Below are 72089 nucleotides of genomic sequence, written 5' to 3'. Positions count from 1 at the left end.
GTCGCTGCTGTGCTGAAGTCCGCCGAGGCCCGCCGGAGTGCACCATCCTTTACTTGGTTTTTTTAAATGCATTTTTTTTTTAAATGCTGCGGTTTTTCCGAATCCATCGGGTTTTCGTTCGGCCACACCCCCTATTTCCATCGCGTGCATGCCGGCGCCGATGCGCCACAATCCAATCGCGTGCGCCAAAAACCCGGGGCAATACAGGGAAAATCGTCGCAAATCGGAAATATTCGGGTAACACGTCGGGAAAGCGTGAATCTGGCCCTTAGTAAATGACCCCCATTATACTGTGTGGGGATAGGACTTTTGTCCCTCTTTCGGTGTCTATAAAGTTGGGGGATGTGCCGGCAGGTATGTTGGGAAAATGTAAAAAGAAAAACAAACAAAAACTACATTTTTTACCTATTAGGATTATACTTGTATTACAAATTTTTACATCACTACAGCTGTATGAGGCTTGTTTTTTTATAGGATAACTTGAATTTTCCCCCCCGGATCTATTCGTATTTAGTTAAAAGTTACAAAGTTATCGGTTAACTTTTATTAACTCTTTACAGGACATTGGGAAATTGTAAATTTTGCGCCTTTAACGTTGGGTATTAACTAATGTGTTGACTTTCTTTCATAGGCCAACAGTGATATCAAATTTAGGGTTGTCTGTTTTTTTTTTTTAACTTCTTTTTGCTTTACTATTATTTCTATTTCGAGTTACAGGACAAATTGTTACAAAATTTGAAAGGGATTGTAAACAGAAACAGAATTTTTGGCCATTAATGTTTTATAAATTAATAAACTCCATTACCTGGCCAAACAGGTACAACAAGGATCGACAGAGGGATCCCTTTCTCCTTAGTGTTGGAACAGACGCGCACGGCAAAGTTTGGGTTCTAACAAAGTTCAGGGCTCAACTTCTGCCTTCATTAAGGCTACATTCACACCGCTCTCCCCCGCCCCTCTCCATAGGAATATATGGCGTACGGCACCGTATTCCGTAGAAAGATGGGATATGTCCTATCTTTCTACGGGGTATGGAACGATACGGTGCCGCATGTGTGCTGCACCGTACCGCTCCCATTGTGCGCTGTGAGTCCATAGCAATGTATAGGGGACATATATCGCCCGTATATGCGTCGGCGGTATATACGTCCCCCATACGTTCGTGTGCATTAAGGGGTAGCCTAAGGGTGTTAAATCAGTCATCACTGCTTGCAGAGTCACCAGCAACAGTGAAATTGCTGAAGGAGCCGCCATTTTTGGAAGATCGTCGTTCCCTGATTACGCAGGAGGAGCATGTGTTACTGGTTTCGGTATGAGTTTGGTACCCAAACCAAGACCCGAACAGAATCTTAAAATTTGGGTTCGGGCCAAACTCAACCAGACCTGTATTTCAAAGGGTCCACTCGTCACTACTGAGATGCAATTGTTTGCGTTGAACTGCGTATACAAATAGTTAAAATAGGAGTAAAAATGGAAAGAACGGGAAAATTGTGAGTACAAATTGACAATTGGGCAACTTGTAAAATGTAATTTCTATCCCGAAGATCTCCTATCAGATCTCCTGCCCACTTGGCGTTGTGTTCTGCATGTGATGCTATATTTTATGCACTCACCAGAGTCCCCACGCTGCTCCACGTGTAGGGTTATTGCTGCGCTCATCTTCTTCAGTCTGTAATTCATTGCCGCAATTTCACACTTATAATCCCCGGAATTACTTTGTTTCATGTACGGAATCTCATATTTATTGGATAGGCTGAACTCCTGGATGTTCTCTCCATTGTGGTAAAAGGCAAACTGTAATTCGGTGCTCTGCCGGAGGGGACTGAGCCTCGCCTGACATGTTAGGGTCACACGGTCACCGCCTGCCGCTGAGTGTGAACTCGTTCTTAACGTCGGGAGTGGAATTAGTTCTGGTGGAGAAAGGTTGAGATTATGATCAGTAATGAGATTGCAAAATATGGATTGTTATAGGTACCTTCATCTATATGCATCTACCTCCTCCAACCTATGCATAGGATGCTAAGAATTTCTTGTAGACCCAAACCGATACTGATAACTTCCTGTTTTTGTGGTTTAAAGGTTACTTTTTTGGAAGTAAGCGGTTACATTATGAGATGATGCAAAATAAAAAAGTTGACAGTTTAGGAGTCAGTACAATTTTATTTAAAATGAATTTTTTTGATTTTTTCCAAAATAAATTTAAATGCATTTTGGGTCTTTTGAACCTTCAGATACAATGGGGCACATTTACTTACCCGTCCCATTGACGCCGCCGATCCTGAATGTCTGACGAGGATTTGGGTCTGCCGCGATTCACTAAGATTGTGCGTCCAATTTCCGCCATGTGTCGCTTCCCCCGCTGAGGTCCGCCGGAGTTCACCTTCTTCTTCCCGGTGCATGTAAGTGCATTGTCTTGAGACACAATTTTGAAAGTTAAATTCCGCATTTGGTCCGAATCAGTCGGGTTGTTCGACGGACCGACCCCCGATTTGTGTCGCATGAAAGCCGGTGCCGATGCGTCACAGTTTGATTGTGCGCGACAAAATCCTGGGGCAATTCAGGGCAAAACAGAAAAATTAGCTAAACCCCGAAGGAAATGCGTCCTACAGACCCTTAGTAAATGTGCCCCAATGTACTTAACTTGTTTTTACTCCCATGATCCAACTTCCGTGGGTTTTCCTGGTCTCTGTAGGTATTACCGTAATTGTCCCTGCTCAATCCTACCATAACAGAGACCAAGAGCCCCACTGGAGGTGCAGGGCTGGATCACCGTTTCAGGACTATGAATAGGGTGAAATAAATTATTAATGTGACAAGAGTCTCAGAGTCTTCTCTTAGGGTATGTTGGTAATTAAGAGTGGATAGTCAAAACTTGTTATCCTTAAGGTTATCCTTAAGATCTCTGTGGAGCCATCTGCAAAAATAGTCATGGGCGACGTCTGCAGCAGATAGCTCCATATGTAGGCTAGTGACCTAATATAGCAAAATAATAAAGCAAAATAATATTAAGGTTACATTTTTATTCTAAACCTTGGGCCATAATTTACCTTGAACGGAAATTGAGGTTTCGTCTGAGTGCTGGTAGTAGAGGAGGTGGTGGTTGACCTGCTTTGTGCACTTGTATTTGGAGTTGGACGTCATGTCGACCTTCTCGATAAGTAACTCGTCCTCCGGACCCCAGCTTTTTATGACTGCATCATTTCTGTAAAATATAGTCTGTCCTGCTGGATGTCCAGGGTAGTGGTGGCATCGCAAGGTGAGGTTGTCTCCTTCGTAGACATGTGGAGATGCCTGTAAGATGACGTAGCCTGAAAGGCAACATGAAAGGAGTTATCATAACATCCAATGCAGACTGAGAGCACATCAGAGGAGTCGTATACATCTTCCAATCACCTGACTGATGTAGACTGCACTTTGGCTACTACCACCTGTCTTGTGAATGGAGCTCAAATATCAGAGGTTGGTATATGTGAGAGTTATAGCCGAGTGGGCTTGCCGATTCCTAAGTAAGTTGAGCGGCTTCTCCTAGTGGTCACAAACAAAGCTTCAATCTTGTGAAGGACAGAAGACCCAGAGGCATCTACGGCATATCCCATCTATAAAGCAATACATTTAGAGATTGTTGTGCCCAGTTCAAGTGGTTTTCCTACAGATTTTACAATTTTGACTGTTGGGACCCCAGCGATTGGGTAGAAAGTCTCTCAAATGTTAATTCGATTGCTGGTAGACCAGCCCACTGGTGCGCCATGTAAAGAGGAACTTTCAGTCCCTCTTTTTTTGCAGAAACTGTAACAGTATGGCCCAACCCTTTTACATATGCAACACCCCTGCCAATGCAGAGGCAAGGTGGTTGTTGCGAATAGCGCCCTCTCCTTGTCAGGATCTATCTGAAGAGCCTGCTCAACTCATTCAGAAGCTACTGCTAGGAGGACTTAGTTTTTGCATCTTTAAGCTACTGCCTGGTAAGGCAAGAGATAAGCATGCCAAATTTTATTGTCCAATGATATTCTTTGTAATATTGTAAAGCAAGCTGGAAACTGATTGGAGAGGTGCTACCACCTGACCAAGGGAGTATATAAACCCATGGTGGGCTGGAGCACATAGTCTGCAGACTCAGTCAGAGTCAAACCTTATGCTGTGAGAGCAGAGACTCCATCTTGGAGCACATGTCAGAAAATCAAACAGAGGAAAGTGCAGCTCAAGAACCATAGGTGCCTCAGGGCACTGCCTAGCACCCAGGGCAAGTCAGGAGATTAAGACCAGAGAGCAGATGTCCATGATTCAGACTCGGCTCCATCTTTACCAGCCCAGCCTGAAGCTACTAAAAGGCTGCAAGCAATCTTCTAGTGGACCAGCTATCTCCACCAACCTTCCAGCTTGCTGAATCTGCTGCTACTGTTTGGCCGTTGCCTGCCGTTTGAAGTTGAATAAAGAACTGTAAGATTTGCACAACGTGCCTCCATGTAATCCCTGGATCAGGTTGCATCACCATCATGGACTCCCCATCCTCCATCATCCAGGGACTCCCATATACACCTCAGGCGTTGCCCCAGGGAGAACCGCTATAGCAGCCTCTCCCTCTATATTTCTTGCACACACCACCTGCTGGAGACTTGCCAGGCTGTAGGCCCATCCTTCGGTCCCAATACCGAGCACCGTGACCACAGCGTGCTCAAGGCCGCACAAGCCAGCCACTCCGGTATTCTGGGCCCAGGCTGTCTACAGCCACCAAAGAAAGACTAGGCATCGGTGGGGCATGTTGGAGATAGCATCGTATCTATCTGAAATTACATGTTGATTTACAGATGTTGTAAACTTGTACCCACCTTAATTGGTACCCACCAAATCAATAATTCACAAGTTTCCTCGACATGTATTTTTTTCCTTTCCGTATACCAGCTGTTTCCTATGATCCCCACATCATACATTGGAACTAAAGCCCGTCGTTGACCTCCTGACCTTTAGTGTCCATCCAGGCATTACTTCTAATAAAAGACGCCTACCGGGGCCTACAGCGAGATTGACTCTTGCTTGCTCTGACCATATTTGACTATTTTGTCTATGGTGTCTCTTGACCCTAGGCTGACATCACGTTTTTAAGAGGTGGCGACCTGTGATGTCACATAGATGACACCTTCGGAGTGGTCTACAGGATCCTCATCTATATGGGGAAAATATGATGGTACTACCCACCATGGTGGACATCTAGTCGGGTTGAGTCACTCCGATCTCCAGCACTTGTCTGGCATTGGTAGCCTCCGCTGTTGGACGTCTGAGCAGAAGATATTGTGAAGGTTTTCCCTGAGTGTATCCAGTAGCCATCTTTGAACCATTCATATGTTACATCTTCAGCAGAAGAGTCCGTGTCGCAGGTCAGATTGATGGATTCTCCCGTGAAGATTTTGTTCCAGTCTGGGTTGAATGACACCACGGGGCTGAGGACAGCTCCTGGAGATAGAACAGAGGAGACGGCCATGTTGTGGTCTTCAACTGGCATCTGAATATAATACTATGTTAGAATTGGTACCGGAAGATAAGAATATACTATGGTAATACTACATGGACTAATCTGGAGGAACTTCTTATGGACTCAAAACTCAGCCCAAAAACATAGAGCCATAAGAAAATGTTCTGGCACCAGGGAGTCTCCGTACAATTGACCTACATATGTGACATATTTGCACTTTTAACAAATAATCACATTTTAACAGGACACTGCGGCTTCTGTGTTCAATCCTGGTTTGCTGCTTATCTTTGTGTCTCTCAGGCCTGAATCACGGCCTCTGCCCGACATCACAGACAACAACCGAATTCCAGGATTCTGGGTACAAGGTTATATGTAACATGTCAGGAGAGAGTGCACAGCTCTGCTATTACATTACAGTATATAGGAAAATGTACACTTACCTACAATTTCTGTGGTCAGAACTGAAACAAGAAGAATAAAAATTGTTTATAGCCAATCTTATAAGAATATAACTACTATAATACTGCCCCCTATGTACACGAATATAACTACTATAATACTGCCCCCTATGTACACGAATATAACTACTATAATACTGCCCCCTATGTACAAGAATATAACTACTATAATACTGCCCCTATGTACAAGAATATAACTACTATAATACTGCCTCCTATGTACAAGAATATAACTACTATAATACTACCCCCTATATACAAGAATATAACTACTATAATACTGCCCCCTATGTACAAGAATATAGCTACTATAATACTGCCCCCTATGTACACGAATATAACTACTATAATACTGCCTCCTATGTACAAGAATATAACTACTATAATACTGCCCCCTATGTACAAGAATATAACTACTATAATACTGCCTCCTATGTACAAGAATATAACTACTATAATACTGCCCCCTATGTACAAGAATATAACTACTATAATACTGCCCCCTATGTACAAGAATATAACTACTATAATACTGCCCCCTATGTACAGGAATATAACTACTATAATGCTGCCCCTATGTACAGGAATATAACTACTATAATACTGCCCCCTATGTACAAGAATATAACTACTATAATACTGCCCCCTATGTACAGGAATATAACTACTATAATACTGCCTCCTATGTACAAGAATATAACTACTATAATACTGCCCCCTATGTACAAGAATATAACTACTATAATACTGCCCCCTATGTACAGGAATATAACTACTATAATACTGCCCCCTATGTACAGGAATATAACTACTATAATACTGCCCCCTATGTACAAGAATATAACTACTATAATACTGCCCCCTATGTACAGGAATATAACTACTATAATACTGCCCCCTATGTACAAGAATATAACTACTATAATACTGCCCCCTATGTACAAGAATATAACTACTATAATACTGCCCCCTATGTACAGGAATATAACTACTATAATACTGCCACCTGTGTACAAGAATATAACTACTATAATACTGCCACCTGTGTACAAGAATATAACTACTATAATACTGCCCCCTATTTACAGGAAAATAACTACTATAATACTGCCCCCTATGTACAAGAATATAACTACTATAATACTGCCCCCTATATACAAGAATATAACTACTATAATACTGCCCCTATGTACAAGAATATAACTACTATAATACTGCCCCCTATGTACAACAGTATAACTACCATAATACACTGTATTGGTAAGTAATTATGATTATACTTACTTATAAGGAGGAGCAGTGATGGCACATACATGGTGGCTGCTGCCGGTCTGTGTGTTGCTGCCATTATGGAGGTGGATCCAGTGTGTTGTACAGAGGTGGGGGGGTTGTTTGTGGACATGCAGTGGGGGCTGAGCGCTAGCAGAGCAGGATGACCTTGTGTCTGAGTTGGGAGCATAGTCCGTTTTGTGTATTTGGATGAAGCACAATCCTCCCCGGCATGTGATGAGCAGATCCCATCTGGAACTAGAGCAGCGGCTCACAAGAATTTAGTTTTTCTCAGAAAGTTTCCATGACGCGCTTCCTTTGGTATTTGGGAGTTTCTAAAATGTTTTTGCTCCTAAAAATGAATTTGATGTTTTTATTTTTTGTAATACTGCTTTTTTTTTTTTTTTTTGTATGCATCGGACCTATTATATTAGGAGGCTGCGGATTCCTGATAATTGTAGCTGAGGTTTGCGCCAACGGGCAGTTCTATGCCGAGTCTCGCCTTAGCCTCTGCCAGTACCTGGAACGCCCTTCGGCGGCTGCGCCTCATTCATACCTCTCTACGCCCACTTGGTGTGGAGTTTGTGTAATGGAGGAAATTGGTTCAATTCCTGGCCACATAACAGTGATTGCACCTAAAAAACTGGGGCCCTCATAAATTCCACCCAAAGGGGCACATTTACTTACCCGTCCAGAGGAGTTCACCCAATGTGCATTGTCTGACCGGAATGCACTGTGCCGTGATTCACTAAGATCGTGCACCCGATATCCTGCATGTGTCGCTTCCCCGCTCAGGTCCCAGGAGTTCACCTTCTTCTTCCTGGTGCATGTAAGTGCATTGTCCGTGTATAATGTGCTGTGTGGGGAGTCACTATGATCGTGCATCCGATATCCTGCATGTGTCGCTTCCCCGCTCAGGTCCCTGGAGTTCACCTTCTTCTTCCTGGTGCATGCAAGTGCTTGGGCTTGTGACAAAGTTTGAAAGTTAAATCCCCCGCTCAGTCCGAATTAGTCTAATTGTCCGACAACGTTGAAAGCCAGCGCAGCTGCACCACAATCCGATCACGTCCGACACAATCCCATCCTATGGATTATTCGTTTAGTCTCCAAAGACCCCTTGAAGGGGTTGTCCGCTCACAACAAGTTCTCGATAATGGGAAATCATGAGAATAGTGGTCCATTGTACCCCGTTGAGCCACAAAAGAATGGAGCCGCTCCGTTAGGTTAACTCTGTCGGCGCCATAGACATGACTAGAGAAGGGCATACGGGCAATTGGCTGCTCAGTTCATCTGGGGTACAATGGATGACTGTTCTCATGATCCAGGGGGTCCACAGGATAGGTGGTAACTGGTTAATCGTGGGGGTCTCAGCGGTGAGAACAGGAGTCCGTTATACTCCTGTAGGAGTAAAGGCATCCGCACATACGCACTACATCCGGCTGACAGAGACAGCCGGATGGAGCTGCAGTGTGCATGTATGACCGGCTGCTCCATTCTTTTGGGGTACAACACCCCCTGTCTTTGTGATCTTGGGGGGGGGGGGGTTCAATCATTCTGTAGATAGGGCCTAACTTCATTACGATTTCTCCTGTCCGTGACTTATTACTGCCAAAATCGCCACCAGATGTCATCAGCTCTGTGCAGCAAATCCCCCACACCATGCACCTAAAAATATCCCAGTCACTTACAGTATAATGTCACCTGGATAATAATCCTAAATAATTTATGACTCTAACACACCTGACAACACAAATAAAACATCCTATAAACAGTATATAGTCCCCCGAATAAATTAAAATATGTACAGCACCCACAAATTATTATATATAGCAGAACCCCCTCCCTAATTAACATATAAATAGCTTATACAACCAAAGCCCCCTCCCTAATTAATGTATAGGTACAAAAACCAAAACAATATTCATGCCAAATATACTTTATTAATCTAATAACTATTAAAAACACATCAAAATAAAAGGGGAGGAATCCGGAGTGACTGACACAAGAAATAGATCAATGTCTAAAATTACTCACATGAATAAGTGATGTACAAGGTAAACATTCCTACGGCCCTCATACTATACACATGTGCAATAATATACCATAATAGGCAATACATAAGTATAATTGTAGCGAGGATCCCCAAAAATAACATGTAGTATCAAATATACGAAGTTAGATGCAAGTTTACCTTCTGTCTGCAGAGCTGAGTCCCATGGGAGTGGCCAGTGAGGAGGGGGATCGACGTGTATGACGTCCTGAGGGTGGGAAGCGACGGGAGGTGGGAGGAGATATGGGGGACATGGAAGGTTTTTTTCAATTTTAAATCAATGCATGACAGAGCGGTTTCCCGAGGGTGAGGTGGGGGTGGGGGGACTGCTCCTCACTGGCCACTCCCATGGGACTAGGGACACTGCTCTGTATCCAGCAAAGTAAACTTGCATCAGTTTTACTATAAGAACTTTAGAAATGTGTGCACTATTCTCTATGGGGACATGGGGGAACCTGAAAAAGGGCTCCTGATGACAAGTTCCCTGTAAATCCTGTGTACCGACCGGGCCCCAACGCATGTTGCCTTCTTCTGCATGTAGTGCAAATAAAACAACTACTTTACTTTCACGGCTACTCGTCGCTTCCATCATTCCCCCTCCTCTCACGCTCTTCCCCCGGCAACCGAGACGTCAGAGTAGTGAGACAGGCTTACACATGGATTTTTACAGTAGTACTACTGGACATCTGCTGCCCACCACAGGGGCCCACTATCTGCCGCCTGAGGCAGGTTCTTCATCTCGCCTCATGCCTGAAGTGACCCTGTATGTGAGCACAGCCTGCTAGCAGGAAGAAGCTTTCTTGATTGCATCTTACAAAAGAATAAAATCGGATTTCTGAGAAATGTTGCAATGTGGAGATATGCCAAAAGAACATCCAGGAGATGTGAATTGTACACAAAGGTACTGTTTGTGGGCTGAGGGGGGCTAGTGTGCTGACAGGTTCCCTTCAATTAGTAAATTCTCCATAAGGAGAACTCTTACTTTCCGATCCTAGTCACAAGCTTCACATGGGAGGAGGATTTAGAGTTTGGGAGAACTTGACTTCAGTGTTAAACTCTCCGCCTCCCTGACTTTATACAACCAATTAACATCTCTTTAACACCTTGCCGACCGAGTATAATACAGCCAACACCCGCCTGTCACTGCCGCGGTCGGTGCTGGCACCGATCGCGGCAGTTAACCTGTTAAGTGCCACGGTCGAACCCGACCACGGCACCTAACTTACAGTTAAATGGCGGCCGCCATCTTGGATTCCCGATCGCCGCCCTCTGGAACGTCATCGGAGGGCGGCGATCGGTTGCTATGGCAGCCTAGAGTCTCATTGAGACTCGTAGGCTTGCCAGGTGAAATGATTACTAATAGCCACCAGAGGGCAGGCTATTAAAAATCATTGCAAAATGGCTATATACTGCAATACAGTAGTATTGCAGTATATAGTATTAGCAATCGTAACCTGCAGGGTTAAATTACCCTGGAGGATCTAAAATAATGGTAAAAAATATGAAAAAATAGTAAAAAAAGTAAAAATTTAAATCACCCCCTTTCCCTAGAACTGATATAAATATAAATAAACAGTAAAAATCATAAACACATAAGGTATCATCGCATCCCAAAATGTCCGATCTATCAAAATGTATCAGCAATTTTTCCCAGCGTTTAACCCCGTAACGGAAATTGGCGCCCAAAATATAAAAAATTCTATAAAAAGTGATCAAAATCCCATACAGTCCTAAAAATGAAAGCGTTAAAAACATCATCAAAAGTGGCAAAAAATAATACCACCCACAGCTCCGTGCATGGAAAAGTTATTAGTGCCAGAGCATGGCAAAATGAAGAATTTTTTGTACATAAGGTTTTAAATTTTTTAAATGTATGAAAACATTATAAAACCTGTACAAATTTGGTATCCTCGTGATCGTACCGAACCAAAGAATAAAATAGACAAGTGATTTTGGGCGCTCAGTGAAAGCTGTAAAATCCAAGCCCACAAGAAAACTGTGCAAATTAGTTTTTTCATCATTTTCACTGCATTCTGAATTTTTTTCCCGCTTCGCGGTATACGGCGTGGAATCATAAATACCATCACTATGAAGTTCAATTTGTTATGCAGAAAACAAGCCCAAACAGAGCTGTTTACATGGAAAAATAAAAAAGTTACAGATTTTTGAAGGTGGGAAGTGAAAAATGAAAATGCAAAAAAGAAAAAGGGCCACGTCCCTAAGGGGTTTTAAAGTTGATTTTCTGGATGATGTCACCAAGTTGGATCACGAAAGATACCTGGATCTGTAAGCTGCTCAACTGTATGACAACATACTGGTAGTGGTTTATTAGGCAAATTTTTGATGACAGGTTCCCTTTGTTAGGTTTTTAAAAATCTTTTTAAATAGTTACTTACATGTGTTTTGGGGAACAGATTTTGTGTTATTTTTGAGCTGTCGTGGATGTGGTTAATAGTTGCACATATGTATTTTTAGAAATGGTTCTTCGCGGCAGCACTTTCCCTCTTCACTTGTGGTTTGTCTATGTTGCGGTTGCACTTTATTTGTGTATTATACGTGATCCGACCACTGGGGGGCAGCAGAATCTCATTATTTGCTCAATAATGTAAAATCTCTGACATTTTGTATTTACATTTCTTTTGTGTTACTGAGATTGAGACATTGGGGGATATTTATCAGGACCTCTGCACACCGCCAGTGGCGCAGAGGACCTGAAATAATCACAAATGCTAGCTTATTGCTAGCTTTTGCGATTATTTGCCCGGATCCGCCACCTTCACGCCAGTGGGGCATGAAGGGGGGCGCGGCCGGCCGAGAGGAGGGCGCGGCCAGACGGGCCCGGCCGAGAGGAGGGCGCGGCCAGACGGGAGTGGGCCGGCGTGGGGCGTTACTGTCCCCGTGCCTGCGCACTTGCTGCTGCCGGCGAATTTTCATACATGAAAAGCCGCCGGCTGTGTCTTTTTCTACCCCAGGCCCTGCAGCCTCCCGCCCAGATACATCAAGAGGCAGAAGCCTCTTGATGTATAGGGCTGCAAATTTGCAGCGGCGGGGCTGGCGCAGAAGCGCCATCGTATGATAACAATCCCCCATAATCCATAGACAGTGGAGTTGGAAGAACATTATTTAGTGGCCTTGTTGGGTTACTGCAATTTATTGTCCATTCTTTTGAATTGAAGTCCAGCTACGGTAAACTGACCTTCGAAGGTCCTAAAGACCAGCAGCCAATATTAAAGCGTAACTGTAAAGCTATGGAGATTTTACCAAATTATTATATATATGTGATTCCCCTTTGATGCCTACTTTGTGCTGCTCGTCCTTTTTTTTATTTTTTTTAAATGATTGAATTTTCTTTTCTCACTAGAGGTGAAGTGGGCGGAGACTAATGTCTGTCTGTCTATGCCCTCAAGCTGAGGCCAGTTAGCTTGCCCACAGATCCCATGATGCCTTGTATTCTCTCTCAAAGTAATTTAGCATTACATCCATTTAGTTTCCCACAAGTAAATCCAGTGAACACTGCACAGGGAATATACAGGATGTATATGGTGACAGCCTGGCAGCTTCCATCACAAGGAGGAGCAGGGGACATGTACAGTACATACAGGATGTATATGGTGACAGCCTGGCATCTTCCATCACATGGAGGAGCAGGGGACATGTACAGTACATACAGGATGTATATGGTGACAGCCTGGCAGCTTCCATCACATGGAGGAGCAGGGGTCATGTACAGCACATACAGGATGTATATGGTGACAGCCTGGCATCTTCCATCACATGGAGGAGCAGGGGACATGTACAGTACATACAGGATGTATATGGTGACAGCCTGGCAGCTTCCATCACATGGAGGAGCAGGAAACATGTACAGTACATACAGGATGTATATGGTGAAAGCCTGGCAGCTTCCATCACATGGAGGAGCAGGGGACATGTACAGTACATACAGGATGTATATGGTGACAGCCCGGCAGCTACCATCACATGGAGGAGCAGGGGACATGTACAGTACATACAGGATGTATATGGTGACAGCCCGGCAGCTTCCATCACATGGAGGAGCAGGGGACATGTACAGTACATACAGGATGTATATGGTGACAGCCCGGCAGCTATCATCACATGGAGGAGCAGGGGACATGTACAGTACATACAGGATGTATATGGTGATAGCCCGGCAGCTTCCATCACATGGAGGAGCAGGGGACATGTACAGTACATACAGGATGTATATGGTGACAGCCTGGCAGCTTCCATCACATGGAGGAGCAGGGGACATGTACAGTACATACAGGATGTATATGGTGACAGCCTGGCAGCTTCCATCACATGGAGGAGCAGGGGACATGTACAGTACATACAGGATGTATATGGTGACAGCCTGGCAGCTTCCATCACATGTAATAAGTGGTAGAATACATTAGTACATGCAGTCTTTGCCTGTGCTGTGTGAGCAGTAAGAGTTAATAGCTTATCTGGAGAGAGCTGATACTGCCCAATGACAAGGTGGGGGAAGGGAGCAGCGAGAAGAGCAGAGACAGAGAAACTTCTGTAGAATCATAGATTGGGATGGAGGGAGTGATAGGGAACAGGGAGATCTTGCACCTCACTATTCTGTGCAGGAGACATCTGCATACACACCCAACTCTGCTGCATTCACTGTTACATGACCTCCTCCCCTGTGAGCAGGGAGCAGGGAGCAGCAGCTGCTCCCCGTCCATGAATCCGTAGTTTGTTTATACTTTGCTTCTCTGTTGGATTCCAGGGCTTATGGAGCAGCACCCGGAGATGAGGAAGCCATTGCAGCACTGAGGTAATTTGAGGGGGATAGCAAGGAAACTGCTGCATATAGGTAATAAATATAAGAGGCAAAGTTCTTTTACATCCCAATTAGAGATGAGCGAGCACTAAAATGCTCGGGTACTAGTTATTCGAGACGAACTTTTCCCGATGCTCGAGTGCTCGTCTCGAATAACGAGCCCCATTGAAGTCAATGGGAGACTCGAGCATTTTTCAAGGGGACCAAGGCTCTGCACAGGGAAGCTTGGCCAAACACCTGGGAACCTCAGAAAAGGATGGAAACACCACGGAAATGGACAGGAAACAGCAGGGGCAGCATGCATGGATGCCTCTGAGGCTGCTTAAACGCACCATTATGCCAAAATTATGGGCAACAGCATGAGCAAGAAGCGCTCAAATAATATCGGTAAATGATAAAAGTTTGCCAGTATATTTTGTGGATTACACAGCAGTGTGGCGACAAAGTTAACAAGTTTGATGTGGAAGCCATGAAAACAACCCAAATTCTGCCTGACACAGCTCGTTTGATGAGGGGACCATGTATGGAGGCAGTGAACTAGTAGTAGATTAAAGGTGCTGCAGTTAAAACTATGTTAGTTGGATCTTGGGATGGAGCTGGCGCTCCGCTTCCAGGCGAGCTTTCGCCAATCCAAGCCCCTGTCTCTCGGCTACTCCCCAAACAGCACTTCTAAGAACCTTTTGTATAAGATCAAGTGTAGTAGCGTTCTTATAAGTTTGGGATATGGCGGGTGAGGGGAATGTAAACAGATGCGCAAGAAGCGCTGAAATAATATCCGTAAATGGTAAAAGTTTGGCAGTATATTTTGTGGATTACACAGCAGGGTGGCGACAAAGTTAACAACTTTGATGTGGAATCCATGAAAACAACCCAAATTTCTGCCTGACACACCTCGTTTGATAAGGGGACGATGTATGGAGGCAGCTATATGGACGACTTTTGGAGGTAGCAATGGAGACAACGTGTGGAGGCTGCTATGGAGACAATTTAATTTGGATAGTGCCTGTATGTGGCAGTCCAAAAAAGTTTTCAAACCAGAGGAGCAGGTAGGTGGCCCTCCAGAAAAATGAAATAGATTGAGTGCCTGTATGTGGCAGTCCAAAAAAGTTTTCAAACCAGAGGAGCAGGTAGGTGGCCCTCCATAATAATGGAATAGATTGAGTGCCTGTATGTGGCAGTCCAAAAAAGTTTTCAAACCAGAGGAGCAGGTAGGTGGCCCTCCAGGAAAATGAAATAGATTGAGTGCCTGTATGTGGCAGTTCAAAAAAGTTTTCAAACCAGAGGAGCAGGTAGGTGGCCCTCCAGAAAAATTGAATAGATTGAGTGCCTGTATGTGGCAGTCCAAAAAAGTTTTCAAACCAGAGGAGCAGGTAGGTGGCCCTCCAGAAAAATGAAATAGATTGAGTGCCTGTATGTGGCAGTCCAAAAAAGTTTTCAAACCAGAGGAGCAGGTAGGTGGCCCTCCAGAAAAATGAAATAGATTGAGTGCCTGTATGTGGCAGTCCAAAAAAGTTTTCAAACCAGAGGAGCAGGTAGGTGGCCCTCCAGAAAAATGAAATAGATTGAGTGCCTGTAAGTGGCAGTCCAAAAAAGTTTTCAAACCAGAGGAGCAGGTAGTTTGCCCTCCAGAAAAATTTAATAGATTGAGTGCCTGTATGTGGCAGTCCAAAAAAGTTTTCAAACCAGAGGAGCAGGTAGGTGGCCCTCCAGAAAAATGAAATAGATTGAGTGCCTGTATGTGGCAGTCCAAAAAAGTTTTCAAACCAGAGGAGCAGGTAGGTGGCCCTCCAGAAAAATGAAATAGATTGAGTTCCTGTATGTGGCAGTCCAAAAAAGTTTTCAAACCAGAGGAGCAGGTAGGTGGCCCTCCAGAAAAATTGAATAGATTGAGTGCCTGTATGTGGCACTCCCAAAAATTGTTTAAACCAGAGGACCGGGTAGGTGGCCCTCCAGAAAAATTAAATGCATAAAGTACTATAGCTAGAGCCAGTGGGCCCTGTCAAAAAATAGCCAGTTTCCTCTGCTTTAGTGTACAAAGAGGAGGAGAAGGAGGAAAATGAGGAGGAGGAGTGCATAAATTATTCAGGTTGAGCTTCCTTCACCTGGTGGAGATTGGAAATTAGGAGAAATCCAGGCTTTATTCATCTTAATAAGTGTCAGCCTGTCAGCGCTGTCAGTCGACAGGCGTGTACGCTTATCGGTGATGATGCCACCAGCTGCACTGAAAACCTGCTCGGACAACACGCTAGCGGCAGGGCACGCAAGAACCTCCAAGGCGTACAGCGCCAGTTCGTGCCACATGTCCAGCTTTGAAACCCAGTAGTTGTAGGGAGCTGTGTGATCATTCAGGACGATGGTATGGTCAGCTACGTACTCCCTCACCATCTTTCTGTAAAGATCAGCCCTACTCTGCCGAGACTGGGGACAGGTGACAGTGTCTTGCTGGGGTGACATAAAGCTGGCAAAAGCCTTGTAAAGTGTACCCCTGCCAGTGCTGGACAAGCTGCCTGCTCGCCTACTCTCCCTCGCTACTTGTCCCGCAGAACTACGCACTCTGCCGCTAGCGCTGTCAGAAGGGAAATACTGTTTCAGCTTGTGCACCAGGGCCTGCTGGTATTCATGCATTCTCACACTCCTTTCCTCTCCAGGGATGAGAGTGGAAAGATTTTGCTTGTACCGTGGGTCCAGGAGAGTGAATACCCAGTAATCAGTGCTGGAATAAATTCTTTGAACGCGAGGGTCACGGGATAGGCAGCCTAGCATGAAATCTGCCATATGCGCCAGAGTACCAATGCGCAAGAATTCACTCCCCTCACTGGCCTGACTGTCCATTTCCTCCTCCTCCAACTCCTCCAACTCCTCTTCTTCTGCCCATACACGCTGAACAGTGAAGGACTGAACAATGGTCCCCTCATGTGTCTCGCCAACATTCTCCTCCTCTTCCTCCTCATCCTCCTCCACATCCTCCGATATGCGCTGAGAAACAGACCTAAGGGTGCTTTGGCTATCAACAAGGGAATCTTCTTCCCCCGTCTCTTGTGACGAGCGCAAAGCTTCCGACTTCATGCTGATCAGAGAGTTTTTCAACAGGCCAAGCAGCGGGATGGTGAGGCTGATGATGGCGGCATCACCACTGACCATCTGTGTTGACTCCTCGAAGTTACTCAGCACCTGACAGATATCAGACATCCACGTCCACTCCTCATTGTAGACTTGAGGAAGCTGACTGACCTGACTACCAGTTCTGGTGGAAGTTGACATCTGGCAGTCTACAATCGCTCTGCGCTGCTGGTAAACTCTGGATAACATGGTTAATGTTGAATTCCACCTCGTGGGCATGTCGCACAACAGTCGGTGAACGGGCAGTTGGAGGCGGCGCTGCGCTGCCCTGAGAGTGGCAGCATCTGTGCTGGACTTCCTGAAATGCGCACAGATGCGGCGCACCTTCGTGAGCAAATCAGACAGATTGGGGTATGTCTTGAGGAAACGCTGAACTATGAGATTTAACACATGGGCCAGGCATGGCACATGTGTCAGTCTGCCGAGTTGCAGAGCCGCCACCAGGTTACGGCCGTTGTCACACACAACCATGCCTGGCTTCAGGTTCAGCGGTGCCAGCCACAGATCAGTCTGCGCCGTGATGCCCTGTAATAGTTTTTGGGCGGTGTGCCTTTTATCGCCTAGGCTCAGCAGTTTGAGCACCGCCTGCTGTCGCTTAGCGACGGCACTGCTGCTGTGCCTAGAGCTAGCGACTGATGGCGCCATGCTCACAGATGGTAGTTCGGAGGAGGAGGTGGAGGAGGGGTTGGAGGAGGAGGAGGCATAGTAGGCCTGAAAGACCTGGACCGAGGTAGGCCCCGCAATCCTCGGCGTCGGCAGTATATAACCAGCCGCAGGGTCAGACTCGGTCCCAGCCTCCACCAAGTTAACCTAATGTGCCGTCAGCGATATATAGTGGCCCTGCCCGGTAGCACTCGTCCACGTGTCCGTGGTCGGGTGGACCTTGTCAGAAACAGCGTTGGTCAGGGCACGGATGATGTTGTCTGACACGTGCTGGTGCAGGGCTGGGACGGCACATCGGGAAAAGTAGTGGCGGCTGGGGACCGAATACCGAGGGGCGGCCGCCGCCATGAGGTTGCGAAAGGCCTCGGTCTCTACTAGCCTATAAGGCAGCATCTCCAGGCTAAGCAATCTGGAGATGTGGACATTAAGGGCTTGGGCGTGCGGGTAGGTTGCACTATATTTCCTTTTCCGCTCCAGCGCCTGGGGTATGGAGAGCTGAACGCTGGTGGATGCTGTGGAGGATCGTGGAGGCGAGGATGGGGTTTTTGTGCCAGGGTCCTGGGCAGGGGGCTGACTATCAGCTGACACAGGGGAAGGAGCAGTGGTGTGCACGGCCGGATGTGAACGGGCTTGGTGCCACTGAGTGGGGTGTTTAGCATTCATATGCCTGCGCATACTGGTGGTAGTTAAGCTAGTAGTGGTGGAACCCCTGCTGATCCTGGTTTGGTAAAGGTTGCACACCACAGTTCGTCGGTCATCCGGTGTTTCCTTAAAGAACCTCCAGACTTCTGAAAATCTAGCCCTCGCCGCGGGAGCCCTCGCCACGGGAGCTTCACTACATGACACATTTGGCGCTGATGCACCTGCTCTGGCCCTGCCTCTCCGTCTGGCCCCACCACTGCCTCTTCCAACCTGTTCTGGTCGAGGACTCTCCTCCGTCTCAGAAGCACTGTGTTCACCCGGCCTCTCAACCCAGCTTGGGTCTGTCACCTCATCATCCTCCGATCCCTCAGTCTGCTCCCCCCTTTGGACTTCCTGCCCTGACAACAACTTCACCACTGTCTGAGAACCGTGTCTCCTCATCGTCGGACACCTCTTTACACACTTCTTCCACTACGTCAAGAAGGTCATCATCACCCACAGACTGCGACTGGTGGAAAACCTGGGCATCGGAAAATTGCTCAGCAGCAACCGGACAAGTGGTTTGTGACTGTGGGAAGGGTCCAGAAAACAGTTCCTCAGAGTATGCCGGTTCAAATGCCAAATTTTCCTGGGAGGGGGCAGACTGGGGGGGAGGAGGCTGAGGTGCAGGAGCTGGAGGAGTGCCGATTTCGGTGACATGGGTGGACTGCGTGGAAGACTGACTGGTGGACAAATTGCTCGAAGCATTGTCGGCAATCCACGACATCACCTGTTCGCACTGTTCTGGCCTCAACAGTGCTCTACCACGAGTCCCAGTAACTTCAGACATGAACCTAGGGAGTGTAGCTCTGCGGCGTTCCCCTGCTCCCTCATCAGCAGGTGGTGTCTCACCCCGCCCAGGACCACGGCCTCTGACCCCTGCAGTAGTTGGACGCCCACGTCCCCGCCCTCGTCCTCTACCCCTAGCCCTCGGGTTAAACATTTTGAAAATGAAAGTTATAACTTTAATTTTTTTTTTACTTTTTTTTGTGTTTTTTTGTGTTTTTTTTTTTGTGTTTTTTAGTTTTTAAAACCAAACAATGCTATCCTATTGCTATGGCTATTTTCTAGCCAAGTATGAAAGCACACTGCTATGCCAGATGAGATGACGCTGAGTTATGAAAAAATACACATAAAATAAAAAGTGGTACTAGCTGCAAATAAAAAAAAAAAGTATAACGTTATTGTAGCCCTAAGAAGGGCTGTTGGGTTCTTGTTGAATCACTCCTGCCTAACACTATTCTAATAGAACACCCTAACGCTTTCCCTGACCAGCAGCAGCTCTCTCCCTAGCGGCATCCAGACAGAGAATGACGCGAGCAGCGCAGGCAGCGGCTAGTCTATCCCAGGGTCACCTGATCTGGCCAGCCAACCACTGCTATCGACGTGTAAGGGTACCACGTCATGCTGGGTGGAGTGCAGAGTCTCCTGGCTTGTGATTGGCTCTGTTTCTGGCCGCCAAAAAGCAAAACGGCGGGAGATGCCATTTTCTCGAGTGGGCGAAGCATTCGTCCGAGCAACGAGCAGTTTCGAGTACGCTAATGCTCGAACGAGCATCAAGCGCGGACGAGTATGTTCGCTCATCTCTAATCCCAATAGCTATTGATTTGTTGAAAACAAAAATCCTTTACAGTTACTCTTTAAGAGGAATTGATGTAGACAAATTTCCAAATGGTCGTAAAAACTTAGACTGGTAAGAGAATTTCCACATGGCACAGATCTGCCTGAAGGAAAATAGTCAACTTTTTGAATTTTTGTGACACAATGGGGCACATTTACTAAGGGTCCGCAGCCGCGAATCCGTCGGGTTTTTCCCGAATATTTCCACTTTGCGCTGTATTTCACGGGATTGTGGCGCACGCGATCGAATTTTGGCGCAATCGCGCCGACTTTCGCGCGACAGAAATCGGGGGGCGTGGCCACCAGACAACCCGAAGGATTCGGAAAAACCGCAGAATTTAAAAAGCCATTTGTGTCGCAAGATCAAGCACTCACATACACCAGAAAAAAGCAGGTGAACTCCGGCGGACCTCGGCGCAGCAGCGACACCTGGTGAATATTGGCGCACGGACCTTGTTGAATCCCGGCAGAACCCGAATCAGCGTCGGAGAACCCGCCGCTGGATCGCGACTGGACCGGGTAAGTAAATGTGCCCCAATATTTTTATTTGATGCCTCAAGTCCGTAGCTTGGTTCGGTGATCTAATACCCACATAGAACACTTAAAAAACTTTGTATATTTGTTAACCCTTGCATTTTCTTATTGTTTTTGTTTTCAGCTATTAAAGAAAGGAAAAAATTTGGTTACGCTTTTAGGCTGGATTCACAATTTGTTTTTAGTATCTGCTCAGTGTATACACTGGGAGAGCTCCAGATTTATAACTGGACGTATTGGGGTTAGAGAGGGCGAATTTTTCAAAGATTCGATTCGCCGAATTTTCCGACAAAATTTGTTTCGACCTGAATCTAATCATGTTGAATTATGTTAAAAAACAGGTATTTCCTGGCTGCAGAGAGCCTGTAGGGTGTTGTAGAACGTTGTCCCATGCTTAAATATGCATTGGGAGCTGGTTTGGTCTTCAAACAATGCTGTGTTTTAGTATGACACGCACATGACAGCCGCCGCTCTTAGAATCGCTATGTTCAGTTAATCCCTGATACATGTAGAAACCCCCCAAAAGAGTGCAGAGGATGTCGGCAGTCATTCTGCATTGACGTCACTGATCATTTTGCCCTTCTTTTCTCGCGTCAGTGTCCTCTTTCAATCGGTCAATAATCCATCATCAGTATTGCTAAAGCCAAAATCAAACAGGAGTGGATCCAAAACAGAGATGACCAGTAAATGGGATACTTGCATGTCCTCTGTGTTCTGTATCCACTCCTGGCTATGAATCCTGAGGCTTTTAATTCCTTCTGACAGATGAAATGAAGGGGAAAACTAAACATAGTGGCAATGTCATAGAGTGTTGGAGGGTGATAATAGCATTATGGAAATCACAGGGTGTTCCAGGGAGACAGCGGTCAGTTGGCAGCAACATCGTAGGCCATAAAGTGGCGGAATGACAGAGTGTGGAGGTGGCGGCAGCAGCATGAGGTCAGAGAGTGGCACAATGACAAAATGTGGAGGTGGCGGCATCATGATAGGCCACAGTGTCACAAAGGCAGAGTGTGGAGGTGGCGGACAATTCCAGTCCCTGGTAAAGATGGTAGGGGGCAGATGGAGCAACTGGCAGCAGATGTGTGGCATCAGGCGGGTGGCAGCATCAGAATAGTGGCTGAGGCAGGTAGTTAGAACCCCGACTCATTTCTCAACGTTTGGGGGAGGCGTCATGGCTGATCTAATCTGATGCATAAGGCATTGGTGAGTGGAAATCCTGGCTGATCCAAGCCTGATTCATCTTGACAAAGAAACCTGATCTAGAAGCTGTTCAGCTCCTAGAAAACATACTGGTAGTGGTTTATTAGGCCAATTTCTGATGACAGGTTCCCTTTACTTGTTTGGTTCTTAAAAATCTTTTTAAATAGTTACTTACATGTGTTTTGGGGAACAGATTTTGTGTTATTTTTGAGCTGTCGTGGATGTGGTTAATAGTTGCACATATGTATTTTTAGAAATGGTTCTTCGCGGCAGCACTTTCCCTCTTCGCTTGTGGTTTGTCTATGTTGCGGTTGCACTTTATTTCTGTGTTACACGTAATCCTACCACTGGGGGGCAGCAGAATCTCATTATTTGCTCAATAATGTAAAATCTCTGACATTTTCTATTTACATTTCTTTTGTGCTACTGAGATTGAGACATTAGTGCACATTTACTAAGGGTCCGAATAATGTTCTTCCGCCGGGTTTCCTGAATTTTTCTGATCTGCACCGAATTGTCCCGGTTTTTGGCGCACGCAATTGGATTGTGGGGCATCGGCGCCGGCTTTCGCGCAACAGAAATCGGGGGGCGTAGCCGTCTGAAAACCCAATGGATTCAGAAAAACTGCAGAATTTAAAAAAAAAAATTGTGTAGCAAGAATATCACTTACATACACCGAAACGAAGCAGGTTATCTACGGTGAACTCCGGCGGACTTCAGCGCAGCAGCGACACCTGGTGGACATCGGGGGCACGACCTTAGTGAATCCCGACAGAACCTGAATCAGCGTCGGAGAACGCACCGCTGGATCGTGACTGGACCAGGTAAATAAATCTGCCCCATTATCCAGTGGAGTTGGAAGAACATTATTTAGTGGCCTTGATGAGTTACTGCAATTTATTGTCCATTCTTTTGAATAGAAGTCCAGCTCCGGGAAACTGACCTTTGAAGGTCCTAAAGACCAGCAGCCAATATTAAAGCGTAACTGTAAATCTTTAGTGATTTTACCAAATTATTATAAGTGATTCCCCCTTTGATGCCTACTTTGTGCTGGCATTTTCTGTTCTGAAAGTGTTTGACATTACATGGCTTGCACAGGTATAACTAGCGTCTGCGCTGGGATTGTGTCGCACAGGATCACTTTAGCGCAGCTGCGCTGCTTCCATGCGACAGAAATTGGGGCCCGGGCCGCCAGACAATCCGACTTATTTGGACTGAAGGCAGGATGGAAACACTAAGCAAGATATGTCTTTCCATCCTGCTCCCTCTTCCTGAGTGGCATACTATCAGTAGTAGATTATAATATAGGCGGTTCGGGCTGTAGCCCGGGGCCCAAGCCTTCTAGAGGGCCCATGGCCATCCAAACCACCCACCAAATTTTATACTGAGAAGGACCTGCACCCATTAAATTTTCGTACATCTGTTCCTGCTCTCAACACACAAGTACACAAGCCATTTCAGAACCTTTGAAGCTTGATTCTGGTATCATGTAGGAAGTGGACCCTAGACTTGTAGGGGCTGTAATTCTCATAGAGCCCAGGGCCCGTGGCAGCCTACATCCTCCACTTCAGAATGTGCTTTGCAGAGGCAACAGAATCCTATGGGGAGGGAATACAATGACCCTCTAACCTCTGCTGCGGAGATATCCCAGGTCAGCAGGAGGGAGGAAGCTAATGATGTCACTTCCCTTATAAGGATAGTGACATCACTGGGGACACACCCCTAACATCCAGTGATTGGCTACTACCTTTCTCTAGCCTATCACCCTGCAATCAGGGGGAGAGCATAGAGTGGGATATGTCTCTGCCGCATATTCGGAAACTGCCCGACATGTACTTACATCGTATAGCAAAAAAACGAGATTTGAACCCAAACTTACTTCGTAGCTGCATCTCTATATGGGACCAACAAAAAGGTTAATGAAAATGAAAGTTATTGGGGGGCATTTTCCTTTTGCACCTCTTTGTTTCTGTGTTTTTCTTATTTCACTAATTCTGGGGCACTGATGATAGGCTGATGTTATAGGGTTAAGTCTTTTTGTGCAAAAAATCTTAAAATATTGAATTCCGGAATAAGCTTAGGCTACAATAAACAGCTGTAACAGGTATCACAGGTGTCTGTAATGAAGATTTATTATTAATCCTGGTTCTGATGACAACCCAACATTTTTAAAATCCAATTTTTTTTCACTTAATTTTTACAATTATAAAATATACAGTTCCGACTTACATACAAATACAACTTAAGAACAAACCTACAGAACCTATCTGTTACATAACCCGGGGACTGCCTGTACAGAAGATTCGCTTTTCTTTTAGCTTTTTCTGTGGTTTTTCTTAAGAAAAAAAGAGGCTTTAAAAATTATGCAAATGAGTCTTAGAGGCTCCAGGCTCCATTAACACCTATGGAGCCCAGAGCCCCAGAGGATAATTTGCATAATTTTAAAGCTTTTTTTCATAAAAACAAGGGCATAAGATGCTAAAAGAAGAGCACATCGTGCCAGAGGGGGCACACACCAGTAAGTCAGGGCTTGGCTTACAATCCTTTATCCTGGTGGTAGATGTTAAGTCATAAATTAGGTGCATACATAACACCCCAACAATAACACTATGGAGGTCCTGTCTTCCCAATAAACAGAGCAGAAGCTTGAACACTCCTCCCTTTTTAATGGGCTGCCATAGTTACAGCTCTCAGTTATCGGGTCCAACAATCCATTTCTCCGGTCATCGGTAAGACCACCCCCAATCAGCTGGTTGTTCAACATATGGACTAGTGGAACGTGTGCAAACTTGGGACAATCCCTTTAAACGGTATTTTGATATACAAAAGCATCACATCCGCCACTTATCTTCTCTGCCTGTGCCTGTCCAAGGGAAGGCACAGGCAAGGGAAGAGTCAAGATGGCCTAACCTTCCATAACATAGTCACGATTCAGTGGAAATTCTATACCACCTGGAGAGAGACTACTACTGGGAAGATAAGTCATATACATAACTGTAAGTGGCCGCAGCTAACAGAAATCTTCCTCTCATTTGTGATCCTGACACGAAAACCAACCTCACCAGCCAATGGGTTGCGCCTCACATTTGCCGAAGCTCTGCCTTAAATGGTCACCATTGGATAATCAGATCGAACCTACACAAGGAAGTCAACGATATTATTTTTATACGCAGAAACTATATGTACACATTATATACCAAAAAAAGTAGAATTTCTGCTCAGGTTTATAGGATTTTCTTGACCAAATTCCTTTGTTCCTGTAACCCTTTTATAACGATGGGTTTGGCTAATGTTGTCGATTGTCCCAATATATTTAGAGAGAGCCTTTCACTAACTTCACCGATTCTACCTCTTTGATCCCGTGTAAGGTCCCACTCCACGTATTACAACATAGATGGAATTTTCACTATAGCCTCCATCAGTCCTGTGTAATCTCTAGTGTCAGATGGGAGGTGCCATGCTCTTAGGTTAGGTTGTCAGGTAAGAGTTCCTGGGTAGTGATGAGAGGACCCATTAAAATCTGGCTTTGGCCAAGTTCGAGTGAACAGAAATGTAAAAATTGTGTTCAAGTATGGGTTCGGGTTCCGAACCTGTACCCCCCCCCCCTCCACCAGTGACACCTACAATCAATGCCAGATTGGTGTTAGTATCAGTGAGCGCCACCATTTTGGGGTGCAGTTTGCAGCATCGATTGCAGATGTCAATAGCGAAGGGTTTTGAGCCAGACCTATAGCCGAATTTGTAATGAAGTTTGGGGTCGGTTCCAGGAACCCAAACCAGAATCCAAAGTTTGTGGATCAGAGGGTCCAACAAACCATTTCTCCATTTATCGGTAAGACCACCCCCCATCAGCAGGTTGTTCAACATATGGAACCCAAACCAGAATCCAAAGTTTGTGGATCCAAAGTTTCTGGGCAAGAAAAGAGAACCTAACTACGTCCACCTGACAGTAGAGATCCAAAAATGTTGATCGCTCAGGAATTTTGGGGGCAAAAGAAAAAATTCTTCTACACCAGAATCGGTGGAGCAATGTCTATCAAAGTCTATAAAAAATTTTGCGTCGGAGAAGCTGGTTAAAGATCCTCAATATCAGGAAAACATGGCAGTATTATCCCACCAATTTATTTCCATCGGTCCATGATATCATCATCAACTTGGGGCCCACAGATTTTATTTCATTGGAGACTCTTTAAGGTGAAACAAATGGCTTTGATCTTTCATAGAGGGGAGATGTCTAAACGTATCCATTGGAGCCTCATCTGTTTAATCGTAGATCACCGCCTAATTGTGTTGAAGATCAGTGTCCCTCAGGCTTGGGTCTTTCTTGGCTGAATTGATCCCATCGAGATCTGGTGGGTAGCACCATAGTAACATTGCCGGTTTATAAAGGGCAACTTAATATCCTCCAATGTTTCTGATATCAAAAAAGAAGATCACATCCACATATATTGTTGTACATATTAGATCAAGCCGAAGATGTCTTCTTTGTGACTTGCAAAGTGTTCATCTTTCTTCCCGTGATGGAAGAGTAATTTTATTCTTGGTAATGGTTTCTGGTGATAATTTCACGTGTAGGACTTGATGTTCTGATAGATGTCGGCTGAAGAGTCGGATGTTTCTGGAGAAGCCTTGGACTTTACTTCAGCATAGACAATGTTCTAAATTGAAAATGTTAATTAATTTTGTTAGAGAGATGAGACACGCTTAGAACTTTAAGAAGAAAAGGTTTTTTTTCTGTCCAATCCTGTCTTGTCTATTTCTATTCTAGAAATTCAAAATGAAAGCAGAAGTGTCCTGTTCTTCATCTATTTCTAACCACCCTGATGGGAAATCCCACATTTAGTTGTTGCCATGTAGTTGTAATTCAGGATATTTATGGTGGTTTATTACTAGGAACCACTAATGAGTCAAAGATCAAAAAATCTTAAGTGTACAGTAATGAGGTTGAGACCTACCTCCTGGGTAGTGAATGGTGTAATATCAATGATGGTTTCAAACTATTCATGACTGATCATCACAGCTAATGTTGACCTGGGAAGAAGATTGGTCAACTCATGGACCAATGACTCCAATTTTATGAAATGTCTACATCATTTGTCTGTATGTTACTAATATATAGGGAAAATATGCAAATATTTTTTCCAGGATGGTATAAAAAAACCCACGCCTCTTTTAGCTACCTCGTAAGGCGGCTTCCTTGACATCAAGCATGACTTTGAGGAAGCCTAATGTCATGCTTGATGTCATGGGAGCTTCCTTACAAGGTAGCTAGAAGAGGTTTTCTTATTTTGCATATTTTTCCCAGAATCCCCTAGAGGAGCATCAGTGGCTATAAGTCTCCACACACCTACAAGGTGACCTTAATTGGCAGTCTCCGTAAGGCGAGCTTTTACTTCCTGACCTTATGAGTCAGCACCCACTAGCCCTCTGCGGACTTCCTCAAACATTGTGGTTTGGGTGCACTTATCAATATTTTAAACCTATGAAGACCCAGAATTTTAAGCCCATGAAGATCAAAAAAGTCTTTAAAGGAAACCTACCACTTAGTATGGCAGGGGTAAGCTGTAAGTACCGAGCACCAGCTCAGGGTGAGCTGGTGCCGGTACTTACTTTCGTTAGTGTTAAAACCGCGGTATCGCGGTTTTAACACTTTTTAAACTTTAGGGCAGAAGGGGCTTCGGCGCTGCGCGCGACCGTGCGCGCGCAACATCTCCGCTATTTCCTATGGAGGCGCGCGCACGATCGTGCGCACGCAGCGCCGAAGTGTCTTCTGCCCTAAAGTTTAAAAAGTGTTAAAACCGCGATACCGCGGTTTTAACACTAACGAAAGTAAGTACCGGCACCAGCTCACCCTGAGCTGGTGCTCGGTACTTACAGCTTACCCCTGCCATACTAAGTGGTAGGTTTCCTTTAAGAGTAGAAATTTATGGCAATGTATTTAAGTGCAGTCATGTATGGTCAATGACAAGTTGGAAGCTTTGAACCTCCACTGACAACATGTGGCTGTGGAGCCCAGTGATTGGCTGCGGTGGTCGGTGGCCATTGAGTTGACATTACCAATGCAATTAGGAAAACCAATAAGAGAAACAGGAACAACAATTCTGGAACCAACAGATGGGATAAATGAATTGTTGTTCAAAGAAATAATGGGCATAGAAAGATATATAAGAAGTTATAATCCTATGTAACGCCTGTAATCTATCGAGCATAAAGACATACTCACAGGTCCCTTTTCTTTTGAGACAGGCTCTAGAAAATACAAAAGAAGATAAAACATTATCAAAACTGCTTCTGCATTGAGTGTCGGTCCAAATAATAGATGATGAGGCATTTTATGGCTACAGTTTGACTGAACCGAGCTTCAAGTAAATTAATATACTATAGAGCACTATAGAGTATCTATAGGAATAATTCCATATATAAGGCGCACCAGACTATAAGGCGCAGGGTCCGGGGGCGTGGAGGAGGTCCGGGGGCATGGTGTGAAAACCAGCGGCTCTCCACAGACCCGGTCTCCCCAGGGAGATGGGGAAGGGGGTCCGTTCAGGTAGAGGAGGGCAGTGGACCCTACTTACATAGGTCCCCGCTACCGGAGACAGCAGATCTCCAGCGGGAACTGCAGACCACGCGGCAGAAGTTGGTTCGTGCTATGGCGCCTGTTGTTCGTGCCGCGTGGTCTGCAGTTCCCGCTGGAGATCTGCTGTCTCTGGTAGCGGGGACCTATGTAAGTAGGGTCCGCTGCCCTCCTCCATATATAAGGCGCACCAGACTATAAGGCGCACTTTGGATTTCTAAGGAAATCTTAGGTTTTTATGTGAGCCTTATAGTCCGCAAAATACGGTAACTATAGAGCATTAGACCTCAGTGGGCCCCTTTGGAGTGAACTCTGGAGTGAACTTTTTTGCATTAAGAATACCAAAACTAAAACAGTTTCCTGTTCCCTAAAATGTTCCCTAGATTATCATCCCAACAGCCCCCCCCCATGGTAATTTTATATACAGCCCCCTCATAGTTTAACTATATACAGTCCCACGTGGTTATATTATATACTGAGATTCAGCCACGTAGGCCCCTTCAGCAACCTTGTGGGTCCTAGCAGTTCACCAGGGCCCCAGCAGTTGCCCGGAGATGCCTGGTGCTGACGCTGGGAATGTTTATACTTACTATAAGGTCTACTGCTCAAGTCCAGGACCGTATAACTGACTTCCGCTTCAGTAGCGATTTCATTGTCAGTGGCTGAAAAAGGAACAACTTAATGAGTATCCGATCTGTGAAAAATAAGGAAAAATATGGAATTATCTGTTACCTGGTGTTGGCTGAAGGTTATTGAATGATGAAGGTTTACGTCGGTATAGGCACACGAAAATGCATATGGACATGGCGATGAGTAATATGAGACCCAAACTTACAGATACAATTATCATTAGAGAAGGGACACTTGACCCTACGGAGAGAGACAACCCATCATTAGATACAATGTAGTTGGAACGAGTAACCAGAGCAGAATGATAGACACTGGTTACCTGGTATTAGAAGATCTTGACTCCTCTTCTTCACACTACTGTTTGATGTTTGTATCTCGCATGTATATGTCCCAAAATTTTCCACCCTAATGAAATGAACTTCGTATTTATCAGTAGAGTTGAAGCCTTGAACGTTTCTCCCGTTTCTATAGAAGGCGTACTGCAGGGTTGTAGTATTTAGTCTGTTCTTGTTAAGATTTGTGTGACATGTTAGGGTCATGTTATCCCCTTCATTGACCAACTCTGGAGACACCGTCAATACCGGAGGAGAGAAGAGCTCTAGGAAAGACATAATCTAAAAGTTCATATTAAGGAAAAAATGGAAAACATACGGCATGGCTACTCGTCTTTCCTATGGAGAGGGGAGGAGCACTCCCTCCTTCTCCGGACAGCTTGCGGTTCACATCTGCTGTGGACGTGTGCATGGGACCATAATTTGTACATTGGGGGTATCAATAAGCAGCCATTTTGTTTTTTATCATTGTATCTAGCAAAAGTCCTTCTAGGTCATCGCTGGAGACATAATTCTCATTCATCATTTCATACCACTATCGGTTTCCAGCTTCAATCTCTAAAGGGGTATTCCCACTAAGGCTATATTCACACTGCCGTTGCCCGCCCGTACCGTAGCAGGCAACGGCAGTGCACGGGGAGAGGAGGAGGAGGTGAATGCAGCTCACCCCTGCCCCTCTCTATAGGAAGTTATGGCGCACGGCGCCGTACTACGGACAAATATAGGACACGTCCTATCTTTTCCGGGGTACGGAGCGGTACGGTGCCGCACATGTGCTGCACCGTACCGCTCCCGTAGGGCGCCGTGCGTCCATTGCCGTCTATGGGGGTCGTATATCGGCCGTATATACGTCGGCCGTATATACGTCCCCCATACGGCAGTGTGAATGTAGCCTAAGACAAAATTCTTAGATGTACTCAGGATAACAAAATAACGTATTCTCTAATTTAATATTATTTACAAATATACAGCATTTCACAGATATGATTCCAACCTGTCTCTTGTTTATATTTTGGGTGTCCCTAGATACGACCATAAACTCTAGACTATGGTCAGGTAGATTCCTCTGACATGAATATCTTCTCCTGTACTGAAGGGGGAGGGAGGCAGAGAGCACTACGGACACAGGCACTTCCTGCCCACCAGCAGCTCTACAGACAAGATAAGTTCTGCAAACCAGAGAGGGCATAGCAGTTCTGACTGTGTGGTAGCAAAGTAGAGTGTGTCATTGATGTGTCATGATCTGTCTCATCTCTCTTTTTTTACATGTCAGATATTAGAAAATGTTGAGAAGCTAAATAAAAGTGTATATAAACCCTGTCTCCTAATAATCTAAGCACATTGTAAGCACACAGCATCTCATAGCACAGAGGAATCATGAAGTGTCTGCTTAGCTAGTGCCACCCACACTATGGAATCTTACACTCACCATCACTGGGTGATAGGAGCAAAAACAGGAAAACTGTAAAGAAAGGGGTTATAAATTATCTGTATTGTGCAAACATCACTAGGGGATTGAAACTTAAGAATTTTCTTCCATGGGCAAACCCCATGAAGCCTAGTAAATCCTTGAGCTAAATTTTGTAGGTTTCTGTAGAGCTGCTAAAGGTTTTGTTCACGTCTACATCTCTAGACAAGGTAAGTGTTGGCAGTGCAACAGTAACTACAGTGGCCAAAAATACTTTCTTCTGCATTGATTTTGCATAGTACCTCATGGTGGTTACAAACTTATTGTTGGCGTCCTTACTTAGGGATTGTTATTGTACATTATTTCCAAAAACTTACTAAAAGTTTGTTTCACTTCATGACCAACAAGAACTTGTGGAAGGTTGCCATTTTAACTCTTACATTTGTAAATGTAGAAAACCTACCTTTTATTGTTATCTTTGACTCATTACTTCTCCTCATTACTGGGTTCCTTAAGAATTTGACCTCACAAATATAATTCCCAGAATCCTTCAGCTGGGCGGAGCCAACTTCATATTTATTCGATGAGTTGAATCCCTGAACCATCCGACCATCTCTGTAGAAGGCAAACTGCACGCCTGCATCCATTGTGTATGGAGTCAGTTTCATGTCACACGTGATGGTCATGGGATCTCCCTCACACAAGTCATTGGTCACAGTGATAGAAGGATTTGACAAAAGCTCTAAATATGAAATAAATAGATATAAAAATATATATTAGGTGACTCTACACTCTCCAAAACCAAAGTAATCCACCAACAATAGGAGGTTCGGATACAGTTGTCCATATTTACCTTCTATCTGGATTAGTTGCTCCGCACTTTTCTTCCTTACTTTGCCACCGGGTGTCGCCACTTCACATGAATATTTCCCAGAATCCTCCAGCCGGACAGTGTTGGCTTTTAAAATATTGCTTTCATTAAATCTCCGAGCAGCCTGATCGTCTCTGTAGAATGCAAAATGCACTAGGGTGTCCTGTTTGTGAGGATGGAGACGCGTTTCGCATCTCAGGGTCACGTTATCGTTCCTGAACACTGGATGTGGGGTCACTGTCATAGTTGGTGTCAGGAAAAGCTCTAGAAAAATGACAACATTCAGTATTACTAGAAGTAGGATGGAAGGCAGTAATATTTTAATGTTAAGGTTACTATTAACATGACTGTAGGAAACCCTACAGAACTGGTATTTTCTTACTGATTTTCTGAATTCCGACTGACCCTAGACTGTAGTCAAGAGAGGAGAAAGGTACTGGAGAAAAAAGCCCCTAGTGCCTCTAGGTGCAGTGCCGGACTGGCCCACCAGAGAATCCTCCGGTGGGCCATGGCTCAACCAATTACTGAACACCAGAGGTCCCTCAGAAAACACCACAATGTGGAGGCTGCTAGAGTAAATTTCCTGGGGGATAATAAGAGTGGGCCCTCAAATTGATTTTCTCCGGTGGGCCTAAGGAAACCAGTCCGACACTGCCTAGGTGTACAGAAGACTAGACATCAAGTGCATGGATTTTATTTGGTAATGAAAGCTGTGTGGTATTGGTGACTTCATTGGGTCAAAGTCAATGGCTAAATGAAATATGCAAATCCCAGCAATAAATGCCGCAATCGACTTCGACGGCACTGTCATAGTTATTACAATCTGTTGGCAGCCGAGAATTCCTTGCATTATATATGTGATATTATGCCAGGTCTTCCGTCCTCTGCATTGTGTGCAGTCTGTTGCGCTGGGTCAACATATGTTTGTATTCTTGAGCCCCAAAACATCATGTGACCCTCCAAGGGGTTTGAACAAGCTACTGCCATTATATCTCCTGTTTTTTTTTTTTTTGATGTATCTGCAAAAATGGACACACAGGTGACGTATGGCCCAGTTTTGCAACCATAACGCAGAAACCAAGGGCAAATACTGATTACACACGACCCCCAAAAATGGTCATTAGAGCCACAATTTACCGTTGTGGGAAAATAATATTTGTGTGGAGGAGTTCTCAAGGAAATACTTGTGGTCATTGACTTTCCAGTAACTCTTTCATACAAATTACTCATTGACTTTTACACTCCTAGAAGTTTTTGGTCAGAAATGGTGGGCTAAGACTAGTTTTTAGTTTATAACTAAATTAAAAAAACAACAAGGGTTTCTTGGGAAGCCTTTATTTGTCTTATATGTCAGTGGCTTCATCGGTCTGTGGAGTTCTGCTGATTGTGTACTTTTCTCTTTCTTGAACATCAGTGTGAACAGGGGTTTAGGTTTGTTGGCTGTTTGGATGGATTAGTACCACATCCACCTCTCTTAGCTGTGGATCGTTAATAGGTGCACACTTGATTTAAATTCCACTCATAGGAGTTAACACCAGCGGTTACTTGTGGGGTTTTCAGATCTGAGTTGGACACCCAGACCCGAACCCAAACTGACTTTTTTTGGGTCCACTCATTGCTACTAACCACCTTAATATTACCACTGTACCCACCACAACCAAGGGTATTGATATATAACCAGTGGTGTATTTATATATTTGATTTAGTAGAGTTACTCACCATTACTAACATCTAGAGTAACAGGGTCACTTATCTCTCCAAGTATAGTCTGACATCGGTATTTTCCACTGTGAATTAATTTAGCATCTTGTATTGTAATGGATCTCCCACTGGGTACTCGATGATTGTCTTTGTGCCATATAAACTGAAGACCCTCTCCTATAGTAGATCCCACATCACAGGTCAATGTTATCCTCTCTGATGTAAATATCTTCTTGTAGTTGGGCGTGAAGGTCACCACAGGTCTGATGGCGGCTCCTAGAAGACATAAAATAAGTAAAAGTGGCTAAAAATGAAACATTAAAAGTTAGATACTTAGTCTGTGCCAGATCTATGAAAGCTTTTGCTGCCACCAGTGCCACCACCTTCACTACATATACTATACTGGATGGATCCAAAGCCAAAAGGCTCCATCCACTGGATATGGTTAGGCAACGGAAGACCCCATCCATACTGGGTGGCAGTGCCAGCATCATACAGGGAATGAGCGGGCTACAGTCACTGGGCTGCATCCCCGGCTAGCACATATGACAAAATAGACTCTTTGCTCATCTTCTGGCGCTCCCACGGAGCTCCTCTTCTCCCCCGGATTCCTCAGCCGCAAAACTGTCAGAACCCGGTCCATGTGCGCTGCCGACGCGCACACTATGGAAAGTCAACCCTAGTTGAGTTCTTAATTTAGTTAAAAACCTAGTCTTTCTCCGCCATATCTGATGGTATGGTAATAGTCAATGACTGCTAGACAAAGGCCGGTATCACAGCTGAAACGTTGCTGTAGGAGGAATCATCATCCCGGAGTGTTGCCATTTTCTTCTTTTTAGATAAATACAAGAAATTGGTTCGGATTAGTCATAATAAAAGGACAGTAACTGAAATGTCCTCGGTCATGTTCAGTTTATTTATCATCCATGTATAACGGTTATAATTAAACAGAAATGCTGGCTGTAGTGTGAACCGAGCCTAAGAACAAATTCCAGATCAAAATCTGTAACTAAGCTTTTCATTGGCGGAATTGTCTTAAATAAATCAATATTCGGACAACACGTTTCGTATTCGAATAATAGAACATGGAATAAGCCATAAAGTTAGACACAGAGGGTTGTGTGACACTGGTGACATCAATATTCTCCATATATAAGTTTCTTCTATAGGATAAAGAATAACAGAAAAAGCTGGTACTTACCTTCTTGTATGAGAACCAACCCTATAACAGAAGAGAAGAAGAGTCACCGGATATAATATAGTCCTGGTACATTTTTGGAGGTTATTACGGTTTAGCATTATTTTTAGTGCTGATAGGGTTAATTATAGATTTATAAGAATCGGAAGCATCCAGGATGAGAGAGTCTCCAAGAAAAGTTATCTATTCACAACTTTTTGGGATAACCTTGTATGTCATGGTTAATAATTTTTACACAAAACTTGGACCAATGTTCGGCAGGGTGCTCAAAGTATTTTACCAAAAGACAATGAGGCTCATTTACTAAGCATTTCCCGACTATTTCCGATTTGCGCTGAATTGCCGCAGGTTTTTGGCGCACGCGATCGGATTTTGGCGCATTGTGCCGGCTTTCACGCAACAGAAATCGGGGGTCGTGGCCGTCGGACAACCCGATGGAGTTGGAAAAAACACAGAATTTTAAAAAGAATTGTGTCACGAGATCAAGCACCCACATACACCGGGAAGAAGATGGTGACCTCGGCGCACCTGCTGGATATCAGGCGCACGGACCTTAGTGAATCCCGGCAGAACCCGAATCAGCGTCGGAGAACGCGCCAGAAGGACACAACATTTAGAACCGCAAGGGATCCCAGTATGGTAGACCTAGCCAGTCAGTCAACACACATGGAGTGGGGTAACTATCTGGGAAATTCCCCACTGAATGTATAATCACAATAGACCACAATAGATAGTCATAGGATGCTGCAATATATACTTGAAGGGAACATGTTACAGAAGCCCATTATACCTGCAGTGCAAATATGTATTTTTGCTTTCTGTAAGCATTTGCATTACAATATAATTGTATTTTATAACTTACCTTGCAGCCTGACAGAATCCTCTGTGTGGTCCCAGGGGTTGGGCTTTGGTTTGGATGCATTTCAAAAAACAAACATGTGACTAATCTGTGCTGCAGACTCCTCAGCTCTCAGCCCCCACCTTTGTCCTCCTGTACAGCTCCTCCCTCTCCCACTGATGTCAGCCCACCGGGAGCAGGAGGGAGGAGCCATGCAGGAGCCCAAAGGTGGGGGCTGAGAGCTGAGCAGTCTGCTGGGCACTTATATTTAATTTAATTAATTTTCCATATGTAAACATTTCTTCAATAGGATATAAAATTGGTTATTAAAAAAATGTTCCTGTGTGAAGATAATTTATCATAAATGTAGCCATGTTGTCCCTTAGAAACGAGATAGCTTCCTCGGATACTATTGAGACCTGCCCGACCACCTGGATTCAGCAATCATTACCACAGGATGGCTGTAGGACATGCAGTATCTCCCGGACATTTCATATACAAATGCTTTTTGTTTCTTTGTGCAATCCCTCCAGCAAAGGTGGTCGTATCCAAGGAGTCACTCTTGTTTCTAAGTGACCACAAGACTACATTTATGAGAAATTATCTTCACACAGGTAAATTTTTTTTAATAACATCTAATTGAAGAAATGTTTATATATGCCAGATTAATGAAATTGAATGTGAGTGCCCAGACGAGAATACCCCTTTAACTGCAGGTGGCATAATGACTTAATGGTTAGTAACAATCCTCGGCTTTGCCAGTGGCATTTAAAGAGTTAACAATAACGATTGGTGCCAGCAGCGAATATGGGTGCTGCCATTGGGACTTGCGTTTGGTAAGTTTGACAAGTTTAGACGAACTCGGATGAACTCAAATTTCATTAGGTCCATAATTATCAACAAAACTGTTCTTATAAATTTGGATTTTTTTGGGATAGCATCCATGGTAAGTCATTAATATCAGATTTAATAAATATCAAAATGGTAAATATGAACTCCATGTGATGAATATTCACATCTGTCATTACTTCAGTATAGAGGTTTATATTGTCGAATCATAGTTTACTATAAGTTACCGAAAGATGTGAACCTTATTTTATTCCCATAGTAACATCACAGACGTCTCTCCAGACATGGGGGGGGGGGGGGGGAGTGTCAAAAGAGAAGTTGGTTTCTCAATTTATTACGATAAATAAGGAAGTGCAATCACACTCTGTGCTTTATACAAATTGCATCTCTCATTAGTCAAATTATTATTATGAATAGATTTGTGTTCAGCCGCGGGGACATGTGTTATCACAGGATAAGGATACGGTGATATCTGCTGTTATTTTGTAGCTAAGGGAGTAGTAAGATGTTGTGTTTGTTGCCCTGGTTTCTATTTTTGAATGTCCTATTTTAATAATAATTAATAATAATAATAGTATTTTATTATAATGAAATTAAGTTTCATATATACTTGAGTATAAGCCGACCTAAGTATAAGCTGGGGTACCTAATTTTAGCACAAAAAATGGGAAAACCTTGACTCGAGTATAAGCCTAAGGCAGGAAATGCAGCTTCTACATTTTAATAAAATGTGCAATAGCCTTCCCTTATTGAAAAACTGTCCAGTAGTCTCTCCTCACTAATAAAGTGTCCAGCAGAGCTAGACTGTCCCACAGTGCCCCCTCATTAATACAATGTACCACAATACCCCTCATAAATACAATCTCCCACAGTGCTCCCTTAGTAATATAATGTCCAGAAGAACCTCCTTATTAATACAATGTCCAGAAGAACCTCCTTATTAATACAATGTCAAGCAGAACCTCCTTATTAATACAATGTCCAGAAGAACCTCCTTATTAATACAATGTCCAACAGAACCTCCTTATTAATACAATGTCCAGCAGAACCTCCTTATTAATAGAATGTCCAACAGAACCTCCTTATTAATATAATGTCCAGAAGAACCTTCTAATTAATACTGTTTCCAGCAGAACTTCCTTATTAATACAATGTACAGAAGAACCTCCTTATTAATAGAATGTTCAGAAGAACCTCCTAATTAATACTGTTTCCAGCAGAACCTCCTTATTAACACAATGTACAGAAGAACCTCCTTAAAAAAATAAATATAGTACTTACCCTCTGATGCTCCAGCTTCCCCTTCTTCCTGCAGTAAATCTTTGGGTTTCCATCAGGATAGGACATCTATACACTCTGGTCTCAGGTAAGTTCTACATTTTTTTTTATATATTCAGGTATTAGCTGAGTGGGTTTTTTTCAGCACAAAACTTTTGCTGAAAAACTTGACTTATACTTATACAGTAAATAAGATACATATTTATATTTAATTGATTTATTTGCAATCCTAAATCATCTTCTATTGTCATAAGCAGAAACATCATTTTCTGCTAAAATCGAACAGTAGGAGCCAGATATATCACTTTTCTGCGCTAAAGTATAGTAGTTGCGCCGTAATTCTGGCACATTGTGGCAGGATCCACTTTCAATTGAGCTTCTTATGCCCTTGTTTTTAAGAATAATTGGATTTAAAAAGTATGCAAATGAGCCTAAGGGGCTTTGAGCTCCATTAAAACCTATGGGGCCAAGAGCCCCTCAGGGTAATTTGCATAATTTTACATAATTTTGTGTAAAAACCAGGGAATGAGAAGCTGAAATAAGAGCATATCCTGCCAGAGGCGGCGTACACCAGTATGTCGGTGTGCTTGGTGTACAATCCTTCACCCTAGGGGTAGATGTCCTTTAACTGGTAGTAATCTTCAATATTTATATAATTGTATTGTGGCTCACTATCACAAACAGAAGGAAATGAAGATGATTGTACAGAGTAATGAGTACTTACAGAGTAATAACACGGGCGCCTCTCCAGACATGGTGATTCAAGACAATAGTTCTGAGTATTAAAGGACAGAAGTTGATTTGTGCGTCTTTGTGTAAATTATTAGAAGGAAGGAAGTGGAATTTGGAAATAGTTATGAAATCCACATTCCTACGTGTGTACAGGAACATTGGGTTATCACATCATAACGTCCATATAAGAGTGGCTGCAATGTATACCTTCTCAGCCCGGTCCTATCAGGACTCACCCGTCCTCTTCTCCTTCCTGACCAGACCGATGGTCACATATATGTTGCATAGAAATTCTTAAAATAGCCAAGCACACAGGTAAGTACAGGTGTTTATGGACCCTCATGTGACTACTATACAACTGGATGCCGAGAGGTTGTCTGTAACTTTCATATTGTGTCTACTGAATAAAGCTCCCCTGAGGAAGTCACAGTTTGTGACGAAATGCGTGGGGTCCGCCTCCCCCACTCGCGTGCTCATCCACTCTCCGTCTACCAGACATTTTGGTTTCTCATTTCGACATCAGTATTGTATGACATTTCTAGCTATATTCATCACATGTCAGCTAGGCACCTTTTTCCATCCATAGGACAAGTGGAAGTCTATTGGCTCCCCATTGTCATTATACGTAGATTTTACATTTACAGGTGTTTCGGGGAGGCCATTGTTGGGGGAATCGCTTTGTACCGATTCTTTGCCCCCCCCCCCCAGGATGCACATTGTTTTGCATCCTTTTTAGTGATTTTATTCTTGGTGTTTGTGTTTTGTGGTATTGTATCATTTAATAAAGATCCATATTGAGAATTTTCTATTATGTTTCTTTGTTCTTTGTGTGCATCTTTCTTTTGTACTGAATAAACTGAAGAACAAAACCATCTCCATCTACTGAAAAGTTTACAATCTTGTAGGTCACACCAAGTTGGAGTTGATGTTGGCTCCCGTCATGTGAATGGAGCAGATGTTGCACTTGACCCCCGTACTGATATGGAACTTCCATAGAGATTTTAAAAAACAATTGTTGCCTGGGTGACTTGTATGTGCGACTACTGTTCGAGGCAGGTTAGGGAATTCCTTGTGGTCAAAACAGGTCTACACAATCCGACCCCAGTAGAATACGCTGTAAAGTTGGCTTACTCCATTTCAGTATCACATTCATCAATAGATCTGATCATATTTTATCTTCTTTTTTAAAAAAAAAATGTAGTTTTAGTTTAAAATGTTTTAGTTACTCTCATAAATTTTTTATAAACAAAGATGGAAGAAAGTGACTTAGATAATATACAGAGCTCTATCCAGCATCTATCGGCAGCACTAGGGGACAGCACTGACTAGGAACATCGGCAAAGAGTTTGTAGGTTCTACCAGTGTTGATGTGGGTTTCCGTTGGCTGCTCCTTCTTCCTCAATACTCCAAAGTAGTGATGAGCAGACCCGTTCAGATTCAGACTCACCAAGTTTGCCCGAATGTTGAACACAAGTTCAACACCCACAATTGACATCCACAATTGATGCTGGCGCCAATCGCAACTTTTAATGCTATAAATGCCATTTAAATTGCGCAAATCAATCTTAAATTTGGTGTTCCCTATAAAAACGATTAAAACTGACCCAAAAATATTTAAATTACATAATCTTAGCACAATTTAGTTTCAAAATGGCCGCCATGTGTGTGAAATATGACAGCCGTATATAAGTATGACAAAATAAGGAGTAACTTCTTTTTCTCCTCACATATTTTAATAACAAGACTTACAAATAAGCGAATTATAGAAATAAACAATCAATAAAGATGATTGGTGGATAGGAAGAAAGATAAACACAATACGAGATGTGTTTGTTTTTGGTTTTACATTATTAATACATCAGCTTTTTCAAATATTGGATGGACTCTTTAACCCCTAAAGCCGAGGCCCTGTTTCTTTTTTGTGTTTACATTTTTCATTCCCTACATTCGAAAATCCGTAACTTTTTTATTTTTCCATTAAAAGAGCTGTGTGAGGGTTTGCGCAACAAACTACACTTCATATGGAACAGTACTTAATCCCTACGTGCACCAGGAAGTTATAGTACGTCGCTGCGGCTAGATACTTAGCGCACCGGGACGTGCTATAACATCCTGCTTCTGGCACCGGCTCACGAACAAATTTGAAAAATGGGACCGCTTCCTAAAGGCCAAAATAGGCCGAGCACTGGAGGGGTTATTATCCAATGCCATGTACTGGGAAGTGGGAAAAACATTCAAAACACAGTGAAATTAGTAAAAAAAAATAATTTGCCCCATTTTTGTGTGGGCTTGGTTTCTACAGCTTTCACTTTGCTCCCCAAATAACATTTGAAAAAATGAAAACCCTCAGTACAAAAATTTTTCGGTGTACGGAGCTGTACGAGGTGTCATTTTTTTACAGGATGATCTGGATTTTCTTTGCTACCATTTTCGGGACTGTGTGACTTTTTGATAACTTTTTATTAAACTTTTTATATGTTCAAAAATGGCAAAAAAAAGTGGTGTTTCTGGGTGCTTTTTTATATAAGATATATGTTATTAGATTTCGATTGGTCATGTTTAGAGATGAGCGAACACTAAAATGCTCGGGTACTCGTTATTCGAGACGAACTTTTCCCGATGCTCGAGTGCTCGTCTCGAATAACGAACCCCATTGAAGTCAATGGGAGACTCGAGCATTTTTCAAGGGGACCAAGGCTCTGCACAGGGAAGCTTGGCCAAACACCTGGGAACCTCAGAAAAGGATGGAAACACCACGGAAATGGACAGGAAACAGCAGGGGCAGCATGCATGGATGCCTCTGAGGCTGCATAATCGCACCATTATGCCAAAATTATGGCCAACAGCATGGCCATGACAGAGTGACAGAATGAAGCTAGATAGCATCTAAAACATCCAATAATTGACCCTGACACTATAGGGGACGGCATGCAGAGGCAGCGGCAGCAGCGGCAGGCTAGAGAGTGGCATGGCGACATACCCTAAATGGACTCAGGCTTCAAACCAATGGGTGGCAGAGAGGAACCAAAGGAGGTGAGCAAGAAGCGCTCAAATAATATCGGTACATGATAAAAGTTTGCCAGTATATTTTGTGGATTACACAGCAGGGTGGCGACAAAGTTAACATGGAAGCCATGAAAACAACCCAAAATTCTGCCTGACACAGCTCGTTTGATAAGGGGACCATGTATGGAGGCAGTGAACTAGTAGTAGATTAAAGGTGCTGCAGTTAAAACTATGTTAGTTGGATCTTGGCATGGAGCTGGCGCTCCGCTGCCAGGCGAGCTTTCGCCAATCCAAGCCCCTGTCTATAGGCTACTCCCCAAACAGCACTTCTAAGAACCTTTTGTATAAGATCAAGTGTAGTAGCGTTCTTATAAGTTTAGGATATGGCGGGTGAGGGGAATGTAAACAGATGCGCAAGAAGCGCTGAAATAATATCCCTAAATGGTAAAAGTTTGCAAGTATATTTTGGGGATTACACAGCAGGGTGGCGACAAAGTTAACAACTTTGATGTGGAATGCCCTGTAATAGCTCTTGGGCGGTGTGCCTTTTATCGCCTAGGCTCAGCAGTTTCAGCACCGCCTGCTGTCGCTTAGCGACGGCACTGCTGCTGTGCCTAGAGCTACCGACTGATGGCGCCATGCCCACGGATGGTAATTCGGAGGAGGAGGAGGTGGAGGAGGGGTGGGAGGAGGTATAGTAGGCCTTTGAGACCTGGACCGAGGTAGGCCCCGCAATTCTCTGCGTCGGCAGTATATGACCAGCCCCAGGGTCAGACTCGGTCCCAGCCTGCACCAAGTTAAGTGTAGTAGCGTTCTTATAAGTTTGGGATATGGCGGGTGAGGGGAATGTAAACAGATGCGCAAGAAGCGCATGATGCGCATGGAGCTGGCGTTCCGCTGCCAGGCGAGCTTTCGCCAATCCAAGCCCCTGTCTCTAGGCTACTCCCCAAACAGCACTTCTAAGAACCTTTTGTATAAGATCAAGTGTAGTAGCGTTCTTATAAGTTTAGGATATGGCGGGTGAGGGGAATGTAAACAGATGCGCAAGAAGCGCTGAAATAATATCCCTAAATGGTAAAAGTTTGCCAGTATATTTTGTGGATAACACAGCAGGGTGGCGACAAAGTTAACAACTTTGATGTGGAATCCATGAAAACAACCCAAATTTCTGCCTGACACACCTCGTTTGATAAAGGGACGATGTATGGAGGCAGCTATATGGACGACTTTTGGAGGTAGCAATGGAGACAACGTGTGGAGGCTGCTATGGAGACAATTTAATTTGGATAGTGCCTGTATGTGGCAGTCCCAAACATTTTTCAAACCAGAGGAGCAGGTAGGTGGCCCTCCAGTAAAATGGGATAGATTGAGTGCCTGTATGTGGCAGTCCCAAAAATGTTTCAAACCAGAGGAGCAGGTAGGTGGCCCTCCAGTAAAATGGAATAGATTGAGTGCCTGTATGTGGCAGTCCCAAACATTTTTCAAACCAGAGGAGCAGGTAGGTGGCCCTCCAGTAAAATGGGATAGATTGAGTGCCTGTATGTGGCAGTCCCAAAAATGTTTCAAACCAGAGGAGCAGGTAGGTGGCCCTCCAGTAAAATGGAATAGATTGAGTGCCTGTATGTGGCAGTCCCAAAAATTGTTCAAACCAGAGGAGCAGGTAGGTGGCCCTGCAGTAAAATGGAATAGATTGAGTGCCTGTATGTGGCAGTCCCAAAAATTGTTCAAACCAGAGGAGCAGGTAGGTGGCCCTGCAGTAAAATGGAATAGATTGAGTGCCTGTATGTGGCAGTCCCAAAAATGTTTCAAACCAGAGGAGCAGGTAGGTGGCCCTCCAGTAAAATGGAATAGATTGAGTGCCTGTATGTGGCAGTCCCAAAAAGTGTTCAAACCAGAGGAGCAGGTAGGTGGCCCTGCAGTAAAATGGAATAGATTGAGTGCCTGTATGTGGCAGTCCCAAAAATTGTTCAAACCAGAGGAGCAGGTAGGTGGCCCTGCAGTAAAATGGAATAGATTGAGTGCCTGTATGTGGCAGTCCCAAAAATGTTTCAAACCAGAGGAGCAGGTAGGTGGCCCTCCAGTAAAATGGAATAGATTGAGTGCCTGTATGTGGCAGTCCCAAAAATTGTTCAAACCAGAGGAGCAGGTAGGTGGCCCTGCAGTAAAATGGAATAGATTGAGTGCCTGTATGTGGCAGTCCCAAAAATTGTTCAAACCAGAGGAGCAGGTAGGTGGCCCTGCAGTAAAATGGAATAGATTGAGTGCCTGTATGTGGCAGTCCCAAAAATTGTTCAAACCAGAGGAGCAGGTAGGTGGCCCTGCAGTAAAATGGAATAGATTGAGTGCCTGTATGTGGCAGTCCCAAAAATGTTTCAAACCAGAGGAGCAGGTAGGTGGCCCTCCAGTAAAATGGAATAGATTGAGTGCCTGTATGTGGCAGTCCCAAAAATTGTTCAAACCAGAGGAGCAGGTAGGTGGCCCTGCAGTAAAATGGAATAGATTGAGTGCCTGTATGTGGCAGTCCCAAAAATTGTTCAAACCAGAGGAGCAGGTAGGTTGCCCTGCAGTAAAATGGAATAGATTGAGTGCCTGTATGTGGCAGTCCCAAAAATTGTTCAAACCAGAGGAGCAGGTAGGTGGCCCTGCAGTAAAATGGAATAGATTGAGTGCCTGTATGTGGCAGTCCCAAAAATGTTTCAAACCAGAGGAGCAGGTAGGTGGCCCTCCAGTAAAATGGAATAGATTGAGTGCCTGTATGTGGCAGTCCCAAAAATTGTTCAAACCAGAGGAGCAGGTAGGTGGCCCTGCAGTAAAATGGAATAGATTGAGTGCCTGTATGTGGCAGTCCCAAAAATTGTTCAAACCAGAGGAGCAGGTAGGTGGCCCTGCAGTAAAATGGAATAGATTGAGTGCCTGTATGTGGCAGTCCCAAAAATGTTTCAAACCAGAGGAGCAGGTAGGTGGCCCTCCAGTAAAATGGAATAGATTGAGTGCCTGTATGTGGCAGTCCCAAAAATTTTTTAAAACAGAGGACCGGGTAGGTGGCCCTCCAGAAAAATGGAATAGATTGAGTGCCTGTATGTGGCACTCACAAAAATTGTTTCAAACAGAGGACCGGGTAGGTGGCCCTCCAGAAAAATTAAATGCATGAAGTACTATAGCAAGAGCCAGTGGGCCCTGTCAAAAAATAGCCATTTTCCTCTGCTTTACTGTACAAAGAGGAGGAGAAGGAGGAAAATGAGGAGGAGGAGGAGGAGTGGATCAATTATTCAGGTTGAGCTTCCTTCACCTGGTGGAGATTGGAAATTCTGAGAAATCCAGCCTTTATTCATTTTAATAAGCGTCAGCCTGTCAGCGCTGTCAGTCGACAGGCGTGTACGCTTATCGGTGATGATGCCACCAGCTGCACTGAAAACCCGCTCGGACAAGACGCTAGCGGCAGGGCAGGCAAGAACCTCCAAGGCGTACAGCGCCAGTTCGTGCCACATGTCCAGCTTTGAAACCCAGTAGTTGTAGGGAGCTGTGTGATCATTTAGGACGATGGTATGGTCAGCTACGTACTCCCTCACCATCTTTCTGTAAAGATCAGCCCTACTCTGCCGAGACTGGGGACAGGTGACAGTGTCTTGCTGGGGTGACATAAAGCTGGCAAAAGCCTTGTAAAGCGTACCCTTGCCAGTGCTGGACAAGCTGCCTGCTCGCCTACTCTCCCTCGCTACTTGTCCCGCAGAACTACGCACTCTGCCGCTAGCGCTGTCAGAAGGGAAATACTGTTTCAGCTTGTGCACCAGGGCCTGCTGGTATTCATGCATTCTCACACTCCTTTCCTCTCCAGGGATGAGAGTGGGAAGATTTTGCTTGTACCGTGGGTCCAGGAGAGTGAACACCCAGTAATCGGTGCTGGAATAAATTCTTTGAACGCGAGGGTCACGGGATAGGCAGCCTAGCATGAAATCTGCCATATGCGCCAGAGTACCAACGCGTAAGAATTCACTCCCCTCACTGGCCTGACTGTCCATTTCCTCCTCCTCCAACTCCTCCAACTCCTCTTCTTCTGCCCATACACGCTGAACAGTGAAGGACTCAACAATGGTCCCCTCTTGTGTCTCGCCAACATTCTCCTCCTCTTCCTCCTCATCCTCCTCCACCTCCACCTCCTCCGATATGCGCTGAGAAACAGACCTCAGGGTGCTTTGGCTATCAATAAGGGAATATTCTTCCCCCGTCTCTTGTGACGAGCGCAAAGCTTCCGACTTCATGCTGACCAGAGAGTTTTTCAACAGGCCAAGCAGCGGGATGGTGAGGCTGATGATGGCGGCATCGCCACTGACCATCTGTGTTGACTCCTCAAAGTTACTCAGCACCTGACAGATATCAGACATCCACGTCCACTCCTCATTGTAGACTTGAGGAAGCTGACTGACCTGACTACCAGTTCTGGTGGAAGTTGACATCTGGCAGTCTACAATCGCTCTGCGCTGCTGGTAAACTCTGGATAACATGGTCAGTGTTGAATTCCACCTCGTGGGCACGTCGCACAACAGTCGGTGAGCGGGCAGTTGGAGGCGGCGCTGCGCTGCCCTGAGAGTGGCAGCATCTGGGCTGGACTTCCTGAAATGCGCACAGATGCGGCGCACCTTCGTGAGCAAATCAGACAGATTGGGGTATGTCTTGAGGAAACGCTGCACTATCAGATTTAACACATGGGCCAGGCATGGCACATGTGTCAGTCTGCCGAGTTGCAGAGCCGCCACCAGGTTACGGCCGTTGTCACACACAACCATTCCCGGCTTGAGGTTCAGCGGTGCCAGCCACAGATCAGTCTGCGCCGTGATGCCCTGTAATAGCTCTTGGGCGGTGTGCCTTTTGTCGCCTAGGCTCAGCAGTTTGAGCACCGCCTGCTGTCGCTTAGCGACGGCACTGCTGCTGTGCCTAGAGCTACCGACTGATGGCGCCGTGCCCACGGATGGTAGTTCGGAGGAGGAGGTGGAGGAGGGGTGGGAGGAGGAGGAGGCATAGTAGGCCTGAAACACCTGGACCGAGGTAGGCCCCGCAATCCTCGGCGTCGGCAGTATATGAGCAGCCCCAGGGTCAGACTCGGTCCCAGCCTCCACCAAGTTAACCCAATGTGCCGTCAGCGATATATAGTGGCCCTGCCCGGCAGCACTCGTCCACGTGTCCGTGGTCAGGTGGACCTTGTCAGAAACGGCGTTGGTCAGGGCACGGATGATGTTGTCTGACACGTGCTGGTGCAGGGCTGGGACGGCACATCGGGAAAAGTAGTGGCGGCTGGGGACCGAATACCGAGGGGCGGCCGCCGCCATGAGGTTGCGAAAGGCCTCGTTCTCTACTAGCCTATAGGGCAGCATCTCCAGGCTAAGCAATCTGGAGATGTGCACATTAAGGGCTTGGGCGTGCGGGTGGGTTGCACTATATTTGCGTTTCCGCTCCAGCGTCTGGGGTATGGAGAGCTGAACGCTGGTGGATGCTGTGGAGGATCGTGGAGGCGACGATGGGGTTTTTGTGCCAGGGTCCTGGGCAGGGGGCTGACTAGCAGCTGACACAGGGGAAGGAGCAGTGGTGTGCACGGCCGGAGGTGAACGGGCTTGTTGCCACTGAGTGGGGTGCTTAGCATTCATATGCCTGCGCATACTGGTGGTAGTTAAGCTAGTAGTGGTGGAACCCCTGCTGAGCCTGGTTTGGCAAATGTTGCACACCACAGTCCGTCGGTCATCCGGTGTTTCCTTAAAGAACCTCCACACTTCTGAAGATCTAGCCCTCGCCGCAAGAGCCCTCACCACGGGAGCTTCACTAGTTGACAGTGGCGCTGATGCACCAGCTCTGGCCCTGCCTCTCCGTCTGGCCCCACCACTGCCTCTTCCAACCTGTTCAGGTCGAGGACTCTCCTCCGTCTCAGAAGCACTGTGTTCACCCGGCCTCTCAACCCAGCTTGGGTCTGTCACCTCATCATCCTCCGATCCCTCAGTCTGCTCCCCCCTCGGACTTCCTGCCCTGACAACAACTTCCCCACTGTCTGACAACCGTGTCTCCTCATCGTCGGACACCTCTTTACACACTTCCACTACGTCAAGAAGGTCATCATCACCCACAGACTGTGACTGGTGGAAAACCTGGGCATCGGAAAATTGCTCAGCAGCAACCGGACAAGTGGTTTGTGACTGTGGGAAGGGTCCAGAAAACAGTTCCTCAGAGTATGCCGGTTCAAATGCCAAATTTTCCTGGGAGGGGGCAGACTGGGGGGGAGGAGGCTGAGGTGCAGGAGCTGGAGGAGTGGGGATTTCGGTGACATGGGTGGACTGCGTGGAAGACTGACTGGTGGTGGACAAATTGCTCGAAGCATTGTCAGCAATCCACGACATCACCTGTTCGCACTGTTCTGGCCTCAACAGTGCTCTACCACGAGTCCCAGTAACTTCAGACATGAACCTAGGGAGTGTAGCTCTGCGGCGTTCCCCTGCTCCCTCATCAGCAGGTGGTGTCTCACCCCGCCCAGGACCACGGCCTCTGACCCCTGCAGTAGTTGGACGCCCACGTCCCCGCCCTCGTCCTCTACCCCTAGCCCTCGGGTTAAACATTTTTAAAATGAGAGTTATAACTTTTTTTTTTTTTTTACTTCTTTTTGTTTTTTTTGGTGTTTTTTTGTGTGTTTTTTTTTTTTTTGTGTTTTTTGTTTTTTTTTGAGTTTTTAAAACCAAACAATCCTATCCTATTGCTATGGCTATTTTCTAGCCAAGTATCAAAGGAAGCACACTACTATGCCAGATGAGATGACACTGAGTTATTGCCTAATAGAAATCCAACCCCTACTGAATTTTGCCACTTCGGCCTTTGCTATGGATATGTGCGCCACTAAGCGCAGAACACAGCGGTCGCAAGTCTCACTACAAATTGCTCAGAATTGGCAAGTACATGCACTGCAGAAACTACAGCCACCAGCAGATCAACCAGAAATCAAATATATAGAACGCTACTGTAGGCTTCAAGAAGCTGTTTGTATTCTCCTATGGCTATTTTCTAGCCAAGTATCAAAGAAAGCACACTACTATGCCAGATGAGATGACACTGAGTTATTGCCTAATAGAAATCCAACCCCTACTGAATTTTGCCACTTCGGCCTTTGCTATGGATATGTGCGCCACTAAGCGCAGAACACAGCGGTCGCAAGTCTCACTACAAATTGCTCAGAATTGGCAAGTACATGCACTGCAGAAACTACAGCCACCAGCAGATCAACCAGAAATCAAATATATAGAACGCTACTGTAGGCTTCAAGAAGCTGTTTGTATTCTCCTATGGCTATTTTCTAGCCAAGTATCAAAGGAAGCACACTACTATGCCAGATGAGATGACACTGAGTTAGTGCCTAATAGAAATCCAACCCCTACTGAATTTTGCCACTTCGGCCTTTGCTATGGATATGTGCGCCACTAAGCGCAGAACACAGCGGTCGCAAGTCTCACTACAAATTGCTCAGAATTGGCAAGTACATGCACTGCAGAAACTACAGCCACCAGCAGATCAACCAGAAATCAAATATATAGAACGCTACTGTAGGCTTCAAGAAGCTGTTTGTATTCTCCTATGGCTATTTTCTAGCCAAGTATCAAAGGAAGCACACTACTATGCCAGATGAGATGACACTGAGTTATTGCCTAATAGAAATCCAACCCCTACTGAATTTTGCCACTTCGGTCTTTGCTATGGATATGTGTGCCACTAAGAGCTAAACACAACGGTAGCAAGTCCCCCTGCTAATTCCTCACAAAATGGTAAAAGATGCAAATTAAAATAAAAAAAGTAGAACGTTATTGTAGCCCTAAGAAGGGCTGTTGGGTTCTTTGAGAATCACTCCTGCCTAACAGTAAGCTAATAGAACACCCTAACGCTTTCCCTGACCAGCAGCAGCTCTCTCCCTAGCGGCATCCAGAGACAGAATGATCCGAGCAGCGCGGCCAGCGGCTAGTCTATCCCAGGGTCACCTGATCTGGCCAGCCAACCACTGCTATCGACGTGTAAGGGTACCACGTCATGCTGGGTGGAGTGCAGAGTCTCCTGGCTTGTGATTGGCTCTGTTTCTGGCCGCCAAAAAGCAAAACGGCGGGAGCTGCCATTTTCTCGAGCGGGCGAAGTATTCGTCCGAGTAACGAGCAGTTTCGAGTACCCTAATGCTCGACCGAGCATCAAGCTCGGACGAGCATGTTCGCTCATCTCTAGTCATGTTGGCATGTGGAAATACCTAACATATTTATGATTTTTACAGTTTACTTATTTTTATATTAGTTTTAGGGAAAGAGGGATGATTTGAGTTATTATTATTATTTTTTTTAAACTTAAATTTTTTTACAATTTTTTTATACCCCCTAGGGTACCTTAGGTTGTCTGATTGATCCTACCATATACTGCCATACTAGGCAGCTTACACATTGTAGCACATTGTAATAAATCTATTGAATATATGCATAAGGTTATTATGGAAACAGATCGTCGCTCACTTCCTGACGTCACAGGAAGTGCCAATCCCAGCCAAGATGGGCGGCGCCACCAGCTGCTAACACTTAATTGTGGGTGTTACCGGTGAATGTAATTCCCATCAGTTACACCCACCTTGTGTGGAGATGGCTCAGCCCGCGAGACCTCTCCGTACACTCACGGCAGACGCGTAAAGATACGTCTCACATGAGGATCGGTTGGTTCTTCTCCAGCACTCTCATAGACAATGAATGGGAGAGCCAGAGATGGGCAAACGCTATACTCTGCAATTTACTCCCATAGTATTGAATGGAGCGGTAGGTGAATCATGTGTCAAGAGGGTCCATCCATTAGACAAAATGTAACCTCCATCCTAGTGTTCTTCTCATAATAACATTGGAGTTCCCAGCAGTTATATTGCCAACAATGAGATTTTTTTCCCCCCAAGGCTGTGGCCAAAGAATACCAATCAGTCTATATACAACTCATTAAACTAAAAAACTATTTTACTTATATCTCTTAAAATAATTTTGTGCTAATATTTTACTTTCCCGCTTTTTTAGTTTCCATATGGAATATACTATGATATACATTTTGGATGGGGAAAGGAAAACTTTGCTTTAAATGCTCCCTTTCGATTAAAAGAGTATTCCCACAAAGACAAGTTTCTTATATGTACTCAGGATAACAAAATAGCACATTCTCTAATTCACAAAACAAAAATCTCTCATCTCTCTCTCTGTCAGTGTGTTAGTACAATGTCAGAAGCCACATGAAAGTGCATATACACCTGTACCCTGATAATCTAACCACATTGTCACCCCACAGAACTAGATGGATCATAATGTGTCTGCTTAGAGAGGCCCCGCCCACTCCCTGAAATTTTGCACAGAGCAGCCTAGTGAGTGATAGAAGCTAGAACAGCTATAAAACTGAGTAAAATTGTAAAGTAAGGGGTAAAAATGATCTTTATTGTGTAAATATCACTAGGGGATTGAAATGTGAGAATTTTCTTTTGTGGGAAAATCCGTTTAATGCTTGACTTTCAGGTAGCCTTGTGCCATGACACGGGGCCAGTATGACTCTTCCAAAATGATAAGAAACTCATTGCATTTTGTCATTTAATGGTTTTGCTAGGTGAAAGGCCATAGATGTGGGTCAGGAAGGCTAAGTATTGGTCAGAGGAATCAAACTCTTAAATTTAATGGAAAATTAACACAGCAGCCTGTTTTACATTAAAGTAATGTAGGTAAAATCGAAATGTGACCAACAAAACAAATTTTTGACTTCTCTTTTCTTAAAGCTGTTGGCAGGCTCTGACCTCTCGCCTCACTTCCAGTCCAGCACAATGACTCCTGTCACCGGTGTCACTTTTTGATGACGGTAGCTGCATTAGTGACATCCTTGATGGGAGTGGCTATTTTTCTAGACAACCCCTTTAATGGAAGAGCAAGGCAAAATTTAAATAATTATATAAACTTGTCCTTAATCAGGACAATTGTCTTCAAAGGCTCCCGGTATATGTATATGGATGGGGAATGTTGTTGGATCTTGTAGCTCTCATGGCCATTACGTTGTAGATGGAGCAGCTGCTTCTTCCCTGGACTTCATCCATCTTATATGATAGAAGACAAATAGTGCAGCAGTTATTATTACAGATCCGGATAGTATCAGACGGATACTATTCAGCCAGGTGTATCCCATATTTTCAGCAGGACCTGAAAAAACAGTTCATTAGTGAATTTATTTTTTATCGGAATTCTAGTTCCAAAAGATGGTAAAATGTTACATCATTATATTTCCCTCTAGTAGTGGGGAGCTATAGAAAGGGGGGGGGGGGGCAACATCGCAGGACAGGCTCAATGATGCCAACTTTTTTTTTCCATTTTTTTTTTTTACTTCCCTCTTTTTAAAATCTAGGACTTATTTATTTTCCCCATTTACAGAATTTTATGGGGGCTTGTATTTAGTGGGACAAATTGTAATTTCTTATGAAGTTTCAAAATGATGCATCCCCCTTTAAACTTTGGATCAGTACAATCACAATATTTATATATTTTTAATCATGTTTTGATACCTTTAGAAAAATAAAGATATTTTTTTAAAAAAGCTATGGCTGATATTAATACATCATGATTAGACCCGATGGTCGGGTGTGGCGTTCGGGTTCAGTCTACCGACCTAGACACGGATTGTATACTGGATTGGCTGACAAATTGACACCCCTAGCAACTAGCCATAGCTATGATTTCCCAAGAGGAAATCCCCCTGGCCAATCATATCCATGATTAGTTGGCTAGTTGCTAGGGGAGGTCAAAAGGGGCATCAATTTGCTGGGACCCAAGTTTGCCAGATTGGTTCAGCCACTAATCTGGCATTAAGTCTGGGTCAGGTGCTGAACCCAAACACTGAATCTGAACCATACCATCGAGTCCGCTCATCTTTACTTGCTATAAACAGCTCAAGGTCTCCCTTTTTTCAGGTTCAATACTGAATTCCTCTTATAACTGATACTACAGACAGACATCTCCTGCCTCGTCTCCTATTGGTCACATATTAGATACTATGAAATGTTTATTACGTATGGAGCACCTACCTTTTACAGATAAAATGTAGCCGTCACTCATCTTCAAAATGTTTCCTTTTAAGTATATAACTTCACACATGTAATTCCCAGAATCCTCTAGCCTATTGGGTGGAACTTCATATTTATTAGACGAAGTGAATCCCTGAACCATCCGTCCACCTCTGTAGAAGGCAAACTCCACATCTGTACGACTTACGTATTGACTAAGAGTCGTGTCACACGTCAGGGTCCTCTGATGGCCTTCGTGCAAGTCATTGGTCTCAGTAATTTTTGGATGCGTGAAAAACTCTAAACATAAAAAAATGGATGAGAAAATATATATATATAGTCATCATACACTCACCGGCGACTTTATTAGGTACACCTGTCCAACTGCTCGTTAACACTTAATTTCTAATCAGCCAATCACATGGCGGCAACTCAGTGCATTTAGGCATGTAGACATGGTCAAGACAATCTCCTGCAGTTCTCCCGAGCATCAGTATGGGGAAGAAAGGTGATTTGAGGCCTTTGAACGTGGCATGGTTGTTGGTGCCAGAAGGGCTGGTCAGATTATTTCAGAAACTGCTGATCTACTGGGATTTTCACGCACAACCATCTCTAGGGTTTACAGAGAATGGTCCGAAAAAGAAAAAACATCCAGTGAGCGGCAGTTCTGTGGGCGGAAATGCCTTGTTGATGCCAGAGGTCAGAGGAGAATGGGCAGACTGGTTCGAGCTGATAGAAAGGCAACAGTGACTCAAATCGCCACCCGTTACAACCAAGGTAGGCAGAAGAGCATCTCTGAACGCACAGTACGTCCAACTTTGAGGCAGATGGCCTACAGCAGCAGAAGACCACACCGGGTGCCACTCCTTTCAGCTAAGAACAGGAAACTGAGGCTACAATTTGCACAAGCTCATCGAAATTGGACAGTAGAAGATTGAAAAAACGTTGCCTGGTCTGATGAGTCTCGATTTCTGCTGCGACATTCGGATGGTAGGGTCAGAATTTGGCGTCAACAACATGAAAGCATGGATCCATCCTGCCTTGTATCAACGGTTCAGGCTGGTGGTGGTGGTGTCATGGTGTGGGGAATATTTTCTTGGCACTCTTTGGGCCCCTTGGTACAACGCCACAGCCTACCTGAGTATTGTTGCTGACCATGTCCATCCCTTTATGAGCACAATGTACCCTGTAACATCTGATGGCTACTTTCAGCAGGATAATGCGCCATGTCATAAAGCTGGAATCATCTCAGACTGGTTTCCTGAACATGACAATGAGGTCACTGGACTCAAATGGCCTCCACAGTCACCAGATCTCAATCCAATAGAGCATCTTTGGGATGTGGTGGAACGGGAGATTTACATCATGGATGTGCAGCTGACAAATCTGCGGCAACTGTGCGATGCCATCATGTCAATATGGACCAAAATCTCTGAGGAGCTTCCAGCACCTTGTTGTATCTATGCCACGAAGAATTGAGGCAGTTCTGAAGGCAAAAGGGGGTCCAACCCATTACTAGCATGGTGTACCTAATAAAGTGGCCAGTGAGTGTAGACTTTCCCCCAAAACCAAAATAAGAACTCATTCGGGAAGTAGAAGTTCTCAGATAGTTCTATCAACGACATAACTCACCTTCTATCTGGATGAGTCGCTCTGCACTTTTCTTCGTTACTCTCCTATCTGTAGTTGCTATTTCACATGAATAATTCCCAGAATCCTCCAGCTGAACATTGTAGACCTCATAGACATCACTGGCCCCAGATCCCTGAACAACCTCTTCTCTATAGAAATCCATCACTAATTCTGTCTTCTGTCTTTGAGGATGGAGACGCGTCTCACATCTCAGGGTCATGATATCATTCCTAAATACCGGATGTGGGGTCACTGTTAATATTGGAGTAATGAAAAGATCTAGAAAAAGAACAAAGTAATAATAACATATTACCGGATGAAATAGACGGCAGTGACGGGTTTAGCCTCAACATGATACTATACAAAGTATAAAATATTATCATCCACATTTATAATCATATCCAATAATCACGTAGTCTTGGATGGACATCGGTAGGAAAAGCAGGTCAAAGCTGAGGCCAATTCGGCACTGTAACTATTATGCAGTGAATTTATACTATCTTGCTCTCTCAAAGGGAGCCTGTCACCAAATTTTTCCCAAATACTTCTAGGGGGTCATTTATCTTTATTGTTATTCCTGTGTTTTCTGTCTTTTATGAGACTTTTTTTTGGCGCATTGCAATTTTTGCGCCTTTTTATATTTTGAAATGTCCACCAGACATTTGTCTTTTGTCAGTAATTGTGTAAAATTAGCAACATTTGACATAAAAAACTCCAGATGAAAGCGTACTTAAGGAAAACTTAGAAAATGGAAAGAAGTGTCTTGAGACATTTGGGCGACATTTTTGTGACATTTGTAACAAATGTCTCAAAAAGAGATCCAAGAAAAAAAAAAATGTACACATTATTACACAAATTAGTGACAGATTTCCATAGATCCCTTTTTAACTATCTGACACCCTTCTTTTAGCTAAAAATTGTTTCTTTTACACCCTTTAAAAAATCTGTTCTAAACTAATCGCAGTTTTGTAGTGAAAAGCGGACCTGTTAAAATTCGGCTTTGGGCGGGTATTGCTGAATTGGAATTTAAAAAATCTGTTTAGGTTTGGGTACCAAACCCCCACCAATAACACCTGAGACCACTTTTGGCACAGATCATTGGTGTTAACTGTTTAAATGCCGCTGAAAAAGACACCACCAGCATTTAAATCACTGAGGCTGGGGTGTGCCGGTATGCCTCCGGCATCATTTTGGGGAGGTTTGTAGCTCGTGATGAGCCGGACCCAATCCCAAACTTATTATAAAGAATTTGCAGTGCGGGTCTGCTCAACACTATGGCTACTTGTTCGGCCTCTTTGGGATAAGACGTGTATAGCATGTAAGGGTTACTGGACCCCCTTCTTTCGAGGAATACGAGATCATTCTAAATCTTCAAAATATGAGTAATGTATATTGACGTATTCACATATTGTGAGTCCCCCACATTTACATTACTCCAAGGCCTTTGTGTTCTCATCACAGCGATGTCCAGATTCCTGTACAGATTTTATTCATCAATTGTTCTGTAGCTGCAGATTATGACTAAGGCTTTGTAGCCGAAACGCGTTGATTGTTTCCTGTGTGTTTTCATCTGATGTACCATATGGTGTTACACAAATAAAGAATATTTTTTAGGGACAACATGGAAGCCTTTGATGGAACCTTTTCATTTTGGTAGCTGCAGATTACATTACTTTCATGCACACAATGCCATCTCCAACAGTAGAGATTGGATACAAGTTTGCCGATTATCCGGCAGCAAATGGAATCCAAATTTTTTCTAATTTACTTGACATTGCACCAATTGTACTGGAAATTGGTATATAACCCTCTGTATTCCAATTAAACTCGATATTCGTTCACTTAATACACATTTTGCTTAGAGCTATGGTTAGCGTCAGGTTTAAAAAACAATTGTGGAACATGAAAGAAAAGAGAGAGTCACTTTTAATTGTTACAAAATCGGTGTTTTAGAGGACTAGGGGAGGTTATATACCAAATTCCAGAACATTTGGAGCAACTTTGGTTCGGACCGATTTGCTTTGGACCTGAACCAAATGTTTTGAAAAAATTGACCCTTTCCTCGAAACGATAAAGTACTATAAACAACTATAAGGTACTAATGCTGCATGAAAACTCTGATAATGGATTTACCTTCAACGGATAGTGAAGCTTTATCTTCATGTTGCTCATATAATAAATGATGATAGACTTCTTTCCTACATCCATATGTCCCGGCAGTCGTCCTGGTTACATTACTGATATGATATTCTGCATTATCTGTCCAGTATCTAATGACTCTGTTATCTTTATAGAATATTGCCAGTCTTTCTTGGTATCCAGGATAGTGGTGACATCTTATATTCATCTCATCTCCTTCATAGACATATAGAGGGGTCTGCAGGATGACATAATCTGTAATACACAATGATATAAGATGAGGAGACATATATGACCTCTTATCAGTCTGTGTGTGATACAACTTGTTACTCACCATCACTTACACCCAGTGTAACAGGGTCACTTATCTCTCCAGGTCTGGTCTGACATCGGTAACTTCCACTGTCTGATATCTTAGCATATAATATTGTGTAGGATTTTCCATTGTATAATTGATGATTGTCTTTCAGCCATATATAATCCATCCCCTCTCCTATAGTAGATCCCACATCACAGGTCATTGTTATTGACTCTGTGCTGAATATCTTCTTGTAGTTGGGAGTGAAGGTCACCACAGGTCTGATGGCGGCTCCTGGAAGACATCATGTATCACACATACTATCAGCATCTATAATTGAAGGATGCAGTAGGAAATTTTTAAATTTGTAGCATCACAGGTTTAAAAGTCCAACTTGACAAGACGTAAACGACCCAGTAAACAGCCGCCGATGAAACACTTGGTGCTCAAGAAGACTTCTGATGATCGATTTAATCTTAAGGCAGATAATAACTTATTTGCCAACGCGTTTCGACTTAGAAAATGAGCCTTCGTCAGGATGCCTGATGAAGGCTCATTTCATAAGCTGAAATGCGTTGCCAAATAAATTATTATCTGCCTTAAGATTAAAACGATCATCAGAAGTCTTCTTGAGCACCGAGTGTTTCATCGGCCCCTGTTTACTCGGTCATTTACGTGTTGTCAAGTCTCCACTCCGTTTGCTGGAATGAGGAGTCATTCTGGGACGCAGGAGGGTACCGCCTGCTGAAACTGGTCTATCACAGAAGCTAAATTCATAAAATAAGGTGAGGCTCATATATACACACCATCTTTTGATTTTATTGCATAAAAACGTACTTTCCTACAATTGTGCTTTCCATGGATTTCTTTCTGTCCAATTCTCTGCCCTTGAAGGATTTTTTATCCACTGATGGTTCAGTTTCCAGGTTTGTTTTATTCAATAATCCAATTTGGTAATTCAAACTTTTATGCCTGAACATTTATTGCATCTTAGACAAGTCAAGGTCTTCCAAAAGTTGTTCACAGAAAGGAAGGAGAATGACAGGTCCTACTACAACCTTCCCACCATTCCTTGTCCGACTACGACAGACAAGCAAATACTATATTTGTTTAAAATCTGCAGTTTTTCAGGCAAATCTTGGTTGAACTATAAAAATCGAAGTCTAAGGCATCTTTAATATATGCTTTGATTTAAATGGATTTCTAAGTATTTGTTTTTGTGTGTTTACACCATGTCTGATAGGCTTCCTTTGTTGTCATTTAATTGGAAAGAGAAATTTTAAAAAATATATATTTTCTAAAAATCCAGTCTACAAGAAGTTATATACGAAATTTTCAGAACAATTACAAATAAATCAGTTCTGACCAAATAGATTTGGATCTGAATCAAATTTTTGAATTTGGTTAAACTTCAGCGAAGGGAATTGCAAATGATTAGTTCGGAATTAGCTCCTTTCCAAGATGTCTCTCACAACAAGAAGCCGGGTGAGATTTTACCTCTCTCCAGTAACTGTTTGTAACATCTATAATTGTAGATATTATAATTTGGATCTTCTTTACATTTCATTAAGGTTCTGTTTTAAATGACAAAATGTATACAAAATCTGTAGCCGACGTAGAAAAAACTTCATCTACCGTTTGCATAATATTAGTCCTCAATTTCTTTTGTTTAACAGAGTCCACTATTCTGATATTCAGACAATGTTACTTATTTAAAAGGAGAAAGTATACTGGTGAATCTGCCACAAAATATTTTGCACAAATTTGTGGAATTTTGAGCAAATAAAAAGGCACAAAGCATTTAGTATGCAGTCCACATACAAAAAATCTTCACTGACAAGTTTTATTTATCAATTTTGATTTTCAAGCCCTCTGTTTTTTGTTGGTTATGTTTGTGCTTTTTATAGAGATATTTTAGGTAGTTGCTTTGGGCAGTTAGATGCATGCACAAGGAGCCAATTTGTCGGAACTAAATTAAATTAGGTAAATCATAAATAAGTCACATGCCATGAATATATATATATATATATATATATATTTGCTCAATTCATACCATTAACATGAATAATGCCCCCAATGCGTTCTCATAGTTGAATCAGTGTTATAAGAAATTTGTTTTAGATCTTCACTCGATGTATAATCCATTGGGGAAAATGTATTATGAGTAGCTTTTTCTACCAGTCATAAAATTAGTCAGCATGCAGACTCTGAGATCTACTAACCAGCAGGTTAGTCCATTTGGTGGTTAATTACTTGCATGATACTATATATATATGCAACATCCCCCACCGGGGCCTAGCCTTTTCTCGGGGCCTGGAGTCAACCGGGGCCCGCAGTACCTGAGTGGCTGGCGGTTGCGGCCTAGGCACACTAGTGTCACGGTGCTTGGTATGGGGAACCGGAGGACTGTCCTACAGCCTGGCAGGTCTCCAGCAGGGTGGTGTTGGCAAGAAATGATGAGGGAGAGGCTGCTATAGCGGTTCTCCCTGGGGCAACCCTTTGGTGTCTAGAGTATGAGTCTCTGTGTGGTGGACAGGGTGCCTGTGAGGGTGGCAGCCGTAGTAGCAGGGACCAGACGGAGGCAGAGGTTGAACAAAAACAACGTACAGTTCTTTATTGGAACCGACAGGAACTGCAGCAACGTGCCTTTAACAGAGTAGTGGAGTGCTGAGATGCAGTTGGAGGGAGCCACAGGATGTAGATCGCCAGCCTGGATGCAGAGGGCAGGCTGGGAGGTAGCTGTGTCCTGGAAGGATGCTTCAGCTTGTCCTGGGTTGCTTCAGGTATCACCCTTAAAGGTAGGATGATACCCCTTTCCTCACTATACTAGCTATTAGTTCCACTCTTCAGGCAGGGGCTAGGCTCTTCCTGCTCTGGTCTGGTGTGCTAGCTGTACAGAGTCTGTCTGCTTCTGCAGACTCCTGGGTCTGACTGCCCTCTACTCTCTTCTGAGAGAACTCACTTCTAGAAGTTTCTGGCCAGGGGTTTTGTTATTCCCCTGGTCAGGTGGTGGCTGCTCCTCCAATTACATCTCAGCTTACAGAAACAGTGTTTAACACATGTGATTGGATGACACATCTTACATCACACAAAACACTTAACTCCTGCCTTACCAGGCAGGATCTACCACTGCAATGTTCCCCTGTGTCCTATAAGGACTATGTAGTGTGATGTAGTGACATGCTGTGGGGCTGACTAGACCCTACACAGGCTGCAAGCTACATGGTGGGACGTATTTGCAACCACTCCTCCGCCTTGCATCGGCGAGGGTGTTGCATATATTTAATATAGAGTAAAGAATGATAGATCAAAGCTGGTGACTTACCTTCTTGTATGAGAGCCAACCCTGTAAAGCAGAACAGTAGAAGAGTCAATAAATCCAAAAAATAAAATTTACCTGCAGTAATTACTTATGACTGCAGTGTTTACATATTGCTGCATAAAAAGTAGAGATTAGAAGAGAATTATTCAAGATTTAAGGAAGGCTTCATCCAATTTTTCAAAAGATTTTTTTTTGGTCCAAATGTATACAGTCTGAAGTGATGTTTCTCAAATTGCCCTAGAAGTCAGTATATAACTCTGGTCTTCAAAATAGGGATGTGCTTCAAGTTTTGGATGACAGCAGGTTTTAGTAACACCCATGGTTTTGGTAACACCCTCGATCAGTGCTGGCACCAATTGCAGGTGTAACCCTTTTAAATGCAAATTTCTCCTCATAGGGGAGGCAGTTCTACTATTGCCATGCACATGGGGCATCCTCTACACCTAGAAGAAAGGAGGTTCTACCATCACCATAGACAGGGGGCATCCTCTACACCTAGAGAAGAGGAGGTTCTACCATCACCATATACAGGGGGCATCCTCTACACCTAGAGGAGAGGTGGTTCTACCATCACCATAGACAGGGGGCATCCTCTACACCTAGAGGAGAGACAGTTCTACCATCACCATAGACAGGGGGCATCCTCTACACCTAGAGGAGAGGAGGTTCTACCATCACCATAGACAGGGGGCATCCTCTACACCTAGAGGAGAGGAGGTTCTACCATCACCATAGACAGGGGGGCATCCTCACACCTAGAGGAGAGACAGTTCTACCATCACCATAGACAGGGGGCATCCTCTACACCTAGAGGAGAGGAGGTTCTACCATCACCATAGACAGGGGGCATCCTCTACACCTAGAGGAGAGGAGGTTCTACCATCACCATAGACAGGGGGCATCCTCTACACCTAGAGGAGAGGTGGTTCTACCATCACCATAGACAGGGGGCATCATGCTATGGGAGCAGGGACAGGGTGACTGGTGGCAATTGAATGAAAGATGAATGCGACCAAGTACAGAGATATAGTGGATGAGAACCTCTTCCAGATGCTCTTGACCTCAGACTGGGATGAACCTTCCGTCAAGATAATGACCCTAAGCACACAGCTAAAAAAACACAGCAGAGGCTTCATAACATCTCTGTGACCATCCTGAGCGGCCCAGCCAGAGACCGGATCTAAATCCAATTCAGCATCTCTGGAGAGACTTGAAAATGGTGTCCACCAACGCTCACCATCCATTCTGAGGAAACTGGAGAGGATCTGCAAGGAAGAGGCAAAAGAGCTCCACATCCAGTTGTGGATCGTTGCATCTTCCCAAGAAGAGCAAGGGGTTGAATACTTATCACCGGGGGCTGAATACTTATCACCAGGGGCCGAATACTTATCACCGGGGGACGAATACTTATCACCGGGGGCCGAATACTTATTACCAGGGGCTGAATACTTATCACCGGGGGCTGAATACTTATTACCAGGGGCTGAATACTTATCACCGGGGGCTGAATACTTATCACCAGGGGCCGAATACTAATCACTGGGGGCCGAATACTTATCACCGGGGGCCGAATACTTCTCACCGGGGGAAGAATACTTATCACCATGGGCCGAATACTTATCACCAGGGGCCGAATACTAATCACTGGGGGCTGAATACTTATCACCGGGGGCTGAATACTTATTACCAGGGGCTGAATATTTATCACCGGGGGCTGAATACTTATCACCAGGGGCTGAATACTTATCACCGGGGGCTGAATACTTATCACCAGGGGCCGAATACTTCTCACCGGGGGAAGAATACTTATCACCATGGGCCGAATACTTATTACCAGGGGCTGAATACTTATCACCGGGGGCTGAATACTTATCACCAGGGGCTGAATACTCATCACCAGGGGCTGAATACTTATCACCAGGGGCCGAATACTAATCACTGGGGCCTGAATACTTATCACCGGGGGATGAATACTTATCACCGGGGGCTGAATACTTATCATCAGGGGCTGAATACTTATCACTGGGGGCCGAATACTTATCACCAGGGGCCGAATACTTATCACCAGGGGCCGAATACTTCTCACCAGGGGCCGAATACTTATCACCAGGGGCCGAATACTTATCACTTGAGGCTGAATAATTATCACCAGGGACTGAATACTCATCACCGGGGGCTGAATACTTATCACCATGGGATGAATACTTATCACCGGGGGCTGAATACTTATCACCAGGGGCTGAATACTCATCACCAGGGGCTAAATACTCATCACCAGGGGCTGAATACTTATCACCAGGGGCTGAATACTTTTCACTGGGGGCTCAATACTTATCACCAGGGGCTGAATACTTCTCACCGGGGGAAGAATACTTATCACCAGGGGCCGAATACGTATCACTGGAGGCTGAATACTCATCACCAGGGGCCGAATACTGATCACTGGGGGCTGAATACTTATCACCAGGGGCTGAATACTTATCACCAGGGGCTGAATACTTATCACCAGGGGCTGAATACTCATCACTGGGGGCTGAATACTTATCACCATGGGCTGAATACTTATCAACAGGGGCTGAATACTCATCACCGGGGGCTGAATACTTATCACCGGGGGCTTAATACTTATCACCAGGGGCTGAATACTCATCACCGGGGGCTGAATACTTATCACCTAGGGCAGAATACTTATCACCGGGGGCAAAATACTTATCACCGGGGGCTGAATACTTATCACCTGGGGCAGAATACTTATCACCGGAGGCTGAATACTCATCACCAGGGGCTGAATACTTATCACCAGGGGCTGAATACTCATCACCAGGGGCTGAATACTCATCACCAGGGGCTGAATACTTATCACCAGGGGCTGAATACTCATCACTGGGGGCTGAATACTTATCACCATGGGCTGAATACTTATCAACAGGGGCTGAATACTCATCACCGGGGGCTGAATACTTATCACCGGGGGCTTAATACTTATCACCAGGGGCTGAATACTCATCACCGGGGGCTGAATACTTATCACCTAGGGCAGAATACTTATCACCGGGGGCAAAATACTTATCACCGGGGGCTGAATACTTATCACCTGGGGCAGAATACTTATCACCGGAGGCTGAATAATTCTCATCAGGAGCTGAATACTTATCACTGGGGGATGAATACTTATCACCGGGGGAAGAATACTTATCACCGGGGGCAGAATACTTATCATCAGGGGCTGAATACTTATCACCGGGGGCTGAATACTTATCACCAGGGGCTGAGTACTTATCACCGGGGGCTGAATACTTATCACCGGAGGCTGAATACTTATCACCGGAGGCTGAATAATTATCACCGGGGGCCGAATACTTATCACCGGGGGCCGAATACTTATCACCGGGGGCTGAATACTTATCACCGGGGGCTGAATACTTATCACCGGGGGCCGAATACTTATCACCAGGGGCTGATTACTTATCACCGGGGGCTGAATACTTATCACCGGGGGCCGAATACTTATCACCAGTGTAAATTACTGAGCAAAAAAAGAAGTTTTTTGATCTCACCAATTGGCTTTAATGAAACAAAGAGTGAAAAATTTAAAGGGGTCTGAATACTTTCCGAACCCACAGTATATATTCCTCACATATACAATATGATAATGTGGGAACGTTATAGAAATAATATGTGAATGAATAGGTGTAATATAATTACAATATAAACAAATCCTTCTTCTTTAAGTAATTCTTCAAAACTATAACAAGCTTCATACGATGCAACACTGATCTGCTTGGAAGAGTCTAATGCTACTTTCTGGTGTTCAGTGTTGCCTCTTGAGTCTAGAGTTGGTCTTAATTGATAGTCCAAGGTGTCAGAATGTTGTATGTTGGTTGTCACCAGAATAGTACGCCCAAGGCTCGAAAGAGTAGGAGGTCCAAGGTGAATGGAGATTATCAAACTGCAAATTTTGGAATTACCAGTAGACAAGTCAGTGTCAAGCTCGAAGAGAGAAAGCCAATGAAGAAGCAGGGGGTAAGTCCATGTAGAAAGACTAAGGCCTAAGTTCAAGAAGGTTACTGACAAACCGCCAACCACGTACTGGTAACCGGCAACAAGCAAGGTCATGGTTATATACAAATACCACGTCCAGACACATAACTCTAATACCTCATTCTGAATGTAACAATAATAGATAATAGAAACACAATAGATATGGATTTGTACATAACAATAGAGATAATGAAATTCATATCTGACATTAGGCACTTATAGTCGTATATAGACTTGCCATGGGGCACATCAGTGCTCCAAATGTATATAATATTATATTAAGTAGATCCTTATATTAGTAGATACTTACACAGTAACAACACAGACGTCTCTCCGGACATGATGGAAGGAGACAATGCTTTAAAGATTGTGAAAAACAGAAGTTGATATCTGCCAGTCTCTGTGAGTGAATCACTAAACAGCAGGAAGCGAAATGTGGAAATCATCCGAAAAATACCTACTGACAAAATTACATACTGTATATAGTCAACTTTTTCGTAACAACACCCACACACATCAGTGTCTATGTCCCCCTCTGTCTGTTAGGTGTGGCAGTGGATGCGCTGATTTGTCATTCTGTTTATGCTGTTTTTGGCTTGTGTTTTTTAATTTCTCTGACACCAGAATCTCCTGCAGATCTCCTCCGGTTCATCAATTGTTAAATCACTGTTAACTGACTCTTCCTCCAATTACACTATGTCTGTGCTGTTCTTTCCTTCATGGATTTAAGACTTCTCATCCATTCACCTCCTGGATCTCGGACTCACACCAGAAGTCTACCTGCCGTAGGTTCTTTCCCTGCTATAGTATTAGTGCTGAGTAAGCTCCTTATTATCCTGTTATTCTGCTCTCTGTATGCTGTATTTTGGCCCATTTGCTTGTATTCAGACTATCCTTTTGTCTTGTGATTTTGTACTGCGTTTGAACATAGACAAGTTTTCTATATCAAGAAGAGATGGTGTGCACCTGATCAGACTACTGGGAGGGGGATACGTTCTTGTGAAAATATAGAATAACTTGCAGTAGCTTTATTTCCTTATATTACAAGGGATATCTCAGTGATTGTTTTGGAATTGGTATACATTCCACTGTCTACAGGGCTCCAATGGTTTTTAATCACAGTTGATTTCAGTTATGCAAATCAGTGCAATCCTTTTCAACAATACATGATATGAGAAAGCAGGGGGAACATACCTTTGATTTATTGTATTCGGGAAGAGAATACAGTTGGTGTGTACAATTTTATCCTTTAGGGAGATCTGATCATAATCTAGTATTACTCCAGCCTTCTTACTGTCCGAAAGTTTCTAGATGTCCCATTGAGAGAAAAGAGATACATGGTGGGTCAAAAGAGAAGGAGGGAGAATGAAAATAGTGTTTTCATAGTATAGATTGGGGCTTACTGTGTGGTGATTTAGATCTCGACGGTGCGATCACGGTAACCGATTCTGTTTTAGTAGCATCATTCTGGTGAAGAAGCTTAAAGTTTTTGCTCGTGGGTGACGAATCGCCGGTGCATTGAAAGCAGTTTTCAATAAGAACATGAGAAAGAGCAGTTTTAGTCATGGCAATTCCATGGAAAAATGTGAGAGAAGTGAAATAGAGGATTACAGAGTACAAAATTTGGTACAACCAGAAACTGGTGGGGAAGTTGAAAGTAAAGAGTAGTATAACAATCCTAAATGTAATAGGTGATCGCTCCCGAGTTTACGGCAACAAAGAGTAGCGTCTCTTTGGAAGTCATCTACTATTGTGCCATTGTCAAAATGTAACTGTTGGTGGATCTTAAAGACTTTTGGTCGATATCCTTGAAACCAGTGGTACTGAGTTATCTGTTAGAGACATTAGAAAAACATATGGATCCACTCCAAGGGTCTCGGGGTGGTGGACGCCTTGCTTCACATGATACATAGGGTGCAAAGGAGTTTGGAGGAGGTGAATACCATTGTGTACCTTCATGTGTTTTCATCTGTTCGATACAATTCAGCCGAGCATCATAAGCAAGAGGCTCATGGTTATGAACGTAAATCAGGGTATGGTTACTTGGATCTATGATTATCTGATTTTTAGGCTACAGAGAGTGAAATTAGGGTCTTTACTAGAGATGAGCGAACATGCTCATCCGACCTTGATGCTCGTTCGAGCATTAGCGTACTCGAAACTGCTCGTTGCTCGGACGAATACTTCGCCCGCTCGAGAAAATGGCAGCTCCCGCCGTTTTGCTTTTTGGTGGCCAGAAACAGAGCCAATCCCAAGCCAGGAGACTCTGCACTCCACCCAGCATGACGTGGTACCCTTACACGTCGATAGCAGTGGTTGGCTGGCCAGATCAGGTGACCCTGGGATAGACTAGCCGCTGCCCGCGCTGCTCGGATCATTCTGTGTCTGGATGCCGCTAGGGAGAGAGCTGCTGCTGGTCAGGGAATGCGTTAGGGTGTTCTATTAGCTTACTGTTAGGCAGGAGTGATTCTCCAAGAACCCAACAGCCCTTCTTAGGGCTACAATAACGTTCTACTTTTTTTTTTTTTTATTTGCATCTAGTACCATTTTGTGAGGAATTAGCAGGGGGACTTGCTACCGTTGTGTTTAGCTCTTAGTGGCACACATATCCACCTCAAACACCAAAGTGGGAAAATTTAGTAGGGGTTGGATTTCAATTAGGCACAGTCTGCCATTTTTCCTTTTTTATTTTTTTACGTTTATTTTGTTTAATAACTCAGCGTCATCTCATCTGGCATAGTAGTGTGCTTTCATACTTGGCTAGAAAATAGCCATAGGAGAATCCAAACGGCTTACGCCTACAGTAGCGTTCTATATATTTGATTTCTGGTTGATCTGCTGGTGGCTGTACTTGCTGCAGTGCATCTACTAGCCAATTGTGAGCAATTTGTAGTGAGACTTGCGACCGCTGTGTTTTGCGCTTAGTGACGCACATATCCATTGCAAAGACCGAAGTGGGAAAATTTAGTAGGGGTTGGATTTCAATTAGGCACAGTCTGCCATTTGTCCTTTTTTATTTTACGTTTATTTTGTTTAATAACTCAGCGTCATCTCATCTGGCATAGTAGTGTGCTTTCATACTTGGCTAGAAAATAGCCATAGGAGAATCCAAACGGCTTACGCCTACAGTAGCGTTATATATTTGATTTCTGGTTGATCTGCTGGTGGCTGTACTTGCTGCAGTGCATCTACTAGCCAATTGTGAGCAATTTGTAGTGAGACTTGCGACCGCTGTGTTTTGCGCTTAGTGACGCACATATCCATTGCAAAGACCGAAGTGGGAAAATTTAGTAGGGGTTGGATTTCAATTAGGCACAGTCTGCCATTTGTCCTTTTTTATTTTACGTTTATTTTGTTTAATAACTCGGTGTCATCTCATCTGGCATAGTAGTGTGCTTTCATACTTGGCTAGAAAATAGCCATAGCAATAGGATAGCATTGTTTGGTTTTAAAAACTCAAAAACACACAAAAAAAAAAAAAACACAAAAAAAAGTTAAAAAAAAAGCTAAAGCTATAACTCTCATTTTAAAAATGTTTAACCCGAGGGCTAGGGGTAGAGGACGAGGGCGGGGACGTGGGCGTCCAACTACTGCAGGGGTCAGAGGCCGTGGTCCTGGCCGGGGTGAGACACCACCTGCTTATGAGGGAGCAGGGGAACGCCGCAGAGCTACACTCCCTAGGTTCATGTCTGAAGTTACTGGGACTCGTGGTAGAGCACTGTTGAGGCCAGAACAGTGCGAACAGGTGATGTCGTGGATTGCTGACAATGCTTCGAGCAATTTGTCCACCAGTCAGTCTTCCACGCAGTCCACCCATGTCACCGAAATCGCCACTCCTCCAGCTCCTGCACCTCAGCCTCCTCCCCCCCAGTCTGCCCCCTCCCAGGAAAATTTGGCATTTGAACCGGCATACTCTGAGGAACTGTTTTCTGGACCCTTCCCACAGTCACAAACCACTTGTCCGGTTGCTGCTGAGCAATTTTCCGATGCCCAGGTTTTCCACCAGTCACAGTCTGTGGGTGATGATGACCTTCTTGACGTAGTGGAAGTGTGTAAAGAGGTGTCCGACGATGAGGAGACACTGTTGTCAGACAGTGGGGAAGTTGTTGTCAGGGCAGGAAGTCCGAGGGGGGAGCAGACTGAGGGATCGGAGGATGATGAGGTGACAGACCCAAGCTGGGTTGAGAGGCCGGGTGAACACAGTGCTTCTGAGATGGAGGAGAGTCCTCGACCAGAACAGGTTGGAAGAGGCAGTGGTGGGGCCAGACGGAGAGGCAGGGCCAGAGCTGGTGCATCAGCGCCAAATGTGTCAACTAGTGAAGCTCCCGTGGCGAGGGCTCTTGCGGCGAGGGCTAGATCTTCAGAAGTCTGGAGGTTCTTTAAGGAAACACCGGATGACCGACGGACTGTGGTGTGCAACATTTGCCAAACCAGGCTCAGCAGGGGTTCCACCACTACTAGCTTAACTACCACCAGTATGCGCAGGCATATGAATGCTAAACACCCCACTCAGTGGCAACAAGCCCGTTCACCTCCGGCCGTGCACACCACTGCTCCTTCCCCTGTGTCAGCTGATAGTCAGCCCCCTGCCCAGGACCCTGCCACAAAAACCCCATCGTCGCCTCCACGATCCTCCACAGCATCCACCAGCGTTCAGCTCTCCATACCCCAGACGCTGGAGCGGAAACGCAAATATAGTGCAACCCACCCGCACGCCCAAGCCCTTAATGTGCACATCTCCAGATTGCTTAGCCTGGAGATGCTGCCCTATAGGCTAGTAGAGACCGAGGCCTTTCGCAACCTCATGGCGGCGGCCGCCCCTCGGTATTCGGTCCCCAGCCGCCACTACTTTTCCCGATGTGCCGTCCCAGCCCTGCACCAGCACGTGTCAGACAACATCACCCGTGCCCTGACCAACGCCGTTTCTGACAAGGTCCACCTGACCACGGACACGTGGACGAGTGCTGCCGGGCAGGGCCACTATATATCGCTGACGGCACATTGGGTTAACTTGGTGGAGGCTGGGACCGAGTCTGACCCTGGGCTGGTCATATACTGCCGACGCCGAGGATTGCGGGGCCTACCTCGGTCCAGGTGTTTCAGGCCTACTATGCCTCCTCCTCCTCCCACCCCTCCTCCACCTCCTCCTCCGAACTACCATCCGTGGGCACGGCGCCATCAGTCGGTAGCTCTAGGCACAGCAGCAGTGCCGTTGCTAAGCGACAGCAGGCGGTGCTCAAACTGCTGAGCCTAGGCGATAAAAGGCACACCGCCCAAGAGCTATTACAGGGCATCACGGCGCAGACTGATCTGTGGCTGGCACCGCTGAACCTGAAGCCAGGCATGGTTGTGTGTGACAACGGCCGTAACCTGGTGGCGGCTCTGCAACTCGGCAGACTGACACATGTGCCATGCCTGGCCCATGTGTTAAATCTGATAGTTCAGCGTTTCCTCAAGACATACCCCAATCTGTCAGATTTGCTCACGAAGGTGCGCCGCATCTGTGCGCATTTCAGGAAGTCCAGCACAGATGCTGCCACTCTCAGGGCAGCGCAGCGCCGCCTCCAACTGCCCGCTCACCGACTGTTGTGCGACGTGCCCACGAGGTGGAATTCAACACTGACCATGTTATCCAGAGTTTACCAGCAGCGCCGAGCCATTGTAGACTGCCAGATGTCAACTTCCACCAGAACTGGTAGTCAGGTCAGTCAGCTTCCTCAAGTCTACAATGAGGAGTGGACGTGGATGTCTGATATCTGTCAGGTGCTGAGTAACTTTGAGGAGTCAACACAGATGGTCAGTGGCGATGCCGCCATCATCAGCCTCACCATCCCGCTGCTTGGCCTGTTGAAAAACTCTCTGATCAGCATGAAGTCGGAAGCTTCGCGCTCGTCACAAGAGACGGGGGAAGAAGATTCCCTTGTTGATAGCCAAAGCACCCTTAGGTCTGTTTCTCAGCGCATATCGGAGGAGGTGGAGGTGGAGGAGGATGAGGAGGAAGAGGAGGAGAATGTTGGCGAGACACAAGAGGGGACCATGGTTGAGTCCTTTACTGTTCAGCGTGTATGGGCAGAAGAAGAGGAGGAGTTGGAGGAGGAGGAAATGGACAGTCAGGCCAGTGAGGGGAGTGAATTCTTACGCGTTGGTACTCTGGCGCATATGGCAGATTTCATGCTAGGCTGCCTATCCCGTGACCCTCGCGTTCAAAGAATTTATTCCAGCACCGATTACTGGGTGTTCACTCTCCTGGACCCACGGTACAAGCAAAATCTTTCCACTCTCATCCCTGCAGAGGAAAGGAGTGTGAGAATGCATGAATACCAGCAGGCCCTGGTGCACAAGCTGAAACAGTATTTCCCTTCTGACAGCGCTAGCGGCAGAGTGCGTAGTTCTGCGGGACAAGTAGCGAGGGAGAGTAGGCGAGCAGGCAGCTTGTCCAGCACTGGCAAGGGTACGCTTTACAAGGCTTTTGCCAGCTTTATGTCACCCCAGCAAGACACTGTCACCTGTCCCCAGTCTCGGCAGAGTAGGGCTGATCTTTACAGAAAGATGGTGAGGGAGTACGTAGCTGACCATACCATCGTCCTAAATGATCACACAGCTCCCTACAACTACTGGGTTTCAAAGCTGGACATGTGGCACGAACTGGCGCTGTACGCCTTGGAGGGTCTTGCCTGCCCTGCCGCTAGCGTCTTGTCCGAGCGGGTTTTCAGTGCAGCTGGTGGCATCATCACCGATAAGCGTACACGCCTGTCGACTGACAGCGCTGACAGGCTGACGCTTATTAAGATGAATAAAGCCTGGATTTCTCATAATTTCCAATCTCCACCAGGTGAAGGAAGCTCAACCTGAATAATTGATCCACTCCTCCTCCTCCTCATTTTCCTCCTTCTCCTCCTCTTTGTACAGTAAAGCAGAGGAAACTGGCTATTTTTTGACAGGGCCCACTGGCTCTTGCTATAGTACTTTATGCATTTAATTTTTCTGGAGGGCCACCGACCCGGTCCTCTGTTTTAAACAATTTTTGGGAGAGCCACATACAGGCACTCAATCTATTCAATTTTTCTGGAGGGCCACCGACCCGTTCCTCTGTTTTAAACAATTTTTGGGAGTGCCACATACAGGCACTCAATCTATTCTATTTTTCTGGAGGGCCACCTACCTGCTCCTCTGGTTTGAAAACTTTTTGGGACTGCCACATACAGGCACTCAATCGATTCCATTTTTCTGGAGGGCCACCTACCTGCTCCTCTGGTTTGAAAACTTTTTGGGACTGCCACATACAGGCACTCAATCTATTCTATTTTTCTGGAGGGCCACCTACCTGCTCCTCTGGTTTGAAAACTTTTTGGGACTGCCACATACAGGCACTCAATCTATTCAATTTTTCTGGAGGGCCACCTACCTGCTCCTCTGGTTTGAAAACTTTTTGGGACTGCCACATACAGGCACTCAATCTATTCTATTTTTCTGGAGGGCCACCTACCTGCTCCTCTGGTTTGAAAAATTTTTGGGACTGCCACATACAGGCACTATCCAAATTAAATTGTCTCCATAGCAGCCTCCACACGTTGTCTCCATTGCTACCTCCAAAAGTCGTCCATATAGCTGCCTCCATACATCGTCCCTTTATCAAACGAGGTGTGTCAGGCAGAAATTTGGGTTGTTTTCATGGATTCCACATCAAAGTTGTTAACTTTGTCGCCACCCAGCTGTGTTATCCACAAAATATACTAATAAACTTATATCATTTACCAATATTATTTCAGCGCTTCTTGCGCATCTGTTTACATTCCCCTCACCCGCCATATCCTAAACTTATAAGAACGCTACTACACTTGATCTTATACAAAAGGTTCTTAGAAGTGCTGTTTGGGGAGTAGCCTAGAGACAGGGGCTTGGATTGGCGAAAGCTCGCCTGGCAGCGGAGCGCCAACTCCATGCCAAGATCCAACTAACATAGTTTTAACTGCAGAACCTTTAATCTACTACTAGTTCACTGCCTCCATACATGGTCCCCTTATCAAACGAGCTGTGTCCGGCAGAATTTTGGGTTGTTTTCATGGCTTCCATGTTAACTTTGTCGCCACCCTGCTGTGTAATCCACAAAATATACTGGCAAACTTTTATCATGTACCGATATTATTTGAGCGCTTCTTGCTCACCTCCTTTGGTTCCTCTCTGCCACCCATTGGTTTGAAGCCTGAGTCCATTTAGGGTATGTCGCCATGCCACTCTCTAGCCTGCCGCTGCTGCCGCTGCCTCTGCATGCCGTCCCCTATAGTGTCAGGGTC

The 72089-nt window shown here is 44.7% G+C and overlaps 2 protein-coding genes across 3 annotated transcripts in view; both read right to left on the bottom strand.

Annotated features, from left to right (window-relative positions):
- Positions 1 to 7432, bottom strand: part of LOC140069332 (high affinity immunoglobulin gamma Fc receptor I-like) — a 16683-nt gene extending 9251 nt beyond the window's left edge. For both annotated transcript variants that reach the window (XM_072114895.1, XM_072114894.1), the window contains exons 1-5: positions 7210 to 7432; positions 5908 to 5928; positions 5194 to 5448; positions 3048 to 3308; positions 1614 to 1910 (exon numbers count right to left, since the gene is read on the bottom strand). In XM_072114895.1, coding sequence (XP_071970996.1) covers positions 1614 to 1910; positions 3048 to 3308; positions 5194 to 5448; positions 5908 to 5928; positions 7210 to 7384 — 1009 coding nt within the window. In that variant the 5' untranslated portion in view covers positions 7385 to 7432. The remainder of the gene's footprint in view (positions 1 to 1613; positions 1911 to 3047; positions 3309 to 5193; positions 5449 to 5907; positions 5929 to 7209) is intronic.
- A 16572-nt stretch (positions 7433 to 24004) lies between these two features.
- Positions 24005 to 64159, bottom strand: LOC140069992 (Fc receptor-like protein 5). Its single transcript, XM_072116326.1, has 17 exons — positions 64106 to 64159; positions 59758 to 59778; positions 56469 to 56726; positions 56129 to 56389; positions 53996 to 54274; positions 52385 to 52663; positions 51362 to 51506; positions 38529 to 38545; positions 34599 to 34619; positions 33416 to 33673; positions 31679 to 31960; positions 31289 to 31567; positions 29405 to 29683; positions 29188 to 29325; positions 29046 to 29117; positions 28105 to 28130; positions 24005 to 26539 (listed from the first exon to the last, which is right to left on the bottom strand). Exons 1-17 carry the CDS (start codon positions 64134 to 64136, stop codon positions 26447 to 26449), a joined length of 2739 nt encoding a protein of 912 aa, XP_071972427.1. The 5' UTR covers positions 64137 to 64159; the 3' UTR covers positions 24005 to 26446.
- Positions 64160 to 72089: the final 7930 nt, after the last annotated feature.

This window comes from Engystomops pustulosus, chromosome 7, assembly GCF_040894005.1.
Source record: "Engystomops pustulosus chromosome 7, aEngPut4.maternal, whole genome shotgun sequence".
Lineage (NCBI taxonomy): Eukaryota > Metazoa > Chordata > Amphibia > Anura > Leptodactylidae > Engystomops > Engystomops pustulosus.
Note: the sequence above shows the minus strand (reverse complement) of the source record. Positions and strands in the feature narration are given on the sequence as shown.

What these genes read in the sequence shown, in the direction of transcription:
- LOC140069992 (XM_072116326.1), bottom strand. Translation starts at nt 64,136, where the DNA reads ATGTCCGGAGAGACGTCTGTGTTGTTACTGT. An exon ending in GACGTCTGTGTTGTTACTGT is followed by an intron (nt 59,779 to 64,105) that starts GTAAGTATCTAC and finishes TCTGCTTTACAG; the next exon opens with GGTTGGCTCTCATACAAGAA. An exon ending in TCTCAAAAGAAAAGGGACCT is followed by an intron (nt 26,540 to 28,104) that starts GTGAGTATGTCT and finishes TTTTCAATTTAG; the next exon opens with AACATTGTCTATGCTGAAGT.